Source organism: Capra hircus, chromosome 12 (assembly GCF_001704415.2).
Source record: "Capra hircus breed San Clemente chromosome 12, ASM170441v1, whole genome shotgun sequence".
NCBI classification, from domain to species: domain Eukaryota; kingdom Metazoa; phylum Chordata; class Mammalia; order Artiodactyla; family Bovidae; genus Capra; species Capra hircus.
The window spans coordinates 56,384,334-56,456,422 of NC_030819.1; the positions used below are offsets into that span (position 1 = coordinate 56,384,334).

Genomic DNA, 72,089 nt, shown 5'->3' on the forward strand with positions numbered 1-72,089 from the left:
CAAACATCTAAAGTTAACTTTTATACTGTTTTCATACATATATGCTCTTCTTTACTTCCCTCTATTAATCTAATTTTATGGTTTATTTAAATCTAGGTTATTTTAATTGTTTTATCTTCTCAATGACTGTATTACAAAATATTAATGAGAATGATTACAGTTTAAATGGCATCCATGATATCAAAATTTGACTATTACTTGAAGATTGTACTATCAGTATTTTCCAGGAGCAATGTTGGGTTTGCTCTGGATCAACCACTTTTTTAGATACTTTTACCAGTTATTTCTAATAGCTTACTCCTTCCAGAGTCAGTTGATGGTCATAGAACAACAAGAGAACAATGGGCCCAACACAGGTTTCTATTTCAGCAGGATGCTATGGTAATAACAGGCACTGGATTTAAATATCAATAGACCTGGGTTCAGATCCTTGCTCTGCTACTTACTAGCTCTATAATCTTAGACAAGTTTTTTTTTTTTTTTAACTTCTTTGTGCTTCAAATCTTTCAGCTATAAAATGGAAGTTATCACTAAGTGGTTGTAAAGATCAAACTTATTTTTCGAAGATTTAAGATTATGCTGACCTCTTTAAACTCATGACTTAGAAAAACTCAAGTGCAATTAGCCTTGAGCTTTTCTTCATATTTTAATTTTATATGAAGGCAATGGCTGCAAATTAAGCTTTTTAAAAAAAATTCTATCCTCAAATAGTACTATTCCTCATTCAGTCTAGTGATGGTTGCTTCATTTACTCCCAAGTATATCAGGGGCCATGTCACAAGGAAGGATATTAAGACCTCCACTTACAGGCACATTTCTCATATTTGCTTTCTGTGATACAAAGGGAGGAACATAAAAAGGAGAAAAACTTTCAAGTAAACCCTACAACTTCCAGCTTAGCCCGGCAACTTTAATGGTCACTTATTTATGATATTAGACCCTCTCCTTCTATGCGAATCATCAGTTACAAACTGGCATATGTTTTACTTTAGGGTTATTGAGAGTTTTATCCTAACTTACAGAGTTACCTAATTTAAAAAGCTTGATCACTCTCTCCATGCCCATTTCAGGCAACTGAATTTCATATCTTCATTAACGTAATTTATGCCCTTCCTGGAGCCAGCCTCTAAGATAGGTGAAGTGCCTCTCTTCCGGGATCCTGTAATAGTCTGTACATTAACTACTATGCTCACAATTGTACTTATCCAGTTATGTGTCTGTTTGTCCCACTGCACAGCACCCCTTGTAGGCAGGAATTTTATTTTTGCATCCCAAGCACCTAGCAGGGTACCTGACATATAGCAGGCACTAAATAACGTCTACTGCAGAAATGAATTAATAGCTGAAAGAGTACTTACTGCAAATTATTGTTTTAATCTTCCTCTTCCATCTTTGGAGATAAACATTGGGGTATTTCTAAATCAGAAGGCAGGAAAATAGAATAATCAGTAATAAGCACATGTTAGGATACTAATACTGAGGATAGATATCAATGGCACTTCGTTCTTATAACTTAAAAAGAGGAAGATGGAGTTGGGGGCTGGAGGGAATTGCAAATAAAGACAGACACATATATTTGTACTATTTACCAGCTCCCAACTAGGCCAAGGTTATTCCTAGTTGGATACAATGAACTATGGCAAGCCAAATAAGAATTTATCACAGAAAACTGCAAGAATGTCTACCCAAAGGTTGCTTCCAACGGGCATTTGAAACTTAACTCTAATGTAAAAAAAAAAAAATACAAAAAGCAGACGGGGCCCTGGGTGTTTGGCTGCAGGATGTTGATTCCTCCCCATACAATGAATCCTAAAGTCAAGCTATATGAATTCTCTTGTTGTCTGTCCTTCTCACAAAGGGCCAGTTTCTGGAAAGGAGAAACAGTAAACCAAAATGTCTGAGGAGGTCAACCACACTAAGGATCCTATACACCTCAAACCTTTTTTTCTGGATGCTGACAATACAGGGGAGGAATTCAGGAAGAGAAAACAGTACAGGTTGTGAACTAGGACACTGAGTCCCACCACGTGTGGCCCCTGGTAGCCATTAGGGTGTGTGCTTGTTTCCCCAACTCTTGCTTAGGGGCTGTGATGCCATATCTCACTCGTGAGGATGTTATAGGATTAAACAGATGGGCCAAAAGAAAGACCCAAGGAAGGCAGAGGAGTGGTGTTACTGCATCTGTTGGTGAGCACAGAAGGGAAACTGGCTGCTTAGTACTTCTGCCTCGGCCCAAGTCTTCTGTCCCAATGTGGCTTGCAGGTGGGGAAATTAGTGGTTTCAGCTGTGGGCAGATAGGTGGCTACGCAAAAAAAAGAGAAAAAACCAACAATAACAAAACAAAACGGTATGTAAGCAAATTTTTGTGTGTTAGGGGGGCATGCTGGGCAGTTTGCAGGATCCTAGTTCCCCAACCAGGATTGAACCCAGGCCCTCGGCAATGAAAGCAATGGAGTCCTAACCACTGGACTGCCAGGGAAGTCCTGGACACAAATTTATACCAACAATATCTCTAGAACTGCAATATTTCACTGGTGAATAAGGAAGAAAAATTACACCTTTTTAAAGATAAGGTGCCTCTTTTCTGTATACATGAAGAGGGGAAACTCATTAGTAAGTTTTTATAAAATGGTGATCTAAATTCAGAAAGATCATTCCTTTAGGTTTTGATCTCAAGAACCATGTTAACATGCCAAATTCACATGCCCTATTAGAAGTGCTGTAAACCTTGAGAACAAATGTCTTAGCACACCTGCTAGGTAGGATGGCTTATAATAAAAAAGACAGACATGGCAAGTGTGAGTGAAAATGTGAAGAAATTGGGACCATCATATACTGCTGGCGGGAATGTAAAACAGTACAGCTGCTTTCCAAAGCAGTCTGACAGTTCCTCCCAATAATATACCTAGAGTTACCATATGACCCAGCAATTCCACTCCTAGGTATGTACCCAAGAGAAACAAAAACGTCCACATAAAAACCCGCACGTGATTGTTCATAGCAGCATTATTTGTAATAATCAAAAAACAGTCCAAAGTTTCCTCAACTGATGAGAGGATAAATACAACGTAGTATATCTTTATGATTGAATATTATTCATTGATAGAATACTGACAAACGTCACAACATGGATGAACCTGGAAAACATTATGCTAAGTGAAAGAAACCACATACATAAAACCCCACCTATTGTACAATTCCATTTATATAAAATGTCTAGAATAGGAAATTTATAAAGACAGGAAGTAGATTAGGGGTAACCAGGTGTGGGGGCCTGTGGGGAAGGGGAGTGACAGCTAATAGGTTTTCTTTTGAGAAGATGAAAATGTTTATTATAATAATGGTTGTGCGACTCTGATGATACCAAAAGTCATAAAACTGTATGTATGTGAATTCTGTCTCGATAAAGCGGTTTTTTAAAAACAGAATTAATGTTTTATGAAACAAACACAGAAAGAGACGACAGATCACTACCCACTTGTCAATCCTGTCCAGTACTTTCCTGCTCTTCCTCTTCATTCGGTGGACATTTCTTCTATTAGTGGAATTATATATTCTGCGCTTAAAGTGTATTTTTGCTACAAAATAATTAAAAGAGCATTCTTCTGGGGTACCTTGGGAGGTTTTCCTTGAGCTCTTGGGAAGACTGTACTGTCAGCTAAGCCACAAAGCATCGGGTCAGACTGCAAACTGGCAGGCCTCTCTGGCTTCTGGGACATGCAGATGCTCCATTTGGTCAGCACAGTGTTTTTAAAAAGGTGGATTTCTTTTCATATTAAAAAAAAATCCAGATTTTGAACAATCTGAGATCTGATCAGCTTGGCTCCACATGTAGGCAGGTTGATGATCCTGTGGTCGACCCCCTTGAAGGAGGTGGGTGTTCTGTCATCTGCCGCAGCCCCACGGTTCCAAAGCACCTGACCTGCCTTCTCACCTGGCTGGCCCCTGCGGACACCTGGGTTGGCAAGTCCTGAGCTGGGTCCTTAGGATTTCAGGACTACAACCTGTGATTCTGTGATGTTCTTTGCTCAGAGGTTCTTCTCCTGAGAAACACTATCATCACACAGAACAGAGTGGGAAACAGAGCCAGAGAGGTCCCTCAGGTGAGAGGCAGAACCATGTTTGGCGCTATCACAAATAGCAGGTACTCCTGATGAGAAAGAGAGAATCTGGCTGGCTATTTGTCAGAGGCTGTCCTACAGCCCAGACAAAAGACTAAAAATTGAGCTTTATATACTGTATCTCTCCTGTGTGCGGGGCTATACAGAGATGATTTCATTTCATCCGCACAGGATGAAAATAATTGTACAAATAATTCTAAGGAGGCTTAGAGAGATCCCTTCAGTTGTCCAAGGTCACACAGCTAGTGAGAAAGTAACAATATTGACCCAGTTTTGACTCCAAAGCTGAAGTTTTCCCCACTAAGCCTCATGGCCTTTCAGTTACTAGCCCAGCTAATAAAAATTTAAAGACAATCACATTTTCCCACCTAAATATACCCCTATCCTCATGGGGATTTGATGTGAGTTTATAGTCTTGACTTTCAAGGTTTTTGAATAGGGCCCATACATTCTGCATATATGAATCTTGAAAAAGGTTTCATGAAACAATACCTACTGTTGTGATGGAGTCTGACTTCTTTTCCCTTAAAATCCTAAATTTACTTTGCAACCCACAAATAGGCCCTACAGTTTGCAGAACACTGCAATAAAGGTGGGAGTCAAGAAGTCCGTCTTCCATCGAGGGTAACGACAGCTCTAAGAGGCAAGTGTGGATGTTGCCTACTGATGGGATGGGACTGAAGGGGAGAAACGCCAGGGCAGCTGCTACATCCAGGTATCGCAGCCAGAGACCCCTCCACACAGCCAAGGAGGCTGCTGCCAAATCTATGGGGCTGAGAAAGATAGGAGACAAGAAGGAAGAGTGCCTTGCTCTGCCTGGAAGATCAAGACAAAAGCAGGCGTTCCAGGCCTTCGGGAGAAGCGAAGAAGATGCTTGAACATCCCCAAGGCCTAGGAGAGAAATCCTAGCAGAGCCAATAAATATGGGGTTCATCACCTTGGATCTGTCTTTGTCAGAGGCCAGGCAGAGTCTCTCTTCGAGCGGAAGATAGCTTTACCTCCCCAAAGGATAGCTTTTTTGTTGAAAACAAACAAACAAACAAACAAACTGCACCCAAAATGGCTTGTGGGGCTAAATAGAAGGTGACCACCAATCCATACCTGTTGTTCATGAAGGTGTTAAAAAAAAAATCAACAACAGAAAACCTGTGTGCTTTTCTCCCCCAGAGGTTGCTGTTGATCCTTGTTCTAAGGCTTCCTTTTGATTTCCAAGAACAGAAATAAGCAAGTAGGAAGGAGATAGCATGATTTAATATATTCTAACATACATACTACCAGCAAATTGACAGTCACATTCTGAAACCTCTGCCTGAGAAACATTCATGGCATTTGACCAGTGATCTTGCTTCCAAAAAGTACTCAGAAAGTAATCAGAAACAAGCAAAAAGCATGAAAATTTGAATAAGAATATTAACTGCAGAATTATCCATAATGTGTCAATAACCTAGGTGTTCAATGAGCGGCTTGGCTTGGTAAACTGTGGGCCATCCTCATGACAGATTATTATTAGGCTACAATCTTATGTAACAGGAGGGAAAGGGGCAGGGCACAACTTCTGAAAGAATAACATAGCCCAAGGACACAACACAAACCACATAAACCAATTAGATCAAATGGGACCAAGATGGCAGACAAGACTAGGCCTTGATCCTCAATCAGCAAGTGAAATGACACACCCAGAGGCACCATGACAATTCAAAGTGAAAGTGAAAGTGAAGTCGCTCAGTCGTGTCCGACTCTTTGCGACCATGTGAAACTGTAGCCCATCAGGCTCCTCCATCCATGGGATTCTCTGGGCAAGAATACTGGAGTGGGTTGCCATTTCCTTCTCCAGGGGAATCTTCGCGACCCAGGGATCAAACCCAGGTCTCCCACATCGCAGGCACACACTTTAACCTCTGAGCCACCAGGGAAGCCCATGACAGTTCCAAGGCACTGTCAAAATACCAAGGAGTGGGTGGTAGCCCAAATCTTGAAAATCTCCATCCCTTCCCCAAAATACCTGATTGGAATAATCCTCCCACTCATTAGCATATGAAATTACCGAACCTATACAAAACTAACTGGGCCATATTTTGGGGCCACACTTGCCCTCTTCGATGGCCGACTCTGTCTGCGGAGTGTGCTTCTCTCTGACTCTGAACAAATCTACATCCTACCTATCACTTTGTCTCTCAGTGAATTCTTTCTGGGATGAGACATCAAGAATCTGAGCTTCGTCAGGTTCTGAAACCAGGTACCAGAGGGTTTTGGCTGGGTTCAAGTCCCAAGCAGGGTTGATTCTAATTGGTTGATGCAGTTGTGTCCTTGGGCTATGTTAATCTTTCAAAAGTTGTGCCCTGTTACACTTCCACTGCAAGGGACACAGGTTCAATTCCTGGTCAGGGAAGTTCCACGTGCCACGTAGTGCACCCCCTCACCCCCCCAAACAATTAGAAACAAAAAACCTCTAATTTCTTAAGAGAAGAAATGTGCTAAAGAAGACTCAAAGATTGAGATCATTTAAAAAGAGTTAGGCCTCATTACTCTAGAAATTCTTCCCCCAAGACAAATATACAATCTATAATATATAAAAATCATGTACATTCATCATAGCTCTAAGTTAAGCTGTCTTGGCAGGGGGTGGGTAGGAGGGAGGCTAGAGGGAGGGGATGTATGCATGCATATAGCTGACTCACATTGTTGCACACCAGCACTGTAAAGCAATTACACTGTAACTAAAAAAATAAAAGTTAAGGTGTCTCCACTGTCATCTAAATCTGACCAGCCTGTTAACACAGATCAGAATCAGGTATCTGATAGAAGGAAAACTATTAGCGTTTACATGGAAAAACTTTTGCCTCACCACCGATGTGTCTTCTTTAATGACTGTTTGTTTCCCATAATTCAGTCCCGAGTCATCTTCTCTTTGCTTCTCTGCTCTCTTACAGACCCCAGGGACCAACTCCACGTGGAGTTTTAACCTCCATTTCTATGTAAATGACCCCAAGTTTCCCTTTCAGCCTTTGGTTCTGTCCAGGATCACACTGGGTCCCAATGTCTCAAGCCTATAGGTCTGCTCCCAGAGCCACACTCCATTCTCATTTCTCTATTTGCCAACTTCCTACACCAGCTCCAATTCTAAGAGTCTCATTCCTCCCTTCTGCTTCCCTCACATCAAATTCTGTAACATTCATGTCACTGTACTTTTAAATCATCCTCCATCCCAATTTTTTTTTTTTTCATTTCTATTGCCCCCAACTGTAGTTCTGGCCTTTATTATTTTGTGGATAAGCATGGAGGCTTTGGAACCAGACACTCCAAAGGTTAAAATCCTGGCCTTGGCACTAACCAGCTGTGTTACTTTGGGCACAGTGAATTAACCTCTCTGAGCTTCAGTTGCTTTGGTAAAATGATAATGCCCCTTTCAAAGGGAAGTTGTGAGTTTAAATTAGCTCATATACATAAAGAGCTGAGCCTAGTATGCAAATTTCTTAGAATTCTGTAAATGAGCACCAGATGTTGGCTGTTTATTTTAGATTATTTCAAAAACTGGTATTTTTAATATTTTCCTAACGCATAAAACTCCACTGCTTAAAAACTTTCCATTTAATTACATTTTCTTCCCAATTAACTGCCAAATCCTCACCGGGCCTTCAAGGCCTTCCGGAAGCAGGCAAAACTCGTGCCCTTCTCTCTCTCCCACTGCTCTCCTAATTTCCAATCAAATTGGACCTTGTACTCTCCTAACTTCCAGCTTCTGGTCACGGTGTTTCTTTTGCTCTGGAGTGTCCTTCCCCCAACCTCCACTAAACCCAACCTGTCCTTTAAAACTTCCCCAACTGTTTACAGTTCTCAACTTCAGCTTTTTCATTTGTGAACTCTGTCACTTTTGGTTGTACCTTTCTAATGGCTTTTACAGTGTTATAAATAGAATGACCGTAGATTATTACATAGTTGATAACCTATATAAATACATTATACATTATGTTGCCTTACCTATCTTTGTTTCTCAGCACTCTTTGCCCATCACAGGTATTTAGTAAATGACAGCTGAATGTCAGGTGAGGTTCAGTTTTCAGTCCACACCTATCACAGTGCTGATACTCAATTTTAATAAACCATGCCTACAGTTTCCTTCCCTTTGCAGAATAAATTACACTCTAGTATGCTGGCTCAGATCTTCCCTGGTGGCTTAGACGGTAAAGCGTCTGCCTACAATGCAGAAGACCTGGGTTCAATCCCTGGGTCGGGAAGATCTCCTGGAGAAGGAAATGGCAACCCACTCCAGTATCCTTGCCTGGAAAATCCCATGGATGGAGGAACCTGATTAGGCTACAGTCCATGGGGTCGCAAAGAGTCGGAAACGACTGAGCGACGTCACTCACTCATGCTGGCTCAAGGTATGTGGGGCAAAACCTACTGTTGTGTTCCCATCTTGGTTGGTCAAAATCTGTGGATACTGGCAGCTTTATGCAGTTAAGTTCTATTCAGGTTGGTCCCTATTCTGATGGTTTGGAGCAATGGTTTTTATGAATTAGTGTTTTCACAGATTTTTTGGTTTGGTTTTTACTGTGGGAGGAGGTGTTATAGTTCAGAAGCTTGCAAATATATTTATTTTTTTAAATTCCCAGATCTTATTAAAAGTCCTTAAAGTCAAAACGATACCACCAATAACTAATACTAATTGACTGTATATGTGTGTGTGCGTGCTCAGTTGTGTCCAACTCTTTGTGACACTACAGATGGCAGCCCGCCAGTCTACTCTGTCCATGGGATTTCCCAGGCAAGATTGCTGGAGCCAGTTGCCATTTCCTCCTTCAGAGGATCTTCCTCACCTAGGGATTGAACCTGTGTCTGCTGCACTGTCACTCGGATTTTTCACCACTGAGCCACCAGGGGAGTCCAGTGGATTGTAGGCATGCAGCAAATTTTGAGGTTAACACAGTTTTTTGTTTTCCCTGAATATTGCCAGTTATCACAAAAATTCATAAGCTCCTCCAAAATAAGTCCTTCCTGTGTAGCAAATTCATTTTGGCACCAAAATGTGTGCCACCAAATAGTTCAACAAATTCAATCCAGGTTTCAGATTTGGGTAAAACCAGGTTACATTTGCATGAAACGACTCCAGAGTTCCTGGGAGCAGTGTGGGGGATGAGGGTACCCTGTGTGGACCCAGCAGTGGTAGAACAGAAGTGGAGCAAGGTGGACCAGACCTGCAAGGCCCCAGCAAGACAGACCCTCCCCTCCGTCTTTTGGTCCCTCCCACACTGCTAGGGCTCCTAGCACCGGGCTCTGCTCCCCCTCCTCCCCCCCCTCCTCCCCCCCCTCCTCCCCCCCCCCACTCCTCCCGCCCTGCTCTTTCTCAACAATGGCTCCTGCTTCACAAACACGGTGCTTAAAGCACCTAGTTCCTGGGATTTATACTTGCCAAGTGCTGTGGGGAACAAGTTTTTCTCAAGCCCAGGAATCAAAAGGCACTTATTTCAACACTTGAGCGAAAAATAGTAACTAAGAAAATCAATAATTTCATCCCAAGCAGGAGAATGGATTTTTGTGAGCCCATCTCTATGGTTTCCTGCCCATCTTTTTAAAAAAGTGTAATATTAGTCTCTTGAATCTTTTTTCCTCTCGTGTTTTCTTACCTTACCGAAAGAAATGTAAACTTTTTGCAGGTAGAAACGTATGTGAACGGTTAATTGCTCAGTCATGTCTGACTCTTTGTGACCCCATAGACTGTAGCCCGCCAGGCTCCCCTGTCCATGTGATTTCCTAGGCAAGAATACTGGAGTGGGGAGCTATTTCCTCCTCCAGCGGATCTTCCCAACCCAGGGATCGAACCTGGGTCTCCCTCATTGCAGGCAGATTCTTTACCGTCTGAGCCACCAGGGAAGCTCAGGAACATATATCCTGACCTAAATATTATGTGGTAATAAGGTGTCTTCAAAAGCTATGTTTCTTGAATATAATTAGAAGACTCAAAGAGTATCTTTACGTGGCTATAAATTCCTTGCTGGTTAAAAGTGAGCCTCTTATCTTTTTCAAAGGTTTTTTTTTTTTTTTTTTTTTTTTTTTTTTAATGGCGCAAAAGAACACAAATGAGATTAGAATAACTGCTAGAGCCACAGAAGAATGCCACAGAGGTGGAGGGAGACGCCTACCAGAGTAGAAGCCAGCGCCAGAGTTCCACTCTCAAATGTTTCTGAATCTACCCCAGCATCTAAGAAATGCGGCCCAGGGCGGGTTGTGAGCCCTAAATGTATGCGTTAGATGCTATCTAAATCCACACAGAGCAATAAGAAAGAATGTACATGCGTATCTCCCAAAGCGAAAAGATTGGAAGAGGACCCAAGGCAGAAGACCTGCATTCTTCTAAACTGAGATGCCGACCACATCACTGCTTGGAACTCTGAAGACTCAAGGACAGACCAGACAAGTGGAGCCAACAGAGCCTGTGAAGGAAAGGAAACCACCGTCTTACTCTGTTCCAGCGCAGTTCAAGTATTCTCAGTCTTACATGTGCTACCAAAGGCATACGGTTGTGTCAGTCATAGGTTAACGTTTGTAGCTGAGAAAGAACCCACGTGAAACGCTTGAAAGAGCTCTTTTTAGGTAAAACTTTCACTTAGGAAAGTTTCCATGTTTAATCAGATCCCTTCCCCTTCCTCTGGTCTCTCCTTTACTCTCTGTTGTCTAAGAAATTAAAAAAAAAAATAAAGAAACAAGGACCCATCCATTTGTCAGTGAGAGAATAAAGGGCATGGAGCTTCTTCCATCAGCGTGAGAAGGCATGTTGTTCAGCTGAAAGTGTCTGCGGATGGTAGGTGAGCGGAGGGGGCAGAAACTAATATTTACTGGGTGTGTCCATATGCTAGGCACCATAAATGCTTTGTATGTAGCATGTGAAGGTGGCTCAGTAATGTCTGACTCTTTGCAGCCCCATGGACTATAGCCCTCCAGGCTCCTCTGTCCATGGGTTTACCTCCTTATAATTCTCCGCTCCTTGGAGTGGTTGCTACTTCCTTATTTTACAAAGGAGGAAGGTCAGGTCGCCTAGGCTGACCCAGTTAGCCCCTCTGGCTCCAAAGTCCAAGTCTTGTACATGATGTCCTGCACGGATGTCTCCTTATAGTCTCTGCTTTGGCACCCCAAACCCAACGATCTCAAGAAGGACCCATTTCCTCCTTGGTTCCTCCCTCTCCCTAAATCCCACCAATCAACAAATCATCGAGTCCCGTGGTCTCCACCTCTTCCATCTATGTCTCTGGTCTACCTCCCTCCCTCTTTTGGAAGACCACCATCTTAGTTCAAGCTGTGGTCTCCTGCTTGGGTTTATTCCAACAGTTTCTAACTATCTAACGTCTCTGGGCCTCAGCCTCAGAAAACTCCAAGTGATTTTTCTAAAGTAATTAAGATGATACAATCATGGTATTCCCTGACTTTAAAAAAACCCTTCTGTGACTTCCCACTGCCCTTCAAGAGAGCCTCCAAACAGCTTAGCGGAGCGCCACCGTCAGCATCTGCTACCCCCTCCTGCCTGACGCCCCAAGCTCCCACCGTTCCCTGGGCAGCCACCGTTCCCTCAATCAGGATGACCCTCCACCTGCCCGCCGCCTGCCTGAACCTTCAGCTTAGACATCTCTTGCTCTCAGAAACCCCCCCTTAGCGCCCATGCTCAGTGCCCACTTCTGGCATCCTCACCAGGCCTGAAACTGCCCACACACGTGGCCTTCTAGTCTGCAAACCCCTCAAGTGCTGGGTGGGCTTTATTCACCATGTTTCTTGGCATCAAGCTGAGCGCTTGGCCTAGAGGAGCCACTCAATCCATGAGTAAATGCTTAAACAGAGCGGGGAAAGTAATGAAGAGCCATGGGTCTAACCATCACTTTGCTACCAACTCCTGTATAGTTCAGGCTTCCTTGGTGGCTCACTGGGTAAAGAATCCGCCTGCCAATGCAGGAGATGCAGAAGACTTGTGTGCGATTCCTGAGTTGGGAAGATCCCCTGAAGGATAAAATGGCAACCCACTCCAGTATTCTTGCCTGGGAAATCCCATGGACAAAGAAGCCTGGTGGGCTATAGTCCATGGGTCACAAAGAGTAGAATACAGCTTAGCAACTAAACAACAACAAAACTCACATGAAAACAAAATGCTAATGACACAAACTACTCTGTATAAAATAAGCTACAAGAATCTATTGCACAGCATGGAGAATGCAGCCAATATTTTATAATCACTATAAATGGAGTACAATCTATTAAAACTTTGAATCACACACACACACACATGAAATGCTAAGCTTTCCCATCCTTCAGGTGGGATCTGCATCTCACCCCTCACTCTCCATCCCCAGCCCTGCAACCCTCTCCCAGGGATCAGGATAAATATGAGAGGGTTTCGTTTTTTTTTTTTTTTCAATATTTAAAAAACTGACCTGGAGGTGGAAATATATAGTATGACCTTTGATTCTGTAGAAGACTCTTCTTTCAGGTGATAAAGACTCAAGAGGATTAAACAGCCAAAAGATCTCATGAAGTTCATGACTGTGCAAAAAGTGGGAGATATGTATTCATGTGGAAAAGAGGAAAATACCAGGGGGCAAAGTCTCAAAAGTACTTATAAGGTGATGGGCTCTGAACTCCTATTTGTAATACAGGAAAGGCATCTTGGGGTAGACTCTGGGCAGCCCCCCAAAGACACAAACTCGGTGTGCTGTGGCCGTCACAAAGCCACCAGGCTGTAGGGTAAACAGAAAACACCGTTACCCTGCCTTGACTATACACTACTTCCTTCAGGGCTGAGGTCTGTCTGGAGATGGGTAACAAAAATAATCAAGAGCATTTCGAGTTTATAAAGGTGGACTTATAAAGAGGAAAGACAGTAGATCTGTAATTAGCAGAGCTAAAGAGTAAAGGAGGAGTATGATGTAGGAAATTCAGTCAAAAACGCACAGTAGGGTAACCCTACACACCTAGAAACAGTGGTATCGCCTCAAGGTTGAATCAAAGTGAGAGGTAGGGACAATTGTGGGTGGAAAGTGTCATACGATATTATTTTAAGTGCTATTTTCTACTTACTATACTATTAAGTAGTAGTTTGAAGAAAAGTCATGGAGTTTTAGAACATGGTTGTAATCAGCCCCCGGTGTTTTAAATGAAGTTCCCAAGAAGGCCAAGGTCATAATATTCCGCTATGGCGGAGTAATAGAAAGAACCCACGCCTCCTGACTCTTAGCCTAGCTCATGCTCTTTTCTTGATTTCATACAAAAAGACTGTGACAGATGATTGAGACCCAAAGAATTAGAGAAGTTGGAGACAGGCCTGATAAATAATGTACTGTTAAGGAAAACCAGAGTCGCGTGTGCGGTAACCCCCCACACTGGAGGCTGACATGGTAGAGTGCAACAATGTTTTCTCACAAAACAGCCCTTTGTGCCACTGTTGGAGGCAGGAGACTGGCCTGGGTGACCTGCTGAGCTAAACCCATCTGGCTTTCTCACTCAGAGCACCTATCCTCGGAACTTGAACGACGACACACTGTCCACCAGGGCAGTGCCCAGACTGTTTCCCACTGCTGCATTCCCGTCAAGGTTGGATGTCCAGGCCATCTCCAGCCCCTCCAGGAATGCTGACACTTGCTGGGTGGGGAGGGCAGACAGGTGCCAGTGGAAGTGGTATGGAGGACACGAGGGCCAAACATCCCAGGAAACCCGAGTGCTGCATCCGCCGGGAGCCTGGTGGTCAGAATGCTTGGAACCCAGGAAGGCTGGGAGCGGGAAGTATCTCAGGTATTCCAGTCCTCCCCTCTCGGCACTGCGGAAGCAAGAGAAAATAAAGCGGGGAAACCTGTTGGACTAGACCGTCAGGGCTGTTCTCCTGAAGTTGGCGGCCACCTCCTGCTAGAAGGGATCTGATGGTTTTTCCTTCTGAGCAGAGAAGACGTGAAGACCAGAGGGATTCGAGAGAGCAAGCGAGCTGCCTGTTTGCCAAGATGTGTAGGGAAGACCTGGAAGGTGTGAAGGAGCAAGCTGCAACCTAGTCCTTCCAGGCTGAGGTGACGCCTTTGTTGTTGTTGTTTAGTCGCTAAGTCACGTCTGATTCTTTGCAACCCCACGGACGGTTGCCTGCCAGGCTCCTCTGTCCATGGGATTTCCCAAGCAAGAACACTGGAATGGGTTGCCGTTTCCTCTTCCAGGGGATCTTCCCGACCCAGGGATCGAATTCATGTCTCCTGCATTGGCAGGCAGATTCTTTGCCACTGAGCCACCAGGGAAGCCTGGGGTGATGTGTACAAGTGCACAAACAACATGCTTGTGGGAAGCAAAGGAAGCTGCTCGAACAGATACATACTTCTTCGGCAGAGGTATGCAGCTGAGGGATCAGTTTCCAAAAGTTTGTCTCAGCAGAGAAAAAAAGAACCCCAAATGTTTCACCTTCTTATTCAAGCTTGTCTTCCTTCTCCTAGTCCATCTTATGTTAATGAAAAGACGTTCTAATGGGAGAAGTAAGGAATACCAGGAATGATCAAAGAGAAAGGTGTGAGCATGAAGCTGGAGGACAGATAAATGCAGGTGAGTGAGAGACACGTGGGCGCCTGTGTGTGGGGGGGGGGGGACAGATCACGGCATTCTTCCCTCTAACACCTTGCAGGACAAGGAAGTGGCTGTTTTCAACTACGTGCATGTGTGCGTGCTTAGTCGCTTCAGTCGTGTCCAACTCTGCGACCCTGTGGACTGTAGCCCGCCAGACTCCTCTGTCCATGGATTCTCCAGGCGAGAATACTGGAGTGGGTTGCCATGCCCTCCTCCCGGGGATCTTCCTGACCCAGGGATCGAAACCTCATCTCCTGTGTCTCCTGCACTGCAGGTGGATTTTTTACCACTGAGCCACTGGGTCAGCCCTTTTCAACTATGTACCTGTCCACTAATAACCTCTACCTCCCAGAGGCTAGCACTACTGGCTCGCCAGGCCCACAGTGAGGTTTGAGTTTAGCATTTTACCTCTGTGTCTTAATCTGCAAGGAGTGGGATTAAATATTCAGCAAAGAGCAGACCACAGGAGTTGGCTTTGCTGGACACGCTTCTGGGGGCGATGACCAAATAGGAATGCTCTTTTATTCCATCTTTTTCTCTGGGAGGGGCAGAGACTCATGAGGATTTATGCAGACATTTGCAGAAAAAAAATAAGTATTCCAATTGAATTCTGACTTGGTGATTTTGAACAACCTATATATAAACTTCGTGTAATGCAATATCTGAGACATAAGGTATTTATCTTTTCATTGTAAGAAAGAAGCTAAGTTACCTTTTTCCTCTTTATCATTCCCCCTCCCACTCCGTTTTTCTTTCCAAAAGTTGCCATATCTATTTTATTTAATGGTCTAAAAAGGTGGCATCACATTTGGTATTCCACAAAGAGGAAATGGAAAAATTATTAAAAAGTGAAGAAAGACAGCATTGCTTGCTTAGGAAATAAGATGTATGAACCGTTAAGAATGGGAAAACACCAGCTACTATGGCAGAGAGAAGACATTTTTGCCAAATTTAGAACCCACTTGAAAATCACGGGTTCTAAGTTTAGAACTGAACTAAAAAACTTGAGCTCACATTGCATTTGGCATTCGTTTAAAAAAAAAATTCTAAAATACTAATTAAAGGAAAAAAATTATTCTCTTAGTAGTTCTAGAAGCAGGGAATTATTTTCAAACAAATTCTTTATTGGCTCAATAGACTGGCCTGCACTTAAAAAAGAAACACTTTTTTTTCTAATTAAATTTTCCTTACAAAATAATGATTTAAAATCAAGAGGAAAAGCAGTTTGCCAAAGTCTTTAAAGAGCTACAGAATTGTTGGACCCAGACCTTGGACCCAAACAAATATACCAGGTGGTCATACAAACTTTGTATTTATATATTAGTTGGTGTCCAAGATAGAAGCAATTACATCTACTGCTGATAAACTTTAACTAATAAAAATGCAATAAAACTGGAAAATATCACTCTAAACAAAACAAAGACAATCGCTTAACAGCATTATTTTTATTTTCTAATTTAGTTGTTTAGTCACTAAGTCATATCCAACTCTTTTGCGACCCCACAGATTGTGGTCCGCCCAGGCTCTTCTGTCCGTGGGATTTCCCAGGCAAGAATACTAGAGTGTGTTGCCATGCTAAGCTAATTATTGCAACATCACTAAGAAATGGATCAGAATTGCTGCTCTGGTGAAGACTATAAAAAGTTTCAGACTCTAAAGGTCCAAAGTAATAAAATCAAGAAGTAATAGTGAGTACACAGTGTTTAAAAGGCATTCACTGGCTTAACATGATTTCAGACAGCCAACAACTCACATAGTTATGGAACACTTAAACCTGACTTGTGCCATCTTACACATGCATACAGACACACACACACAAACACACATCTATAGATAAATAGATAATAGCCTGAGAACCTGAATTCCAATAATTACACTAGAGGTTAATATTTGCCACAGCAAGCACTTAAAAACACAAAATTTGAGGGAAAAATTGTTTTTCTTATTTTTCTTTCTGTTTATTGCCATGGAATCTGAATACATTTCGGAGAGACCTTAGGGATCAGGCTTAGCAACTGGTGTATTTGACACTCTTCCTTCAACAAGATCATTAACTCAGCAGTTCAAAACCCTGTAACTTTAATTTCAGGCACTTTCAAAAACTCCTGTTGAAGAAGATAAGATTAGTTCTTGAGGTGACTGACTTTATTTTTCTTACCAAGAAGGTGCAGTTTTGTACTGGTGGAAACAAGGTCAAAATTTTAAGTTGTAAAAGCAAAAAACACTGCATGTATAAGTGGAAAAGGATTTGTCTAGAATATATATTAATTATATCCATTTGTTTTTGCTGTGCTGCGTCTCCGTTGCTGCGCAGGTTTTTCTCTAGTTGTGGTGAGTGCAGGCTGCCCTCTACTTGTGGTGTGGGGGCTTCCCATTGTGATCGCTTCTCTGTTGTGGAGCACGGGCTCTACGGTGCTCGGGCTTCAGCAGTTGGGGCACGTGGGCTCAGCAGTTGTGGCTTCCCGGCTCTAGAGCACAGGCTCAGTAGTTGTGGTGTATGGGTTTAAGTTGCTCCACTGCATGTGCGATCGTTCGAGATCAGGGATTGAACCCATGTCTCCTGCGTTGGCAAGGGGATTCTTTACCACTGAGCCACTAGGGAAGTCCCTAGAATATGTTTTTTAATTTACTTATTATTATATAAACATAGTTAAGCAGATATTAAGTAGTCAGCAAAAACAAAACTGGGAGCTGACTCTGGCTCAGATCATGAACTCCTTATTGCTAAATTCAGACTTAAATTGAAGAAAGTAGGGAAAACCACTAGACCATTCAATTCAGTTCAGTTCAGTTCAGTCGCTCAGTTGTGTCCAACTCTTTGCAACCCCATGGACTGCAGCATGCCAGGCCTCCCTGTCCATCATCAACTCCCAGAGTTTACTCAAACTTATGTCCATTGAGTCAGTGATGCTATCCAACCATCTCATCCTCTGTCATCCCCTTCTTCTCAGACCATTCAGGTATGACCTAAATCAAATCCCTTACGAATATACAGTGGAAGTGACAAATAGATTCACAGAATTAGATCTGATAGAGTGCCTGAAGAACTATGGATGGAGGTTCATGACATTGTACAGGAAGCCATGATCAAAACCATCCCCAAGAAAAAGAAATGCAAAAAGGCAAAATGGTTGTCTGAGGAGGCCTTACAAATAGCTGAGAAAAGGAAAGAAGCAGAAGGCAAAGGAGAAAAGGAAAGATATATCCATCTGAACGCAGCGTTCCAAAGAACAGCAAGGAGAGATAAGAAAGCCTTCCTAGGTGATCAATGCAAAGAAATAGAGGAAAACAACAGAATGGGAAAGACTAGAGATTCTCTTCAAGAAAATTAGAGATACCAAGGGAATATTTCATACAAAGATGGGCACAATAAAGGACAAAAATGGTATGGACATAATAGAAGAAGAAGATATTAAGAAGTGGTGGCAAGAATACACAGAAGAACTATACAAAAAAGATCTTAATGACCCAGATAATCACGATGGTGTGATCACTCACCTAGAGCCAGACATCCTGGAGTGCAAAGTCAAATAGGCCTTGGCAAGCATCACTACAAAGCTAGTGGAGGTGATGGAATTCCAGTGGAGCTATTTCAAATCCTAAAAGATGATGCTGTGAAAGTGCTGCACTCAATATGCTAGCAAATTTGGAAAACTCAGCAGTGGCCACAGGACTGGAAAAGGTCAGTTTTCATTCCAATCCCAAAGAAAGGCAATTACCAAAGAATGCTCAGACTACCACACAGTTGCACTCATGTCACACTCTAGTAAAGTAATGCTCAAAATTCTCCAAGCCAGGCTTCAAAAGTATGTGAACCGAGAGCTTCCAGATGTTCAAGCTGGATTTAGAAAAGGCAGAGGAACCAGAGATCAAATTGCCAACATCCGTTGGATCATCAAAAAGCAAGAGAGTTCCAGGAGAACATCTGCTTCTGCTTTATTGACTATGCCAAAGCCTTTGACTGTGTGGATCACAACTAACTGTGGAAAATTCTGAGAGAGATGGGAATATCAGACCACCTGACCTGCCTCCTGAGAAATCTGTATGCAGGTCAAGAAGCAACAGTTAGAACTGGACATGGAACAACAGACTGGTTCCAAATCAGGAAAGGAGTATGTCAAGGCTGTATACTGTCACCCTGATTATTTAACTTTTATGCAGAGTACATCATGTGAAATGCCGGACTAGATGAAGCATAAGCTAGAATCAAGACTGCAGAGAGAAATATCAATAACCTCAGATATGCAGATGACAGCACCCTTATGGCAGAAAGCGAAGAGGAACTAAAGAGCCTCTTGATGAATGTGAAAGAGAAGAGTGAAAAAGCTGGCTTAAAACTCAATATTCAAAAAACGAAGATCATGGCATCTGGTCCCATCACTTCATGGCATATCGGTGGGGAAACAATGGAAACAGTGAGAGGCTTTATTTTCTTGGGCTCCAAATATCATTGCAGGTGGTGACTGCAGCCATGAAATTAAAAGACGCTTGCTCCTTGGAAGAAAAGATATGACCAACCTAGACAGCATATTAAAAAGCAGAGACATTACTTTGCTGACAAAGGTCCATATAGTAAATGCTATAGTTTTTCTAGTAGTCATGAGTAGATGTGAGAGTTGGACCATAAAGAAAGCTGAGTGATGAAGAATTGATGCTTTTGAACTGTGGTCTTGGAGAAGACTCTTGAGAGTCCCTTGGACTGAAAGGAGATCAAACAAATCAGTAAATCCTAAAGGAAATCAGTCCTGAATATTCACTGGAAGGACTGATGCCGAAGCTGAAGCTCCAATATTTGGCAATATTCTGGATGCAAAGAACTGACTCACTAGAAAAGATCCTGATGCTGAGAAAGATTGAAGGCAGGAGGAGAAAGTGACAACAGAGGATGAGATGGTTCTATAGGATCACCGACTTGATGGACATGAGTTTGAGCAAGCTCTGGGAGTTGGTGATGGACAGGAAAGCCTGGCGTGCTGCAGTCCATGGGGTAACAAAGAGTCAGACACAACTGAGCGACTGTACTGAACCGATACTATGTCATTCTCATAACAGCACCTGTAGCTCTCATTAAGGGACAGAGGTGAACATTTCTAAGGTGTGTATCAAAATCAGAATATGAACTTACATCCCCAGCATCCACTGGCTCACACACATCTGAATCCATGTTCTTCAACAAATCCTTCTCTCCTTGTAAATGAGCCACTAACACTGAATTTCATAGTCTCTTCTGTCTTCACTATTGCCCTCATATTTATTTAAAATTCGTTTATAATGAAGTTAATATTTTGGACCATTGCCTTCTTTGCTCAGTCTTGATACCTAGATAAACAGAAGGAAATAAGAGAAAACCTCTGGACAACAAAAAGTATTTCTTGAACCTCTAGGAGGTGGGATGAGCACCATTCTCAGATGGTGGTTGACTCCATCTCTGTGAAGAATTTGCTTTTCTCGGACTCTAGAGACAGAAAGGACCACACACTTGCGCCAATGCCAGGAACACATGGCCAGTGACACTGGTGTCCTGGAAGGTGACTCTATAAGGCATGAATAGGAGCAAGAAAAAGCTGAGCGGTCTGCTGACGTCCAGATTTCCTGATTGTCTTTGCAGAGACAGCTCCTTTTCAGTTCTTTCTCCTGTGATTTTTTTTTTCCACAGAAATAATACATGAATAAGTTTAGCATACAATTAGGGAACCAAAATACTTGGTTCCACTGTGTGTTTGTCCAAGTCTAAACCCAAGTTTTCATATTTTCCTTTGCTTTATAATTGTAGGACTTCTCTATGATTCTAGCCCTATATCTATGAGAAATATGTATTTCAATCCAGAATTTAAGAATGGATGAGCAAACTAGACAGTGGTAGGTAGGCTTTCTTGAAGAGAAATGCTTTTCTCCATGTACAGGGCAAAGATATATTGCCGATATTCAGCAAAACAAACAAACAAACAATGAAATAGCTTCGATTCTCTATTTCAAACATCTCATTAGATACCTCCACCTTGAACAGAACAGACTCCAGAAACAGACCACATGTTAGTATACAGTTAACAACTGATTTCCAACAAGGGTGGTGAGACAATTCAAAGGGAGAAAGGAAAATCTTTTCAACAGATTCTGCTGGAACAACTCCAAACCCATTGGGGGAAAAATGGACACTAACCCTTATGTCACATAATACATAAGAATTAACTCAAAATGAATGATAAACTCAAATGCAAAACTCATGGGGTCACAGAAGAGTCTGATATGACTGAGCGACTAAATAACAACAAAACTAGAAAAAGCTTAATCAGAGGGGGAAAAAATCTATTCCTTATTGAAGGAGGCAACAGTGTCTTAGAGAGGATACAAAAACAAACATTCATACAATAAACTGAACTTCATCAAAACTTTAAAATTTGCTCTTAGAAAGATACTGTTAAGAAAAATGAAAAGATAAGGCACAGATTGGGAAAATATTTATAATACATACATTTGATAAAGGACTGGTGTCCAAAATACACAAAAAACTATTACAGCTCAGTAAGAAGACAACCAGGGCAATTTTTAAAATGGGCAAAGATTTGAACAGACACGTCAGAAAAGAAATTATCTGAATGTCTGATAAGCATGTGAAAAGGTGGTCCACATCATGAGTCATCAGGTAAGTACAAGTTAAAACCACAGTGAGATACTACTACATGCAATTAGAATGGCTAATGTTGGAAAACTGACAATACCAAGTGTTGATGAAGATATGGAACAACTGCTGGTACATCACTTTGGAAGACTAAGAGTTTCTTAAAACACTAAATGCACACCTACCATTCAACCTTGTTATTCCATTCCAAGCTATGTTCCCAAAAGAAACAAAAATCAGTGTCTACACTAAGACTTCACTGGAATATTCACAGTAGCTTTATTTGTAATAGCCAAAAAGTAGAAACAAACCAAATGTTTGTTTAAATGGATAAACTATAACTGGATAAACAAGTTGTGAAATATCTATACAGTGAAGCATCAGTTAGTAATAAAAAGGAGTAACTACTGATACAGACAAGAGAGGGTCTATATCTGTATGATATAACACGTGAAGTGAAAGTCGCTCAGTCATGTCCAACTGTTTATGACCCCATGGACTATACAGTCCATGGGATTCTCCAGTCGTTCCCATCTCCAGGGGATCTTCCCAACCCAGGGATCGAACCCAGGTCTCCTGCATTGCAGGTGGATTCTTTACCAGGGAAGCCCATGATATAATGTGAGTGGGTCTCAAAATCATTATGCTGGGATTTCCCTGGAGGTCCAGTGTCTAAGACTCCGTGATCCCAATGTAGGGGCCTTGGGTTTGATCCCTGGTCAGGGAACTAGAGCCCACATCCCGCAACTGAAGATACCACACGCTGCAATGAAGATCGAAGATCCCCACATGTTCCAATTAAGACCTGGCGCAGCCAAATAAATAAATAAAATAGTTTTAAAAATATGGTGGTCCTAGCTACTCTTTTCTGCTTGTGATCCAAAAGTGGTCAGTGTCCCTCATGAAATGGGATGCCTAGGACAGTATATGGTCTTCCAAAAAGATGGAAGATTGGGGACTGGCCCCTTTCTTCTGTGTCTCTACTACCGCAATGTAGCCTGATGTGCCACTGACCTTTTTAGCTCCAAAGCTGATGTATATTAACTTGCAGTATATTCAAATATTCAGAGGTTTTTTCCCCCATGTAAATTCTAAAGACTCACTGGAAAAGACCCTGATGCTGGGAAAGATAGAAGGCAGGAGGCGAAGGGAACGACAGAGTATGAGCTGGTTGGATGGCATTACTGACTCAATGGAAATGAGTCTGAGCAAACTCCAGGACTTGGTAATGGACAGGGAAGCCTGGTGTGCTACAGTCCATGCAAAGAGTGGGACATGACTGAGTGGCTGAATGACAACGAATTCTAATGACAAAATCAGGCATCTGAAGAAGGGGTGGCTAAAAGAAGGAGGAGGGTGAGAGTGGAAGACAGGAGAGAATTAAGTCCTTGTAGATTCTGCCAAGTTATTAAGTGTTTACTGCCCCTTATAGCAAATGGAGGCCATCTCCACACCCACTCCTCCCTTCAAGGCCTCCTATCAGTTACCTACCAACTCCATTCCCTAATAAGTAACCGCCTGTTCAACAATCTGCCTCGGCACACAATCTGACACCCGGCCTCCTCCTCCTACCAGCAGTGCTACCCCTGATAGCTACTGGGCACTTGTGGTGAGTGATTAGAAGCAGGCCATGTTGGCAATTGCTGTAGAACACACATATCCAGGAAATGCATTTATGTTAAAGTTCCTAGCAGTTCAGATGCTGAGCATCAGGTCAAAGCCTTACCAAAAAATATGCAGGGAAATGGATTAAGAAACCAGTCTCTTGGGGACTTCCCTGGCAGTTCAGTGGTTAAAACTCTGGGCTTCCACTGAAGGGGGCACGGGTTCCATCCCTGGTCAAGGAACTAAGATCCTGTACACTGTGCAGTGAGGCCAAAAAAAGAAAAAGAAAAAAAGAAACCAGTTTCTTATCTTGCCTTTTTCCATGTAGGTTCTTCATAAAAGAAACGTTGCGTGTTTATTGTTAGATTTTCTAAAGTAAAGTACAATATATTCAGTGGGTGAGGACAAGGATTGTTTTTCCAGGCAATTTCCTTAAAACTTCAAGTCATTTAAAAGAAAAGACAGCTGAACAAGTTTTGGTACTTTTTTCTTCTATAGTCAACTTCAGGCTGATGGTCATTGAACACTCCTCTATACAGACATTCCTTCCACCAGATCAGAGACCCGCACCCTCTTGACATACACACCACCAGCACACTTGTCATTCTCGGAGCCTCCTCTTAACAATTCAGAGCTAGTGTTCCTCCACATGGGAAAATCACCCCTCTGTGTCATTCAGCCTTCTCTCCCTGAGGTCCTCGGTCACCTCTTCTTCTTCCAAAATTATTCTCAGGCTGTTTCCACTGCCATTTCCCTCTCCTCCTTTACATACAACCAGGACCCTCCAATATGGAAAACATATTTGTTCAATACCACTATAACAATCCATTTCTTTTTTTTTTCACTCCCATCCGAACACCTCGAATGATTATTCAACACTTTTTCCTTCCTTGGATTCACCACTTAATGCTGTTTTTATTAATCTGAAAAATTATATCCTCCTAAGGTCAATAAGGACTTTTGAGTTGAACAAATTTAATGGTCTTCATTGGGAATTTATATTCTCTTATACTGTTCCTTGGGGCTTCCCAGGTGGCTCAGTGGTAAAGAATCTGCCTGCCAATGCAGAGGACATGGGTGCAATCTTTGGGTCAGGAAGATCTTCTGGAGGGGGAAATGGCAACTGGCTGCCCACTCCAGTATGCTTCCTGGAGAATCCCATGGACAGAGAAGCCTGGTGGGCTACAGTCGGTGGGGTGATAAAGAGTTGGACACGGCTGAGCATGCATCGTCATACAGTTCCTTATAGTACTGGGGTCCAGCATGGGTGGGAGAGACTGGAGAGGAGTTATACCTGTTGGGGGAACTGTGGAGGTTGCTGGTGTGGTTTCCTCTGTGAGACTGTCATTGCTCACTCTATCCTCTTAGGGACAATTTCTTAGTGTAGGAAACCAGCAAATTCTTTGCCCTGAAGTTGGGGTCAAAAATTACCCCAACCTCTTCCTCTTCCCACTAATTATAACTGAACAGCAGGTGCTTAGGTCTGAGAGGGGCCCACTGAGTCTCTGATCTCCACTCTGGGTGGCTCTTCACCAGGAAGTCGCTCGTGCTCAAGAATTGCAGCTCTCACCCATCCTCAATCCTTAATTCTGTATCTTCTCCCTTTCTCTTTTCTTGTTTCACACTGAGTTTCTCTAGTATCACTGTCTTTCACTCAGCTTCATGGTCTGTCCTGGGACTGACCTTTTCATTACAAGGAGCAGCCCCCAAACCACACTCAGAAACCACAATTCCTTCTCTTGTCCTCACAGAGGCATTAAGTAGAGAAATGAGCCTTAATTAATTGGAGACTCCCTCTTCTTTAAAAGCCATCATTGCTAATCTTGAACTTCTCAGTGGAATGGAATCTTGAGAAGTCAGTCCTTTAGTTGTTGTTGTTCAGTCGCTAAGTCCATGTGACCCCATGGACTACAGCCTGCCAGGCTCCTCTGTTCACAGGACTTCCCAGGCAAGAACACTGGAGTGGGAAGCCATTTCCTTCTCCAGGGGATCTTTCCGCCCCAGGAACTGAGCTGAGTCTCTCGCATTGGCAGGGGGATTCTTTACCACTGTGCCACTAGGGATGCCCAATCCTTTAGTTACGTCACCTTTAAATAATTACATAGTGAGTTTATCCGAAGAACTCAGAATTCTGCCCCAAGCCACTGGGGTTTGTAGTCCATGTGCTAATCATCCTAGCGTCACCTGAGTACCTTATACCTTGAGAAGCAAGAATGATATTCTAATAAAGGAATTTGATGACTTAAAGAGCCACCGGTTAAATGTGAAAGTCTCCATCAGTACCAAAGCTAGGAGCCTTTGTCAAATTACATGCTTTTAAGTTAAACACATGGATGTGAAAATATCTATGAAAATCGCCATGTATTTTAATGACTTAGAGTTATTAACCTGAGGTTTGAAATCCTCTTCAAATGTGTACATTTTTCTAGTACAAAGGTTCATCACTTTCATCAGCTCCTTAAAGGGTTTGTGGCCTCCAAAAGGTTTAGGAACCTCTAAGTTAGGGGAAAGATAAGATTAAAATCACAATATTATTATTTCATGTATTTCTAAATGTAATACATAAAAATAGCAAATAACTTCCATTTCAGCAAACAGCAAAAAAAAAAAAAATGTTGAATACTGTAAATAATCACAATATGATTAGTAACTATGTTTAAACACTAATATAGACAATATTATTCTAGCATTTTATCTGTCAACGAGTATTTACCTGAATATACATAAAACAAGTTTATCAGGAAGAGAGAAGTTCATATACAGATTTTAACCTACACTGAAAATTACCAATAGATTTATTTCCACTATTGTTTAAAACAAAACTTCAATCAGGTAATTTAAAGGCAATATGAATACAAATAAAATCAGAATTTAAATAGTTCCTCAATTACAGTACCTATTGTCTTACCCTGGATAAGAAAGATAAATTATTGTACCTGCTTTATAAAAGATTGATTAAAAGATACACTGTGGAAACCCCTTTCATAGTCAATTTCTGCAGCCAAAATCCAAATTCAGAGCCCCAATTTTTTAAGCCAGGCCCCATTCAGAGTATTCCAAGAATAATTCTTCAACTACTGAAAAGCATCACTTCCATAAATGTGTCTTGGAAACGGATTTTTAAAATTAGCAAGTTTGCAAGAGCAAACCTATCAAGTTATTGTACACACTGTTCTTTTTTACATTTGAAATGTAACTTATTTATCCAGTCATTCAACAAATATTTATTGAACCTCTGCTATATACAGGCCCTGCTCAAGGTGACAGAGTTATAGCTGTGAACAACACAGACCAAAAATATATAACAATACATAAACATATCTTCATTAGAAAACATTCAGATACAGAAGCTCATAGGATTAAAAAAGTCAAAGTTGTCCTCCTGGAGGTCTGCTCCATCTCAGTTCTTCTTCTGCAATAACTACTACTAACAGTACTTTTCCAGACTTTTTATTTATATAGAATATCTTAGGTGGTAGAACAGCTTTACAGACTGTATATATGTATATACACAGTGGGAATTCCCTGGTGCTCCAGGGGTTAGGACATGATGCTTTCAAGGTTTGATCCCTGCTTGGGGAACTAAGATCCCTAAGAGCCAGCAAGCTATGCAGTGCAGCAAAGACAAGCAAACAGAAAAAAAACCCACTTGTGAAAAGCATACAATTAAATGATTTTGAGTATATTTGTAGTTTTCTGCAACCATCATCATAATCTAGGTAAGTGGATTTTAAAATTATAAATACATGAATTGTATTATAATTTATTTTAAAATCCACTTACCTAGATTACAGTGTTATACAGGTATAACTGTATATGAGCAAGGGGATCAAGCCAGTCAATCCTAAAAGAAGTCAACCTTGAATATTCATCGGAAGGACTGATGCTGAAGCTGAAGCTCCAATACCTTGGCCACCTGATGGAAAGAGACGACTCACTGGAAAAGACCCTGATGCCGGGAAATACTGAGGGCAGGAGGAGAAGAGAGCAACAAAGGAGGAGATAGTTGGATGGCATCACCGACTCAATGGACATGAGTTTGAGCAAGCTCCAGGAGATGGTGAAGGACAGAGAAGCCTGGCGTGCTGCAGTCATTGGGGTTGCAAAGAGTCACACACGACTGAGAAACGCAAAAACAACAATTTTTCACTTAGGACTAAACCTTGAAGGTGTTCTCTCAATATTGGCATAGACAAATTTTGCGATTACTTTCTGCAAAGAGAGGAATGTGTCCTCTCTCCATCTCCCTTGTCAGATTTCTTAGAAAAAGGCTGCTGACAATGGCAATTAGATATAACTGACAATGGTAATCCTATGATTTCAATAGATGGAGAGAAGTTAGCCAATACACAGAATGTCTTGAGAGTCCAAAAATGAACTGGGGAAAAAAAAGGGTACAGAAAATAATGTAAAACACACAAAAAGCTGGCTATTTTGAGCATCTTCAAGTAATAACATTAATAGCTAACACACACAGTAACTCTTTAAGTCCTCACAATTCCATGAAGTAGGTACTGTTATGATACCCACTTTACAGATGTGGAGACTAAGGCACAAAAGATCATCTCTCCACTAACTAAGCTGAAAAGAGGCTGCATAGGGCTTCACCATTTCTGTCCTTTATCGAGCCCATCTTTGCATGAAATGTTCCCTTGGTATCTCTAATTTTCTTGAAGAGGTCTTATAATCTTTCCAATTCTGTTCTTTTCCTCTATTTCTTTGCACTGATCGCTAAAGAAGGCTTTCTTATCTCTTCTTGCTATTCTTTGGAACTCTGCATTCAGATGCTTGTATCTTTCCTTTTCTCCTTTGCTTTTCGCTTCTCTTCTTTTCACAGCTATTTGTAAGGCCTCCCCAGACAGCCATTTTGCTTTTTTGCATTTCTTTTCCATGGGGATGGTCTTGATCCCTGTCTCCTGTACAATGTCACGAACCTCATTCCATAGTTCATCAGGCACTCTATCTATCAGATCTAGGCCCTTAAATCTATTTCTCACTTCCACTGTATAATCATAAGAGATTTGATTTAGGTCATACCTGAATGGTCTAGCAGTTTTCCCTACTTTCTTCAATTTGAGTCTGAATTTGGTAATAAGGAGTTCATGATCTGAGCCACAGTCAGCTCCTGGTCTTGTTTTTGTTGACTGTATAGAGCTTCTCCATCTTTGGCTGCAAAGAATATAATCAATCTGGTTTCGGTGTTGACCATCTGGTGATGTCCATGTGTAGAGTCTTCTCTTGTGTTGTTGGAAGAGGGTGTTTGCTATGACCAGTGCATTTTCTTGGCAAAACTCTATTTAGTCTTTGCCCTGCTTCATTCCGCAGTCCAAGGCCAAATTTGCCTGTTGCTCCAGGTGTTTCTTGACTTCCTACTTTTGCATTCCAGTCCCCTATAATGAAAAGGACATCTTTTTTGGGGTGTTAGTTCTAAAAGGTCTTGTAGGTCTTCACAGAACCATTCAACTTTAGCTTCTTCAGTGTTACTGGTTGGGGCATAGACTTGGTTACTGTGATATTGAATGGTTTGCCTTGGAGATGAACAGATCAGTCTGTCGTTTTTGAGATTGCATCCAAGTACTGCATTTCAGACTCTTTTGTTGACCACGATGGCTACTCCATTTCTTCTGAGGGATTCCTGCCCACAGTAGTAGATATAATGGTCATCTGAGTTAAATTCACCCATTCCAGTCCATTTTAGTTCGCTGATTCCTAGAATGTCGATGTTCACCCTTGCCATCTCATTTGACCACTTCCAATTTGCCTTGATTCATGGACGACATTCCAGGTTCCTATGCAATACTGCTTTTTACAGCATCGGACCTTGCTTCTATCACCAGTCACATCCACAACTGGGTATTGTTTTTGCTTTGGTTCCATCCCTTCATTCTTTCTGGGGTTATTTCTCCACTGATCTCTAGTAGCATATTGGGCACCTACTGACCTGGGGAGTTCCTCTTTTGTTATCTTATCATTTTGCCTTTTCATACTGTTCATGGGGTTCTCAAGGCAAGAGTACTGAAGTAGTTTGCCATTCCCTTCTCCAGTGGACCACATTCTGTCAGACCTGAATACACAGAAGAACTGTACAAAAAAGATCTTCATGACCTGGATAATCACGATGGTGTGATCACTAATCTAGAGCCAGACATCCTGGCATGTGAAGTCAAGTGGGCCTTAGAAGCATCACTACGAACAAAGCTAGTGGAGGTGATGGAATTCCAGGTGAGCTATTTCAAATCCTGAAAGATGATGCTATGAAAGTGCTGCACTCAATATGCCAGCAAATTTGGAAAACTCAGCAGTGGCCACAGGACTGGAAAAGGTCAGTTTTCATTCCAATCCCAAAGAAAGGCAATGCCAAAGAATGCTCAAACTACCGCATAATTGCACTCATCTCACATGCTAGTAAAGTAATGCTCAAAATTCTCAAAGCCAGGCTTCAGCAATATGTGAACCATGAACTTCCTGATGTTCAAACTGGTTTTAGAAAAGGCAGCGGAACCAGAGACCAAATTGCCAACATCTGCTGGATCATCAGAAAACAAGAGAGTTCCAGAAAAACATCTATTTCTGCTTTATTGACTATGCCAAAGCCTTTGACTGTGTGGATCACAATAAACTGTGGCAAATTCTTCAAGAGATGGGAATACCAGACCACCTGACCTGCCTCTTGAGAAACCTGTATGCAGGTCAGGAAGCAACAGTTAGAACTGGACATGGAACAACAGACTGGTTCCAAATAGGAAAAGGAATACGTCAAGGCTGTATATTGCCACCCTGCTTATTTGACTTACATGCAGAGTACATCATGAGAAACGCTGGACTGGAAGAAGCACAAGCTGGAATCAAGATTGCTGGGAGAAATATCAATCACCTGACATATGCAGATGACACCACCCTTATGGCAGAAAGTGAAGAGGAACTAAAAAGCCTCTTGACGAAAGTGAAAGAGGAAAGTGAAAAAGTTGGCTTAAAGCTCAACATTCAGAAAATGAAGATGATGGCATCTAGTCCCATCACTTCATGGGAAATAGATGGGGAAACAGTGGAAACAGTCTCAGACTTCATTTTTGGGGGCTCCAAAACCACTGCAGATGGTGACTGCAGTCATGAAATTAAAAGACACTTGTTCCTGGAAGAAAAGTTATGACCAACCTAGATAGCATATTCAAAAGCAGAGACATTACTTTGCCGACTAACGTCTGTCTAGTCAAGGCTATGGTTTTTCCAGTGGTCATGTATGGATGTGAGAGTTGGACTGTGAAGAAGGCTGAGCGCCGAAGAATTGATGCTTGTGAACTGTGGTGTTGGAGAAGACTCTTAAGAGTCCCTTGGACTGCAAGGAGATCCAACCAGTCCATTCTGAAGGAGATCAACCCTGGGATTTCTTTGGAAGGAATGATGCTAAAGCTGAAACTCCAGTACTTTGGCCACTTCATGCGAAGAGTTGACTCATTGGAAAAGACTCTGATGCTGGGAGGGATTGGGGGCAGGAGGAGAAGGGGACGACAGAGGATGAGATGGCTGGATGGCATCACTTACTCGAAGGACATGAATCTGAGTGAACTCCGGGAGTTGGTAATGGACAGGGAGGCGTGGCGTCCTGTGATTCATGGAGTCGCAAAGAGTCGGACACAACTGAGCGACTGAACTGACTGACTGAGGGCTTCATATCCAGACAAACTGCATTCAGAGTCCACACTCTTAACTGATTTGATGGAATGTAGGGGAGGGGGATGGTTAGTGAAGGACAGGGAGTGGTTTAGGATAAAAGTGAGATAAAGCAGGAAAAGGGTTTAGCAGAGGGGCTGGTTCCCAGTGTTCAGTTTGTAAGTCCTGTCAGACTGTTTTGTGACCCCATGGATTGTAGCCTGCCAGGTTCCTCTGTCCATGGGGTTTTCCAGGCAGGAATACTGGAGTGGGTTGCCATTTCCTCTTTAAAGAGCTCCTAGTGCACACACAATAAGAACAAACAACAACAACCAAAAAAAAACTATTATATTCGTTATATATAAGCAGTTAACACTTTGGCCACCTGATGGGAAGAACTGACTCATTTGAAAAGACCCTGATGCTGGGAAAGATTGAAAGCAGGAGGAAAAGGGGACGACAGAGGATGAGATGGTTAGATGGCATCACCGACTCGGTAGGCATGAGTTTGAGTAAACTCCGGGAGTCGGTGATAGACAGGGAGGCCTGGTGCGCTGCAGTCCATGGGGTTGCAAAGAACTGAACACAACTGAGAGACTGGGAGAAGGCAATGACACCCCACTCCAGTACTCTTGCCTGGAAAATCCCATGGGACGGGGGAGGCTGGTGGGCTGCCATCTATGGGGTCGCACAGAGTCAGACACGACTGAAGTGACTTAGCAGAGCAACTGAACTGAATTGAAGAAATTGGGTTTTATCCTGATGAAAATAAAGAGTTGCTGAAGGTGGAAGGGAGCAGGGAGGCCTGGAGGGGTTGCTTTGGAGGCTGGATGTGAATGACTCCGCCTTCAGCCGGGACACAGGCTCCACCCAAAACATCTGCTGCCATTCCCAGTGGGCTCCTTATCTTCTGCCTCATAAAGTTACTTGTCTTTTGAGTTTCTGAATCATATTGTGGTCACTGATGAAAATAATCTTCTATCTTGGGTTTGTGCTTACTATTGAAGCATCTTGTCATGCTGGAGAACTTCCCTTTTAAAATAAACATCAGAGACCTATGAGAAAGCTGGACAAAAAATGGATTTTAGAGACGCCCAAGGGAGTAATTTAAAAACAACCAGCAACGCCCTGTCACATCAAAGTCAGACCTGGGTGGAAAGAAGAGCTTAGTCCAGGGGAAGGTCTGGGTTAGGTTTACAGGCAACTTCCTATCAGGGTAAACCTTTCAAAATATAACAGAGATAAAGAAAGATGCCCTTTTGCAAGTATGCACAGACAGAAGGAATGAATTCTGATTAAAACCAAGGGAGGAAAACACCAGCTTAACACATAGTCAAGGCTGGAGCTTGCAGTGAGTGAGGGAAGGAGAGATACAAATCAGCAATGTTCTCTTAAGAGAGCTCCTGCAATGTTTTTTTTTTTTACATTGGTAAATAATATACGCTTATTCACATGAACTGGCAAAAATGAAGTATTGCTGTAAATTCACAATATTTCCAAGTGCCAAGTATTTTATTGTATTTAGTATATCTCAACTTTTTATTATGGAAAATTGCAACCATGCAAAAGGAGCAAGGAGAGTGTAATAAAACAGTGTACTCACTGTCCAGCTCTAACCAACACACAGCTGATCCTGTTTTCATCTGCACTCCGTTTTACGGGATCATTTTCAAGCCATCATTTCATCTGTAATTCCCTCAGTGAGCACAATCATTTCACAGTCTGTTTTGGTTTTGGTTGTTTGCTTTTTTAAAAAAAGTCTGCACATCACGTGGCATGCAGGATCTTAGATCCCCGACCAGGGATCGAACCTGTGCAGTGACAGCGTCGAGTCCTAACCACTGGACCACCAGGGAGGTCCCTGTCATTTTACAGTCAAGCCTGCTTTTCAATCCCACCTCTCTCTTCACTCACTCCCGTCTACTCTGCGCAGTGATCTGAGGACAAGGGGACTGATCTGAGGACAGAAGAAAAGTCCCCACAGAAATACCCAACTGTCCCAAAGGGAGAGAGGGAGAAAAAGCTCTGAATCAGGAAAAGATCAGAAGGAGATGGAGCCAGGCCCTTCCCCAGCGCCTTCCCAGATGGGGGTGTCTGGGGCCTCCAGGTGCTGGAGCCAGGCCTTTGAAAGGCAAAGCCTCAAAGATCTGCTGACTTTCCTTTTTAAAATTATTTATTTATTTATTTATTTTTGGCTGTGCTGGGTCTTCGTTGCTGCGAGGGTTTTCTCTAGTTGTGGTGCACGGGCTTCTCACTGCAGTGAGTTCTCCTGTTGCAGAGCACCAGGCTCCAGGGCGCATGGGCTTCAGCAGTTGCAGCTCCCAGGCTCTGGCGCGCAGAACTTGATAGTTGTGGCTCTCAGACTCAGTTGCTCTGAGGCATGTGGGGTCTTCCTGGACCAGGGACTGAACACGTGTTTCCTGCCTTGGCAGGAGAATTCTTTACCAGCTGAGCTACCAGGGAAGCCCAAGGTCTGCTGACTTCCACTCTGGCCTCTGGACTGAAAAGCACACACTACTCATCGTGGAGGGCTTTAGAAGGAGAGGAAGCCGGCACTGCCCGAGGACAGGTCAGCTGCGTTCCCAGAACCATCCAAGTGTGCTGCAGGACACACGGTGCTAGGAGCCGACTGACCGAACCAACCTGTCATGAAACCCTTTCTGTCCCCATCCCTCTTTCCACCAACCTGTTGGCCCATCCACCGTGACTCCTTTCCTCCCATCTTGCAGGAGGATGAGTCCTTTTTGCTCCTGGTCAATGTGTCTCCTTTTACCCTTCACCCTCCTGCCATGTCCTCCAGGCTCGCCTAGGGGCCATTCTGCTCACAACAGGCACATCTTCTGCGGGCCCGCCAAGGGCCGCCCATCCATTCATTCACTCTCATTCCAGCCATCCCCCTCCCACCCTCCACACTCAACTGCTTCCCCAGCTCGCACTTTTCCAAAGCCTCGCCATCTTCAGGAAACCTTCTAGAATTGCCCCCTTCACACCTCCCTGTGTGGACTGACCGGGCAGCATTCGTGTGCACCCTCTCTGGGTGCCAAGTGTACCCCCCACTGGGTGCAGTGTGGGGGTGCACTTCTCTCTCCCAGGGGGCTGAGGCCTGAGGCCAGAGGCCAGGTCTTAATCCTGCAGCCCTGGCTCTAAGGGTGCTCACTCAGAAGATGCTCAGAAGTGTCTGCAGGAAGACAGTGGGGACTCACAGATGAACAAACCCATCCCTGCTCTTGGGGTGGTTGTTTAGCCACTCAGTCGTGTCCAACTCTTTGTGACCCCATGGACTGGACTGAAGCATGCCAGGCTCCCCTGTCCTTCACTGTCTCCTGGAGTTTACTCAAACTCATGTCCATCAAATTGGTGATGCCATCCAACCGTCTCATCCTCTGTCATCTCTTTCTCCTCCTGCCTTCAATCTTTCCCAGCATCAGGATCTTTTCAAATGAGTTGGCTCTTCATATCAGGTGGCCCAAGTACTGGAGCTTCAGTATCAGTTTTTCCAATGAATATCCAGCAATGATTTCCTTTAGGATTGACTGGTTTGATTTCTTGGGGTAGTTCCATCTATACAGAGGCCATTCTCCAAAGGTTAGAGGGGTTAGAGTGCCTGCCTACTTCCTGTTCTTCAGGAGACTTCCAGTCACATTCACCGAAGAACTCCAGATTCTTCAGCAGGATATACGAGGCTGACCTGAGCCTTAGCGGCTCTCAAGCAGAGCTCAGAAGGGCGCCACCTCCCACTATAACATGAACTTCTTTTAGTGCCTGCTGAGTTCTCTCTTGCAGTTCTCTCCATTGCCTGAGATCTCAACTCTTAACCCCACTGGCTGCTTGCTGCTGACCCTGGAAGACTCAGGTGCAATGTCGCCACCTGTGGGAAGCGTGCTCTGGCCCTGACCCTGCTGTCACCACTGGACTGGAAGATTCCTGGGATCAAAGACTTTTTCTTCATCTATGCCCTGTCCCTAGTCATGAGCACAAAGTCTGGCACATCCAGAGGCCTCAATAAACGTTTGATGAATGACTGAAAGAGGGGGAAAAAGAGCTGATTCTTTCAGTTTCTGTCACTGAAAGTGAAAGTGAAGTCGCTCGGTCGTGTCCGACTCTTTGCGACCTCATGGACTGTAGCCTACCAGGCTCCTCGGTCCATGGGATTTTCCAGGCAAGAGCACTGGAGTGGGTTGCCATTTCCTTCTCCAGTTTCTGTTATTGCAGAAACACAAATTGACTCTTCACACCAATGGCTGTGGACCGAGGAAGACTACTATTGCAGTTTGAATTTTTGAGGCTTTTAGAATTAAAATTTCAGGAAACAACCCCACCTTGCTTTGCGAAGAGTAGATTAGGCAAATTTCTAGCAGAAGGTGACCCATCTTTCTCCCCTTGTTTAACCTCTGAGACATGGGGTTATTGGCGCAGTGGATGTACCTACACAACAACTAACACAAGCCAGAAAACTCAAGAACTCATTGGATGTGGCACTGAGCCACTGCTCCCATATCCTACAGTACAAAAAATTTTAAATTGAATCTAAATGTGTCCCCTTCCTATTCCCAGTCAGCTCCTAACCCATGGAGTTAGTTATACTAACATCATCCACAAAAATAAAGATTAATCTGTGAAAGCTGTTTCTAATCCACAGTCTCACGGAGCTGCAAATGACCAAAGGTATTTTTCTTAAAAAAACACACACACACACACACACACACACACACACAAAGAACCTCTTTGACACCTATTACATCCTTGTACTCAATCGAAACAGTGCTCCAAAATTTTAGGAGTGCTAATAGTGCTCCTCCACTTTTGCTATTAATATTTTTAAAGGGATCCTGACTTTCCCTTGATCTTTCATTTTAACAATCAGGGGTCGGAACTTGAATTTTCCTCTCAAGTTTCTCTAAATTTCCCCTCCCCCTCACTTTTCAATGGTCAGAATATCTGAAAGTATTTTTTGCCCATGAATGATTCATTAGTTGTGTTTTTTAGAAATCAGGCTGAGCAGCAGCACAACCATTCTGCTTTGCATTATCTTTCTGCTTCTCAGTTCCTGATCAGATGCACCTTTCATACCTAAGATACACTTATGAATTAGTCTAATATTCTTAGCTTCTATTCAAAGTCCGGATATCAAGACCTATTCTTATTTAGCTCTTGACCTCTGCCTGGGGTGGGGGTGGGGGGTGTGTGTGTGATGATAATGAGATAACAGAGGAATGTTAGTGCAAAAGTCTGGCCTTCTCTGAAGAATTTGTTAGAGAAGATGCTGATGCTAGAGTGATGAGACATCAGTAATAATACTTTCTGTTTTTGGCCACACACCTCTTGGCTTGCGGGATCTTAGCTCCCCAGCCAGGGACTGACCTCTTAGAGTGAGAGTGCTGAGTCCTAACCACTGGACCACCAGGCAAGTCCCAATAATATTTTCAGTTTATGTAATGCTTTGCTGTTTCCACGTTCATTTGATCTATGATAAGACAGCACGGTAGACACGATCTTCCTCATTTCCCATAGAAACTGAAGCTCATCGTTCTTAAATGTCCTAACCAAGGTCTCTCCGGTCATCTAATCTGCTCTCAGTTTTAACTCTCATCTATAATAATAATTATTAACCTACAGCTAATTACTAACCTATAACCTATAGCTAATAATTCCAAATTGGGTTTATGTCCCAGGCCTTTTCCCTGAAAGAGCCAAACTTCTCTGCAAAATTGCCTACTTGTCAGTTGCAACTTGTCAGTTGCACCTACTTGTCAGGTTGTCCACAGGCAACCTGAATTCACAACTGGCATTGGGCGGTCTTCCTATGTAGGCTGAGGCATCAGAATCTATGTGGCAGCCCCAGCAGGAAGCTGGAAACCCAGCACCAGTGCCTGGACGGGGTGCAGCGGCAATTCCTGAGGAGGATTTGTTGTCTGAATGCTTCTGTGAGTGAATGAATGAGCAGGGAGGGTGGGTCATCGTGGCTCTTCCCTCACCCTCAACGAGAAGATTAATTGGTCATCAAATCCTGCCATTTCTACATCACAAATCTCTCTCAAATTCTTTCCCCCTTTAGAATCCCCACCTTGCCTCCCCTGCTGGATTGTGTCAGGGCTAAAATGAGATTAATACACATGAAAGTGTTTTGCAAAGAATAAACCTCTGGGGGTGGGGGAGTGGGGAAGGATAAATCCTTCTGGAAGCTGTTACTAAACTTAGTGGCTCCAGTTTGCCTGTTCCTTTCAAGCTAAGCTTTTTCTGCCCTCCTGACCCTGTTGTTTTCTTTCTGCGGCTTCCACAGGCCCACTGCTCAATTTGTAACCTAAATACTGCTGCTCTCTACACATGGGCTTAGCAGCTCAGCCATACACCCTTCTATGTTACTTGCTTCTGGTTATTTCTTACAGCAAAATCTGGCTCCTCATTACATAGCTTTCGTAGCCTCTACTGCTTCTCACACAACCTCAGGCATACGTGCCAAGTGCGACGTCACTTCACTTGTGTCCAACTCTGGGCAATCCTGTGGACTATAGCCCACCAAGCTCCCTCTGTCCATGGGATTCTCCAGGCAAGAATACTGGAGTGGGTTGTTGCCATTTCCTCCTCCAGGGGGTCTTCCCAACCCAGGGTTCTTTACCGCTAGCGCCACCTGGGAAGCCCTAAGTGGCGTACAGGCATACAGTAAGTGCTTAATAAATGCTTATTGATGCAGAGAGCTGCTCTCCTCCACACCCTTCTCTCCTTCCCACTATCCTGAGTTTCCCTCAGAATTCTATTTTTTAATCTTCAAAACTCCCTGCCTCTATGAGGAACATTTCTTCCTAAGAGATCTGAGAAAGGAAGAGTCTAGATGAGCCTACAGGTTGGAATTTTAAGGAGGTTGCTCACTCTTCACTTTGTTAAATGTACACAGTGCAAAGTGGCAGAGCCAGACTCTGACAGGCTGTTCACTATGCTGGAATCATTGTGTTTTTTTTAAGATAATTTATTTTTTAATCTAAAGATAATTGCTTTACAGAATTTTGTTGTTTTTTGTCAAACCTCAAACTTGTTGGGTTCTGGATGTGGACACAGGAGAGCATTCTGGTGGGCTGAGTGGGTGGATGTTGTCTGCTTCTTGCTCCTCAGGCCCCCTTTGCTCACACCTCTGATCACGCTCTGTCTCTAAACCAGGTTCACTGTTTGCTCCTGCTTGTTGAGCAGCAGCCACTTTTTAAAAATAATAATAATACTTATTTGAGCTTCCATGGTGGCTCAGAAAGGTGGTAAAGAATCCGCCTGCCAATGCAGGAGATGCAAGATATGCAGGTTCAGTCCCTGGGTGGGGAAGAACCCCTGGAGAAGAGAATGGCAACCCACTCCAGTATTCTTGCCTGGACAATCCCATGGACAGAGAAGCCTGGCGGGCTACAGTCCATGGGGTCACAAAGAGTCAGACACGACTGAGTGACTAAACAACAACAACAGTAAGCAAAATAAATCAGATTTCTGAGGCTGAGGAAGCGTGTCAGGACCACAGGGAAGTGACCAACGTAAAAGTGCTCTGGGAAGGCCTCGCGGTGGTCACTCTGCTCCCCTCATGGCCACGGTCCCCGCATTGCTCCCTGCTAAGTGCACCACTGGAGAACCACATGGCCAAATACAACACTATCTTCATTTGGACTCCATTTTCTCTCTAGCTATCCCAACTGTTGGCTCTCTAGGCATTTGTCAATTGCTCTACAGATGATCTCTTTCACCATTCCCTCCTGGTTTTACTCCCATCTCCCCAGAGTCATCTGCTGAGGGAGCCACCCCAGGGGTACATCACGCATTTGTCCATCACAACCTCGATAGGTCTGCGCATGTGTTTGGATGTCTCTCCATATGTGGACGTAATACAGACGATTCAACCTTGATTTGGACAATACTGAATTTTCCCTCCCTCCCAATGGCAATCAGTGGTAACATCATCCCAACAAACTGAATCAGACCCAGAAGCCACTCAAAACCTCCTCTTGCTCATGCTCTGGGTCTCATCGGGCAGCAGGCCTCCACTGCGTCTTTACACTGTCTGCTCTGCCTCTCGTCCAGGCCCTTGACATCACTCATCTAGGCTGTGACATGCTCTTCTATGAATAACTGGTGCCCCTGCTCTCTTCTTGGTCTTCTCATCCTCCATTTGAATGTTAAAGTTATCTTTTTGGAGGGAGTACAATTCTGTCCATGTTATTCTCCAGCTTAAAATAGTCAGTGGGGACTTCCTTGGTGGTCCCATGGCTAAGACTCAGCTCTCCCAATGCAGGGACCTGGTTTTGATCCCTGGTCAGGGAACCAGATTCCACATGATGCAACTAAGACCTGGCGTGGCCAAATAAATAAATATGTTAAAAATAATAATAAATAAGGACATTTTAAAACGAAGAAGAGTCAGTGGATTCCCTACATATGGGATAAATCTGAAGTGAAAGTGAAAGTCGCTCAGTCGTGTCCGACTCTTTGCCACCCCAAGGACTATTTAGTCCATGAAATTCTCCAGGCCAGAATACTGGAGTGGGAGCCATTCCCTTCTCCAGGGGATCTTTGCAACCCAGGAATCTAACCGAGGTCTCCTGTATTGCAGGCGGATTCTTTACCAACTGAGCCGCCTGTAAGCCCTTCCCTACCCTACGGCAATGATTTATTTCCTCTATGCTTCCTCTTATTGTGAAGTCCTGAGGGCAGGGATTGTATCTTACTTTTGGTTTCCCTGAAGCTCAGTTGGTAAAGAATTTGCCTGCAATGCAGGGGACCCTGGTTCGCTTCCTGGGTTGGAAAGATCCGCTGGAGAAGGGCTAGGTTACCCACTCCAGTATTCCTGAGCTTCTCTTGTGGCTCAGCTGGTAAAGAATCCGCCTGCAATGCAGGAGACCTGGGTTCGATCCTGGCTTGGGAAGATCTCATGGAGAAGGGAAAGGCTACCCTTTCCAGTATTCTGGCCTGGAGAATTCGTCCATGGAGTCCACGGGGTCACAAAAAGTCAGACATGAATGAGCGACTTTCACTTTCACTTTGTTTCAGAAGGACCTAGCAAAGCACCTGGCACAGCTAACAGAGATCTGTTACACTGAATACTGAGGGGTCCACTGGTTTGACACTGGTCCTGGTGTCTCTGGCCAGTGAGTTCACCTCTCTAAATTCTGTTTCCTGAACTGTAAAATGGGAATAATTACAGGATTCTTGTAAAGACTGAATAATATAGTACAGGTAAACAGCACAGCAACCCACTCCAGTATTCATGCCTGGAAAATCTCATGGACCGAGGAGCCTGGTAGGCTACAGTCCACGGGGTTGCAGTTGGACAAGACTGAGCGACCTCATGCAAACAGCAGAGAACCTGGGCTCATAATTCAATAAGTATTAGCCATTGCTCTTAACACCCCTCAGAGCCTAGTACAATTTAAAAAACCAACCAAGCAACCCCTAAGCAACTTTTTATTCATTTATTCATTATTTTTAAAATTATTATTTAGTTTCATTTTTGGTTGTGCTGGGTCTTCATTGCTGCCTACAGGCTTTCTCGAGTTGTGGCAAATGGCAGCTACTCTCCAGTGGTGCACAGGTTTCTCATCTTGGTGGCTTCCTTTACTGTGGAGCACGGGTTCTAGGGTGCTGGGGCTTCAGTAGTAGTGGCACGTGGGCTCAGCAGTTGAGGCTCCAAGGCTCTCGAGCACAGGCTCAGTAGTTAGGGTACGTGGGCTTAGCTGCTCCAAGGCATGTGGGATCTTCCCAGATCAGGGATGAACTCATGTCTCTTTTACTGGAAGGAGGATTCTGCACCATGGAGCCATGGGGAAAGCCCTCAAAGTGACTTTTCTAACCAGTTGATTCCACTGATGTCATTTAAAAAAAAAAATCTCACCACACTGCATGTAGGATCTACCCAGACCAGGGATCAAAACTCAGCTTGTTGTATTGGGAGAGTGACATCTTAACCACTGGACTGCGAGGGCAGTCCTGATGTCACCCTTCTATAAACTGCTGTGACATTAATTGGAGCAGTCATTTTAATGTTTATATTCTGCTCATACTTGTATATCTAGCTCCTGGCTAATTGTTAAGCTTTGGGGAAAACTGGAATGTGTCTTTATACTTTGTGTAGGTAGAATTCTAAGATGATTCCATGTGACTCTCATCCCTGTGGGATCCTCTCCCCTACAAATGTGGGTGGAATCCATGAGTGTGGGGTTACCACCACGATGAGTTATGTCAGATGACAGCTGCTGTCTTTAACAAAGGAAGCTTACCTGGTGGGGCCTGATTTAATCCTATCGAATAATAAAAAGCAGAGAGTTTTCTCTGACTAGAGGCAGAAGACGCAGAGATTTAAAGCACAAGGAAGGACTGGACACGTCCTTACTGGCTTGAAGGCAGACGGGGCTACGTAGACCTGGAACCAGCCTTGGGGTCCACAGAGCAACACCCTACTGACAGTCGGCAAGAAAAACGGACCTTGGTCATCCAGCCGCAAGAAACTGGATTCTGCCAATGACCTGAATGAGTCTGAAAGTGAAATCTCAGAGCCTCCAGACAAGAGTTCATGTTGGCCGATACCTGGATTTCAGCTTTGTGAAACCCTGAGCAGAGAACTCAGCTGTGCCTAGCTAGACTTTGGATCTATAGAACTATGAGCTACGTGTTGTTTGAAGCCTCTGAGAAAATGTTTATTATGCAGCAACAGAAAGCGAATACTTCTTTTAAATGCCTTAATTATTGAGCAAAACATTATTTAACATTATATTCAATAAATACTCATTGAGAAAACATTAATAATTGAAATAACTATCACAAGGTCAAAATGTCAACAGGATTTCTCTTTAATCAAAATAAAAAAATTTTTAACAAAGATCTTAATTTGAATATTTGTCATGCTCATTTTATATTTATTAAATTGCTTAAAACACATTATATTCCAGAAGCAGTCTTTTTATAAAACCTGAAAAGAATTACTTAAAGCAGAGATGTACCCAGAGACACAGTGCATATACCCATAGATACACTGTAGCTTGAGGACCTCAAAAATCAGTTGGTAGGATTATTTTGCAAACTAAGGTAATCATCAAAAGAGGGCACAGGCAAAATTTCTCTGCATAAATTACCATTATAAAGAAGAATTCTATAAAACTAATATTTCTGTGTCAATGCGGAAGGTCCTTGGAAACAATGCCTTATGGATTTGTTCCTCCCCAATTTTTATTAAAAAATCTGGCAAATACATACCCCCTGGAGATTTGCAGTATGTATTACCATACTAACAACTTAAAGAAGTCATGAAGGGAATCTACCTATTTAATTTTTTTGGCCTTGTGACTTGCGGGATCTTACTTCTCCAACTGGGGATCAGTCAAACCTGTACCCACTGCATTGCAAACATGGAGTCTTAACCACTGGACTGCCAGGGAAGCCCTCCTAATTAAAAAAATAATAATAATAAATAAATATATATAATAATGATAAATATATATATATACATCATCCTCCAGATGTATTTACCACAGAACCTTTGCTTTGAGAAACAAGCTGACATCTTTCAGGAACCCCATTTGGGAAATGCTGACCTAAACAAAATTTTCACTTCCCCAGACAAAACATCTCATCAAAATATTAATAGGGGAAGAAATGTTTCAGAGATTGAATTTATAAAAGATATTCAGGTGCCAGAAAGGTGTCTTCCCTCTTTCCCTATTGGCTATAGCAACTTGTCACTTTTTTTCCTAGAGTTAATACACTGGGAAAGTGACTCTTAACAACTCTATTAACAAAATACCTATTCAGCAAAGGAAATGTGCCAATGAATTTTCTAGAATAGTTTAAGTGATACCCTTTATCTATTTGTGCATTACTGAAGTGGATATATTCCAGAAGTAATTGAAACAAGGTGGTTTCTGTCTTCAAATACCCTACAATTTAATGCAGACAATGCTGCTGGCAAATATCTTAACAAATGGTGTTTTTAGTCAATGTTTAGTCAATGCTCATTGCTAAGGAGGAGAGTAGAATCGGTTCAGTTTTTTTTTTTAAGACTTTTTAATTTTATATTGGAGCACAGCCAATTAACAATGCTATGACAGTTTCAGGTGGACAGTCAAGGGACTCAGCCATACATATATGTGCATCCATTCTTCCTCAAACTCCCCTCCATCCAGGCCGCCATATAACATTGAGCAGAGTTCCCTGTGCTCTACAGTAGGACCTTGTTAGTTATCCATTTTAAACACAGCTGTGTATATGGAGTCCATCCCAAACTCCCTAACTATCCCTTCCCCTCATCCTTCCCCACAGGCATACATTCAGATTTTGAGGTAGGATTCTTGTGCTTTGAAATACTATAAATGCTAAGAGATTTCAAGTAAAAAATAGGAAATTTTTAAAAATTGAATTTGAAATAGAGTTGTGATGGACTACCCAAAAAAGAGGAATAAGCTTAGGATTCTATGCACATTTTTGCTCTAATCCAGGGGTTCTCAGACTTTATCAGGCTTCAGGAACTACAGAAGGCTCTGTCTAGCACAGACCACTGGGCCCATCCTCAGAGTCCCTGGTCCAGAGGTGTCGGGGTGGAGCCCAGGAATTTCACATCTAACAAGTGATGCAGGTGATGCTGACGCTGCTGGTCCAGGAGGCCTGTTTTGACAACCACTGAGAATCTAGTTCTTGTACCAACTCCCTTGAGATTCTCACTCAAAAGATCTGGAAAAAGCTTCCTGCGTGGTTTTGGTATATGCTCATCTGAGAGATCCTTTTTAGCTCTGAAGTCCTGATGTCTGGGGATTTCGGTTTAGGATATCTGTGTTCTGGTTCTGCACCTCAAATTCCTTGTAGTCTCTCTATGGGTATTTCAGCATTCGGAAGTAAAGGCAGAATGCTTGGAGAGGTGGAAGACAGAGACATCATTAGTTTTACAGCTGATGGGCAGAATTTACGGGAGGAGAAAGTCGGAACACATAACTGTGGATTCTTACTTCTCTTTGCTCCGACCTCCTACCCATAATCTGGAAAATGCAGGGCTGACCAAGCTGACCATTAGTGTAATCAGAGAATGCCTAGAAGTCTGCAACTACCATGTAACCTCTATATCTGTCTTCCTTTCCCTCTTTCACTTTGCATTTGTTTAATTGTCTGTGATTTTAAGACAATTTAGATAAAGGTATTCCAGTAGAACGATCAAGAGTCAGCTGGATTCCAGTCCTGGCTCTGTCGGTTAGTTGCTGAAGGACTCTGGGAGAGCTATTTAATATTTCCTAATCTCAGTTTCTTTTTCTATAAAACAGGAAATCTTTCACATCATTGTTATTAGAAGCCAATGGGAAAATGTATGATAAGCACTTAGCCAGGGCCTGGCACAGAGTAAGCAGGCAGTAGCACAGAACTCATATCACTAGCAAAGGTTCTATGAGAGTCCTAGAACATGTATCAGCCTCAATCTTGAGAAACAAGAATTATATTAAGTAGTTTCCTTCCTTCCTCCTTCCCCTCCTTTCCTTCTTCAGACGGATGACAAGGTGGGCAGGGCTGGCCCGGCCCGCACAGCTGGAATCACTGCAATATTTCTCACTGCAACAAATGTGTCACTTTCTATGGAGAACTTCCTGCCACTCTCAGGAATTACCTTTTTTTTTTTTTGGCTGAGCCATACAGCTCGTGGGATCTTGGTTTCTCAACCAGGGGTTGAACCTGGGCCCTCAGCAGTGAGAGTGCAGAGTAAAAACCAACTGACTGTTGGCCTGCCAGGGAATTCCCAAGAACTGCCTTTAGTAAGTACCAAATAGTACCAAGGATAAGACCTCTGATTCTAAGATGCAACATTGTATTATACAGCACTCAGAAAGAAAAAAGGCTACCAACTAAACGATGATATGATGCTTTCTTATCATTTACAATTTTTATTTTCTACTTTATGAAGCTGTCCTTAGACTTAGATTTTTAAAATATCTATCGTTCTCTTGCAGACACAGAAAGGAAGAATACAGGCCAAACAAACTGACTTCTAACATTCCTAACTCATCGCCACATTCAGCGTCCCAGGCTTCTGAATGCTTGCTTGAATCAGAATCCTGTCACTGCCTGTTCACTCAATGTCATCCTTTGTACCATCAAGGACACTGGCAATGTGGCATTTCCTAACAGAATCTGAAAGTACTGAAAGCTCTTGGGGCTGGACTCTGGCTTGCCTATTTTTGATTTCTACTTCAAGAATACTGCCAAGCACGTGGTGATTTCTCATTTCCCCCACTCCCTTTCCCATAAACATTTGGTTCTGAGGGATTAAAAGAGTGTTTCACTCTTCCTTCGCGGATTTTATTGCCAGCAACTGACACCCATTTTTCAAGTCTGGACACTGGTGTTTTTGATGTTCGTGGATAAGTATGCAATGACAACTGCAGCCTGGCCAACAGACTGTGAGAATCTTCATTTTATAAGAAGCATCTTGATTTCATAGATGTTGGTAATAAGTCAACTAAGGTCTGAACTGACCCTTCTAGAGTTCAGCTCTGTTTGGTTTCATTTGTAGGAAACACAGTATACTAATAGCCTTTGCATTGCACCGATTTTTCCCCCCATAATAACTTCAGATAAAATTACATACTGTATTTACTCATTTAGTACAGAATTCTAGAATCTCCCTGGTGGTCCAGTGGTTGAGAATCCACTGTCAATGCAGAGGACAGGTGAACTAATATGCTTCTATTTTAGCTTCTGGGACCATGGTACTTCTACACACCAGGCTAGTCTAACTTCAACATAGCTATCTGCTACAGAGTAAGGTCAAGAATGATGGTGGATTATTGGTAAAATACAGAGGGTGGGAGGAGTCTGGTATAGGACATAGTACTGCCATATCCTTTTTGGTGATGTAACGTTACTGGTTTTCATAAAACAGTAACAGCAAGTGAAACTTATTGACCTGAGACAGCTCAGTAAAATGAGTCTGATTTTGGTAAAAGGCCCAGTTGCTGCTTGGGAAGTACAGAGGCAAAAAAAAGTCTGTAATTTGCAATGAAGTCTATAGATTTGCCTTCATTGCTTATAGTAAAAGGCTGCACAGTCCTGGTTAGTTGCTTTTCAGCACATCTGTTTTTGGAATTGTAACACTAAGGAAGAATAATATTCTAGGTCTGTCTGCCTCCCAATAGGTATAGTAGATGGCAGCTTTGGTTGGTAAGGTGGATTCATAATTTTTAGCGTTCATAAAACTAAGAGACTGGGAGAATTTTTGCTTATGCTTACATTTTCTATTCATGAACTATCTCCTTTATGTGTAAAAAAAATCAATATTTTATGAAATAATCTCCTTGGAGGTTAAGTGCTACAGCAGCACTCTTTTCCAGTTAGAGAAAATCTTCACGTTACTGAAGAGAAAAGGCCTTTAAACAAAGCTTTCCTTCCTCACTAGGAAAGTCTACTTCCAGTCACTGGACCATGAAACATTACTGGCGTTACAGAGTGCAGCAGGTTGACTAGCATGCGGTATGTCTACTGAAGCCAAGGTTTTTTACACAATTCTTCCCAAAGATGTGTTACATTTTTAGTATAACAACAACAAAATGATACTGCTGGCAGGGCCCACTCTGCAGATGCTGAGTGTTGAAAAGGACTGGTGTAGAACTTCCCTGGTGGTCCATGGTTAAGAGTCTGCCTGCCAACGCAGGAGACACAGGTTCGATCCCTGGTCTTGGAAGATTCCACATGCTTTGGAACAGCTAAGCCCATGGGCCATAACTACTGAGCCCATGCACCGCAACTACTGAAGTCTGCATATCGCAATGAGGGAAGCCCACACACTGCAGTGAAGAGTGGGCCCCACTCGCTGCAACCAGAGAAAGCCTGAGAGGCAATGAAGCCAACAATCAATTAGTTTTTAAAAAGAGGACTGGTGTCCTTTGCACACCACTGAGGTTACTCGGATCACGCTGACAGCGGCTGGCACTGGTAGCTCCTGGCACTGCTTTGTTTCTGCTGTTTTTTCAACAGGAAGGCAGTACCTAAGCTCCAAGCCTCTGGCCACCTGATGGGAAGAGCTGACTCACTGGAGACCTTGATGCTGGGAAAGATAGAAGGTAGGATGAGAAGGGGATGACAGAGGACGAGATGGTTGGATGGCATCATCAATTCAATGGATTTGAGTTTGAGCAAGCTCCGAGAAATAGATGGGGAAACAGTGGAAACAGTATCAGACTTTATTTTTTGGGGCTTCAAAATCACTGCAGATGGTGACTGCAGCCATGAAATTAAAAGAGGCTTACTCCTTGGAAGAAAAGTTATGATCAACCTAGATAGCATATTCAAAAGCAGAGACATTACTTTGCCGACTAAGCTCCATCTAGTCAAGGCTATGGTTTTTCCAGTGGTCGTGTATGGATGTGAGAGTTGGACTGTGAACAAGGCTGAGCGCCGAAGAATTGATGCTTTTGAACTGTGGTGTTGGAGAAGACTCTTGAGAGTCCCTTGGACTGCAAGGAGACCCAACCAGTCCATTCTGAAGGAGAGCAGTCCTGGGACTTCTTTGGAAGGAATGATGCTAAAGCTGAAACTCCAGTACTTTGGCCACCTCATGCGAAGAGTTGACTCATTGGAAACGACTTTGATGCTGGGAGGGATTGGGGGCAGGAGGAGAAGGGGACGACAGAGGATGAGATGGCTGGATGGCATCACTGACTCAATGGACGTAAGTCTGAGTGAACTCTGGGAGTTGGTGATGGACAGGGAGGCCTGGCGTGCTGCGATTCATGGGGTTGCAAAGAGTCGGACACGACTGAGCGACTGAACTAAACTGAACTGAAGCTCCGAGAAATAGCGAAGGACAGGGAAGCCTGGTGTTCTGCAGTTCATGGGGTCGCAAAGAATCAGACTTGAGTTAGCGACTGAACAACAACGTAACAACTCCAAATAACGTATGTCTAACAACTTTTAATTATTATATTTTTCTTCCAAACCCTTTACTTTACTTTATGTGGTCTGTTTTATATTGTTCTAATCAACATGCATATACTATTTTGTATCTCTTCATTGGTCTAACATTATAAAACTTTCTACTTTATATTGTTTTCATAAATATTTTAGCTGCTGCATAATATTCAGTCATAAAGTGCTAAACCTTTTCCTATTGTTGGACATGAAGTTGGCTTCCAGGTTACATCCTTGTACCTAATGCCTTTCGTTCCCTTTTTTAAAGAAAATTATTTCATTACGAGTCATTCTCACGGAGGAAAATTTACAGTTACTGAACACCCACTGTATACCACAGATTTGATGTGAATTATTCATTATTTCTCCAGCTTTATTAAATTCCCATTTAGCAGATCCTGCTAAAGTCTGTGATGGCTTGGGGGGACTTTCGGCAAGAAGTGAAGGTTGAGAGAGGGCGGATAAGAGAACAGTGATACTAGTTCCACCTATGGGCATCTAATTTGCATGTATCAGATTCCTCATCTATAAAATAGAGATAACTGATCTTTCCTGGTGGTCCAGTGGTTAAGACTCTGTGCTTCCAATGCAGGCAACATGGGTTCAATCCCTGATTGGGGAACTAAGATCCCACATGCCACATGGCATGGCCAAAAAACAAACAACAGTGACAAAAAGCCCAAAACCAACCAACCAAAACAGAGATAACAATAGTAATGACCTCACAGGGATGTTGGAAGACAGTGGCTACGAAGCACCTAAAGAGCTTGACACACGGTGAGATCTCAACACACCTGAGCAGCAACAACTACTGTCCCAGCCTTCCTGCGGCTGTCACGACTCAAGTCACAAGACAAATACCCAGAAAGGGGGCTGGTCAGTCTGACACCAGAGCTCATGCTTCCCCCACCCCACCCCCCTCCAGCCGCGCTGTACAGCACACGCCTCCCCGCGGGAGGGCTGGGTCACAGAAGGCCTTTATTCTCCGGCCGTTTCCACAAGTGTTCCAACAGTTCAGAAACACCTGGCCCCGTTCTGCCCCAGCTTCTCTGATTACGCTCAGTCTTAAAGTCTTCGCTTCCATGAGCCACTCGTTTCTGATCTCAGCATTTCCCACACCTCTTGCTGCTGGTGCTCTGCTTCGCCTCCCGCAGCCACGAAGGCTTCTCAGCCGGAGAGATCGCCAAGGGCCCCAGGGCCCGTGTTTCCAGCATGCAGCCTGAGCGCTCAGAGGATCGTGCAGAGCAGGACCCACTGCGGTTGTGGACCAGATGGGCTGCCTCCCCCTCTCTAAGGAGGGGGGAGAGGGCAGGAAAGAGCAGCTACCCCAGTCAGGAGACAGCAGGACCCTGACTTGGGGGGGCGGTGATCCTTGTGCTGGGGCCTTAGCCCCACGGGCTCCTGTCTGCTAGAACCGAAGCTTCCGTTCCGAGAGACTTTGAGGACAAGGAGCGCTGGCAGAGATGGGAAGATGGACAAAGCCTTCGGCCTCCTCTCGCCTTGTGTGCTCAGTTGCCGCAGTCGTGTCTGACTCTTTGGGACCCTATGGACTGTAGCCCATCAGGCTCTTCTGTCCATGGGATTCTCCAGACAAGAATACTGGAGTGGGTTGCCGTGCCCTCCTCCAGGGGATTTTTCCACCCCAGGGATCAAACCTACATCTCTTGCATTGGCAGGAAGGTTCTTTACCCCTGAGCCACCGGGGGAACCCTCCTCCCACCTTGCCCTTCAGCTAATGCAGGATGGAGCTGCTCCCCTTCCATCTAGGAGGTGATGGGGCTCCAGAGGAGTGCAGTTAGGGGAGTGAAGCCTGAATACTGGGTGAGAGCTCTCACCGCTGGGCCTCTACTCACCCTCCCCAGGGGTCCATGAGACTGAGATGGCTCAGAGGTGACTTGGCTCTATGGATGAAACACAACTGTCTTCTAGCTCCTTCTCCCCATGGACAGTCCCTTCCTGAGGGCCACCATCACCATTTGCATCCAGAGCTCCCTTAAATACTGCTGGAAAAGAGGCTTCCATTCATTGTGATATAATAAGACACAGGACAGGAGATAAGCAGGTACCCTTTACTGAGTCAGGACCTGTGCCGGGTGCCATGCTGTTAGGATTTAATGCTCAGACGAGCCCGCAACGTAGCAGTATTCCGTTCACCTGTGTGTGAATCAAGACTTAAAAGTAACTTTTAAAAAAATTACACAACAACCAAATATTTGGTGAAGTCAGCGTTCAAAGTCAGACACATCTACTGATGAAAACCTCATGTTCTTCCCCTCACACTGGAACACCTTCTGAAGCCCCCAGACCTACACTCTCCCCCTGCCCTATCTCACACAGCAAAAATTTTTAAAAAGCAAACCAGGTGTCAATGAAAAAAAAAAACAACAACTTTATTTAAGGTTGGGAAGAACAGTTTACAGAAACTGTCAGAGGATTTATGGACTCTAGTAAAACTAAATGGAGAAGGCAGACACTTTTACAGCATCATATGCCCCTGTGATCTTAACAACCTGATCCCAAGCAGGGAACTCCATGTGCTAAAACACCAGCATCCAGGCAACTCACTTCCGAGGCTGTATTCTGCATAAAACTCTGGACTCAGGGCTCCCATCACTCGCCAAATGTGAACGTGAAATGTCCTTTTTCAGGTGGAGGAACGAGATGGGTGGTCTTGAACCCCTTATGCTCTTTCAAGACCAGTCATTGACTAACCAGGAAAGCCAGAGGGCTGGGGTAAAGAAATCTACACCATTTAGAAGGGATAAATTATGGGGTTCCCAGACCAGAGCCCTCTCCTTTTTAGAAATATAAAGAAATTAACTACTGTGGTGGGGGGGGAGAGAGTCAGATCATGTTTACCCACAAAAGTACTGATACATTACGTTCCCTTGCTGGTGAGTTTACAAAAACTGATGAGGTAACACTAGTTGCTGAAGGTTGACCAGAAGCCCCACGTGTAGTCATATACATACTTCAATGTGACTTAAAAAAGAAAAGAAACAGGGGACTTCCCTGCAGTCCAGTGCTTAAGACTTTGCCTCCCCTGGTGGCTCAATGATAAAGAATCTGCCTGCAATGCAGGAGACCCCAGTTGGATCCCTGGGTTGGGAGGATCCCCTGGAGAAGAGAATGGCAACCCACTCCAGTATTCTTGACTGGAGAATTCCATGGACAGAGAAGCCTGGCGAGCTACAGTCCATGGAGTCACACAGAGTCAGACATGACTGAGGGACAAACACTTTCACTTTTTTCTGTTGCAGGGAGTGTGGGTTTGATCCCTGGTTGGAGAACTAAGATCCTACTCACCACATGACATGGCCAAAAAAAAAAAAAAAAATCCATAACATAACAATGGGTTTCTTCTATACCAGTGTCTTTGATCACCTAATTCTCAGTAAGAAAAACATTTCACCTTGTGACCCGGCTGCAAGCACACATACGCCACTGAAACAGTAGAACAGAGACACAATGCTTAAACGCTTGCTGCATGCAAAACATTGTGAAATTTTCTTTCATAAAAAAAATAATGCCACCAAAACCCCAGCATGAAAACTCTGCTCTATATCCTGGATAAGATCATCTTCATACCCTCAGGTGGGTGGCCAGAAAAAAAGAAGACAGTCCATCCAAATTCCTTACTCTGTATTCAAGTTCCTTCATGAGCTGCTCCCCTTTCACCCACTCGGTCTCAGCCACTTCACAAGTCTTCAGTCAAATCCTATGCTACGGCCTAGGCCAGGTTCAGTCCCGCCTCTCATTGTACCTTCACAGGGCTCACGTCTTTTCGTGAAAGCTCTGTTCATTGTAACCTCTAGGTTATCAGTGCACAGAATGGCATTCCTTACAGGCCCAGCTGAAGTGCAACCTGCCTTGGACATTCTGCCCTACACAGACTTCTTCCTTTTCTGTCCCTTAGCCTTTAACGTTGTGTCGTGACATAAATCCTGTCCTGTGCTGTCCCATGTGAGAGGCCAGGCCTCTTCAAGGACTTTGTTTGCATTCTGGTGGCCGTGTCTGACTGACAGATTGATTAACGTGGCTGATATGATGCTTTATTCTATCTGGAAAGGATATGAACGTCATGGTAAGAACTTCTCACAGGGGACTTTCCTGGGGGTCCAGTGGCTAAGACTCGGCACTCCCAATGCAGAGGGCCTAGGTTTGATCCCTGGTCAGGGAACTAGATCCTATATGTCATAACTAAGAAGTCTACATGCCACAACAAAGATCCTGACCAAGAGCCTCAACTAAGACCCAGTGCAGCCAAAATAAATATTTAAAACAGGAACTTATCACAGCGTATTAATAAACCGAAAAATAAAGGAAGATTCTGGACCAGAGAAAACTTAAACAACAGAAGTTCAAGGTGGAGGCAAGAAACAAAGAACATAAACTTTCAAGTCATGAAGGTCCACAGAAATGTTGCAGCTAAACCCTAAATTTAGCCTGAAAGCTTCCTGACCACCAAAGGCAAAAGGGGATTAAGGACAGACATATGGACCAAAGGAAAAGGATAGAAAGCCCAGTTATAAACCTTTGCATGAATGGCTAAACGATCTTGAACAAGGGACTCAAGACTACTTAATGGGGAAAAAACAGTACCTTCAACAAATGGTGTCAGGAAAACAATATTCACATGCAAAATAATAAAACTGGACCCTGTATACAAAAATTAATTCAAAAGGGATTAAAGACCTAAATATAAGACTTGAGACTATAAAACTCCTAGAGAAAAACACAGGGAAAAGCTTCATAACACTGGATTTCTTGGATATGCCACCAAAAATTTTTTTAAAAAGCACAGGCAAAAAAAGCAAAAATATATCATCAAACTTATAAAGTTCTGTACATCAAAGGTCACAATCAACAGAATTTGCAAATTATATATTTTGTAAGAGGTCAATATTCAGAATATATAATGAGCCCCTACGACACAACCACACTAAAAATCAAATAACCTGATTTAAAAACAGGCAAAAGATTTAAATAGACATTTCCCCAAAGATAATCTACAAATGGCCAACAAGCATATGAAAAGACACTCAGATTCTCACCATTATTAATCATCAGAGAAATGCTAATCCAAACCACAATGAGATATCACCTCCCACCAAGTGAATGACTACTATGCAAACAAACAAAACCCCCACCGAAAAACCCCAAACAGAAAATATCAAGTGTTGATGTGGAGAAACTGGAATGTTTGTGCACTGCTGGTGAAACTGTAAAATGGTGCCCTCTCCATGGAAAACACAGGACTCAGCAATCCCACTTCTGTGTATACATCCAAAAGAACTGAAAGCACTACGTCAAAGAAACACTTTCATTCCCATGTTCATGACAGAATTATTCACAACCACCAAAAGGTGGAAGCAAGCCAAATGTCCACAAACAAAGTGTTTATACAATGGAACATTATTCAACCTTAAAGGGAGGCTTACTGACACCTGCTACAATGGACAAACCTTGAGGACATTACCCTAAATGAAATGCAGAAATGGCTGTCTGAGGGGGCCTTACAAATAGCTGTGAAAAGAAGGGAAGCCAAAAGCAAAGAAGAGAAGGAAAGATATACCCATTTGAATGCAGAGTTCCAAAGAACAGCAAGGAGAGATAAGAAAGCCTTCCTCAGAGATCAATGCGAAGAAATAGAGGAAAACAGAATGGGAAAGACTAGAAATCTCTTCAAGAAAATTAGAGATAGCAAGGCAATATTTCATGCAAAGATGGGCTCAATAAAGGACAGAAATGGTATGGACCTAACAGAAGCAGAAGATATTAAGAAGAGGTGGCAAGAATACACAGAAGAACTGTACAAAAAAGATCTTCATGACCAAGATAATCATGATGGTGTGATCACTCACCTAGAGCCAGACATCCTGGAATGTGAAGTCAAGGGGGCCTTAGGAAGCATCACTACAAACCTAGTGGAGGTGATGGAATTCCAGTTGAGCTATTTCAAATCCTGAAAGATGATGCTGTGAAAGTGCTGCACTCAATATGCCAGCAAATATGGAAAACTCAGTGGCCAATGCCAAAGAATGCTCAAAATTACCACACAATTGCATTCATCTCACACGCTAGTAAAGTAACGCTCAAAATTCTCAAGGCCAGGCTTCAGCAATACATGAACCATGAACTTCCTGATGTTCAAGCTGGTTTTAGAAAATGTAGAGGAACCAGAGATCAAATTGCCAACATCTGCTGGATCACTGAAAAAGCAAGAGAGTTTCAGAAAAACATCTATTTCTGCTTTATTGACTATGCCAAAGCCTTTGACTGTGTGGATCACAATAAACTGTGGGAAATTCTTCAAGAGATGGGAATATCAGACCACCTGACTTGTCTCTTGAGAAACCTGTATGCAGGTCAGGAAGCAACAGTTAGAACTGGACATGAAACAACAGACTGGTTCCAAATAGGAAAAGGAGTACGTCAAGGTTGTATATTGTCACCCTGCTTATTTAACTTATATGCAGAGTACATTATGAGAAACACTGGACTGGAGGAAGCACAAGCTGGAATCAAGATTGCTGGGAGAAATATCAATAATCTCAGGACTGGAAAATATCAATAACCTCAGGACACCACCCTTATGGCAGAAAGTGAAGAGGAACTAAAAAGCCTCTTGATGAAAGTGAAAGAGGAGAGTGAAAAAGTTGGCTTAAAGTTCAACATTCAGAAAACTAAGATCATAGCATCCGGTCCCATCACTTCACAGCAAATAGATGGGGAAACAGTGGAAACAGTGGCTGACTTTATTTTGGGGGGGCTCCAAAATCACTGCAGATGGTGATTGCAGCCATGAAATTAAAAGATGCTTACTCCTTGGAAGGAAAGATATGACCAACCTAGGCAGCATATTAAAAAGCAGAGATATTACTTTGCCAATGAAGGTCCATCTAGTCAAGGCTACGGTTTTTCCAGTGGTCATGTATGGATATGAGAGTTGGACTATAAAGAAAGCTGAGTGCTGAATAATTGATGCTTTTGAACTGTGGTGTTGGAGAGGACTCTCAGGACATCCACCCAGTCCATCCTAAAGGAGATCAGTCATGGGTATTCATTGGAAGGACTGATGTTGAAACTGAAACTCCAATACTTTGGCCACCTGATGCGAAGAGCTGACTCATTGGAAAAGACCCTGATGCTGGAAAGACTGAGGGCAGGAGAAGGGGATGACAGAGGATGAGATGGTTGGATGGCATCACCGACTCAATGGACATGGGTTTGGGTGGACTCCAGGAGTTGGTGATGGACAGGGAGGTCTTGTGTGCTGCGGTTCTTGGGGTTGCAAAGAGTCGGATGTGACTGAGCAACAGAACTGAACTGAACCACTCATCTAAAATATAACAAGGTATCTAATATAGTCAGTCACTGAAACAGAAAGCAGAATGGTGGCGGCCAGGGGCTGGGGTGGGGGAAATGGGCAATTGTTGTTGACACAGAGATCACAAAGTTTCAGTTCTGCAAGATGTGAATATACTCAACACTACTTAAATTGTACGCTTGAAAATGATTACGATGGTAAATTCTGTTATCTGTATTTCACAATTGAAAAAAGAAAGTTAAGAGGTGAAACTTGATCAGATACATAATTTTCTTATCAGATAGAATCAGACACTTTCCTCAAGGGTATAAGGTCTTTCCTAATGCTATGTGATTGGTTGGCATCATTGACCAATGGATATGGGTTTGGGTGGACTCCAGGAGTTGGTGATGGACAGGGAGGCCTAGCGTGCTGCGGTTCGTGAGGTCGCAAAGAGTCGGAAATGACTGAGCGACTGAACTGAAGTGAACTGAGTGCTAAGTTGTAAAGAATCATAAGCAGTGAGCTATTGTCCCTTCCCATCTGGTCTACAGCTACAATCACCCGTAGGAGAAACAGCCACAGTTACCTCCTTAGCTGAGAAACTTGCTCTCATTGGTCTACAACCCTTTGTGAAAACTTTTTAACACTTCTCTGGGTTTCCTTATTGGTCCCTCCTTGGCTTGATAGTGTATTCATCCTTTCCTTAGCCTTAGGACCACTGACATTCACTCCTGCATTCAGCCTGGCTTCCCTGTCCACATACCTCTGGGCAAGGTGCCCAAGTCTGGGATCCTACTTGCATGAGGGAGATTTCATAAAAGTGACAGAGAAGACAATGTTCTAGACCATGTTCCTACAGCAATTTTATATATCTATATAATAATATATATAAATATACGATAGTTATATATATAATTGCTGAAGGAACATGGTCTCTCTCTCTATATATATAGTTGTTTTATACATATATATTCCATATATGTGTGAGTGTGTGAAGTCACTCAGTCATGTCCGACTGTTTGCAACCCTGTGGACAGTAGCGCACCAGGCTCCTCCGTCCATGGGACTCTCCAGGCAAGAATACTGGAGTGGGTTGCCATTTCCTTCTCCAGCGGATTTTCCCGACCCAGGGATTGAACCCAGGTCTCCTGTGTTTCAGGCAGACGCTTTAACCTCTAGGCCACCAGAGAAGACCCCTCGTCCAAGGTAAGGAGCAGCGGCTGTGTTTTGCTGGAGCAGGCGGAAAGAGATACCCCACGCTCAAGGTAAGAGAAACCCAAGTAAGATGGTAGGTGTTGCAAGAGGGCATCAGAGGGCAGACACACTGAAACCATACTCACAGAAAACTAGTCAATCTAATCACACTAGGACCATAGCCTTGTCTAACTCAATGAAACCAAGCCATGCTTGGGGCAACCCAAGACGGGCGGGTCATGGTGGAGAGGTCTGACAGAATGTGGTCCACTGGAGAAAGGAATGGCAAGCCACTTCAATATTCTTGCCTTGAGGAACCCCATGAACAGTATGAAAAGGCAAAATGATAAGATACCAAAAGAGGAATTCCCCAGGTCAGTAGGTGCCCAATATGCTACTGGAGGTCAGTGGAGAAATAACCCCAGAAAGAATGAAGGGATGGAACCAAAGCAAAAACAATACCCAGCTGTGGATGTGACTGGTGATAGAAGCAAGATCCGATGCTATAAAGAGCAATATTGCATAGGAACCTGGAATGTCAGGTCCATGAATCAAGGCAAATTGGAAGTGGTCAAACAAGAGATGGCAAGAGTGAACGTCGACATTCTAAGAATCAGCGAACTAAGATGGACTGGAATGGTGAATTTAACTCAGATGACCATTATATCTACTACTGTGGGCAGGAATCCCTCAGAAGAAATGGAGTAGCCATCATGGTCAACAAGAGAGTCCAAAATGCAGTACTTGTATGCAATCTCAAAAACGACAGAATGATCTCTGTTCATCTCCAAGGTAAACCATTCAATATCACGGTAAGCCAAGTCTATGCCCCAACCAGTAACACTGAAGAAGCTGAAGTTGAATGGTTCTGTGAAGACCTACAAGACCTTTTAGAACTAACACCCCAAAAAAGATGTCCTTTTCATTATAGGGGACTGGAATGCAAAAGTAGGAAGTCAAGAAACACCTGGAGCAACAGGCAAATTTGGCCTTGGACTGCGGAATGAAGCAGGGCAAAGACTAATAGAGTTTTGCCAAGAAAATGCACTGGTCATAGCAAACACCCTCTTCCAACAACACAAGAGAAGACTCTACACATGGACATCACCAGATGGTCAACACCGAAATCAGACTGATTATATTCTTTGCAGCCAAAGATGGAGAAGCTCTATACAGTCAACAAAAACAAGACCAGGAGCTGACTGTGGCTCAGATCATGAACTCCTTATTACCAAATTCAGACTCAAATTGAAGAAAGTAGGGAAAACTGCCTAGACCATTCAGGTATGACCTAAATCAAATCTCTTATGATTATACAGTGGAAGTGAGAAATAGATTTAAGGGCCTAGATCTGATAGATAGAGTGCCTGATGAACTATGGAATGAGGTTCGTGACATTGTAGAGGAGACAGGGATCAAGACCATCCCCACAGAAAAGAAATGCAAAAAAGCAAAATGGCTGTCTGGGGAGGCCTTACAAACAGCTGTAAAAAGAAGAGAAGTGAAAAGCAAAGGAGAAAAGGAAAGATACAAGCATCTGAATGCAGAGTTCCAGAGAATAGCAAGAAGAGATAAGAAAGCCTTCTTCAGCGATCAATGCAAAGAAATAGAGGAAAAGAACAGAATGGGAAAGACTAAAGATGTCTTCAAGAAAATTAGAGATACCAAGGGAACATTTCATGCAAAGATGGGCTCGATAAAGGACAGAAATGGTCTGGACCTAACAGAAGCAGAAGATATTAAAAAAAGGTGGCAAGAATACACAGAGGAATTGTACAAAAAAGATCTTCACGACCCAGATAATCATGACGATGTGATCACTAATCTAGAGCTAGATATCTTGGAATGTGAAGTCAAGTGGGCCTTAGAAAGCATTACTATGAAGAAAGCTAGTGGAGGTGATGAAATTCCAGTTGAGCTGTTTCAAATCCTGAAAGATTATGCTGTTGACAGTGCTGCATTCAATATGCCAGCAAATTTGGAAAACAGCAGTGGCCACAGGACTGGAAAAGGTCAGTTTTCATTCCAATTCCAAAGAAGGGCAATGTCAAAGAATGCTCAAACTACCACACAATTGCACTCATCTCACATGCTAGGAAAGTAATGCTCAAAACTCTCCAAGCCAGGCTTCAGCAATACGTGAACCGTGAACTCCCTGATGTTCAAGCTGGTTTTAGAAAAGGCAGAAGAACCAGAGATCAAATTGCCAACATCCACTGGATCATGGAAAGAGCAAGAGAGTTCCAGAAAAACATCTATTTCTGCTTTATTGACTATGCCAAAGCCTTTGACTGTGTGGATCACAATAAACTGTGGCAAATTCTTCAAGAGATGGGAATACCAGACCACCTGACCTGCCTCTTGAGAAACCTGTATGCAGGTCAGGAAGCAACAGTTAGAACTGGACATGGAACAACAGACTGCTTCAATAGGAGTACGTCAGGGCTGTATATTGTCACCCTGCTTATTTAACTTATATGCAGAGTACATCATGAGAAACGCTGGACTGGAAGAAACAAGCTGGAATCAAGATTGCCGGGAGAAATATCAATAACCTCAGATATGCAGATGATACCACCCTTATGGCAAAGAGTGAAGAGGAACTAAAAAGCCTCTTGATGAAAGTGAAAGAGGAAAGTGAAAAAGTTGGCTTAAGACTCAACATTCAGAAAACGATGATCATGGCATCCAGTCCCATCACTTCATGGGAAATAGATGGGGAAACCGTGGAAACAGTATCAGACTTTATTTTTTGGGGCTCCAAAATCACTGCAGATTGTGACTGCAGTCATGAAATTAAAAGACGCTTACTCCTTGGAAGAAAAGTTATACCAACCTAGATAGTATATTCAAAAGCAGAGACATTACTTTGCCGACTAAGCTCCATCTAGTCAAGGCTATAGCTTTTCCAGTAGTCATGTATGGATGTGAGAGTTGGACTGTAAACAAGGCTGAGTGCCGAAGAATTGATGCTTTTGAACTGTGGTATTGGAGAAGACTCTTGAGAGTCCCTTGGACTGAAAGGAGCTCCAATCAGTCCATTCTGAAGGAGAGCAGTCCTGGGATTTCTTTGGAAGGAATGATACTAAAGCTGAAACTCCAGTACTTTGGCCACCTCATGTGAAGAGCTGACTCATTGGAAAAGACTCTGATGCTGGGAAGGATTGGGGGCAAGAGGAGAAGGGGACGACAGAGGATGAGATGGCTGGATGGTATCACAGACTCGATGAACGTGAGTCTGAGTGAACTCTGGGAGATGGTGATGGACAGGGAGGCCTGGCGTGCTGCGATTCATGGGGTTGCAAAGAGTCGGACATGACTGAGCGATTGAACTGAACTGAACTGATTCCATATATACATATGTATATGTGTATATATATATATTCAGCCATATATACATATATATGTGTATATATATATATATACAGAAAGTGTCTGATTCTATCTGATATATATATATATATAAAATTGCTGTAGGAACATGGTCTATATATATATATGTATATATATATATAGTTGTTGTTCAGTTGCTCAGTCATGTCCAAGTCTTTGTGACCCCATGGACTACAGCATGCCAGCCTTCCATGTCCTTCACCGTCTCCCGGAGCTTGCTTAAACTCATGTCCATTGAGTTGATGATGCCATTCAACCATCTCATCCTCTGTCATTATATATAAAATAAATATATATAATTTACAGATTAGTAGACATTTACATTTATATAAAATTATGTAATAAATTTAATAAAAATTTCACAACTATAGTGTTTATTAATATACATCTATTAATTAATGAATATATGTAATTTATTCTATATAAGTATACATAAAATAAACATACATAATTTATTTCTCATAGGGTTAGTGTTGGTTGCTAGGTCATGTCTGACTCTTTTGCGATCCCATGGACTGTAGCCCACTGGCCTCCTCTGTCCATGGGATGGATTCTCCAGGCAAGAATACTGGAGTGGGTAGCCTTTCCCTTCTCCAGGGTATCTTCCTGACCCAGGGATCGAACCCAGGTTTCCCGCGTTGCAGGCAGATTCTTTACTGTCTGAGCCACTAGGCAATGCCCTTTAATTAAAGCCAAGGGCAGAATATCAAAATGCAAATCAGCAGTGAGGATAATTCTTTGGGTCAAAATAATATGCAAAGGTCTGTTTTAAAGTCCGTCTTCTCTAAGGAAAACACTTCCTTTAAGCCCTGAGATAACCTCTCCTTCTGTTACATATCTGTACATTTTACTGAGTTCTTGCATTGCTGCTGTTTGTATCATTTTGTTTTTCCTGCTAGACTGTGAGCTCTATGAAGGCAGGAAATATATCTTATTCACCTCTACATCTCTAATATTAAGTAAATAAAAGCATATGTTTAGTGTTGGCTGCTCTCTTTATATAAAAAGTGTTAATTTTATTATAGGCTGCATTATTGAGTCATGTATGGATGTGAGAGTTGGACTATAAAGAAAGCTGAGTGCCGAAGAATTGATGTTTTTGAACTGTGGTGTTACAGAAGACTTTCGAGAGTCCCTTGGACTGCTAGGAGATCCAACCAGTCCATACTAAAGGAGATCAGTCATGGGTGTTCATTGGAAGGACTGATGCTGAAGCTGAAACTCCAATCCTTTGGCCACCTGATGCGAAAAGCTGACTCATTGGAAAAGACCCTGATGGTGGAAAGATTGAGGGCAGGAGGAGAAGGGGACGACAGAGGATGAGATGGTTGGATGGCATCACTGACTCGATGGACATCGGTTTGGGTAGACTCCAGCAGTTGGTAATGGACAGGGAGGCCTGGTGTGCTGTGGTTCATAGGGTCACAAAAAGTTGGACACGACTGAGCGACTGAACTGAACTGATTGAGTCATGCTGCACACTTATTAAGCATAAACATTAACCAATGTGAAAAATAACAGAAACACTTATAAAATACATTTTTAAAGTACTAGAGGAGATGCTTATACCTAAGGAAAAAACTGATACCAGAAAATGCCACTTAAAATGAATTCACTTGAATCAGGGCTAAATTTTGTAATAAATCTTTCAGGGAAAAAAAGTTTAATAACCTAAATATAATGAAAATGTTTATTTCATTTCAAGTTGATCAAATTTTATATTTAATTTCAAAAAACATGCCGGTTCTCCAAATAAACAAGGTGAATAAATTATTAACTTTCAAGAGTATATTCCTCTAATGAAATATTTGCTAGCACAATATAGCACTCTCTACTTCATATTTTTTCGAATTGCACAGCTTGATCATTGAAATGATCAGTTTTTCACAAAGGGAAACTGATCAATTTTCCCAGAGCCTCCCAAATTTAAAAATATTTCCATCGTTCATTTTTGAAGCATATTATCATCTTTATCAATTCTTTTATAACTGTTGGTCTACTCTTACCAGTGATTCAAGCTGTTTCCTAACATCACTTTCATAAACTCCATGATACTTCTCTATCTTTTCAAAGATTTGCATTTTTCCTCTGCTGTTGACTTGATGTACACCGTGTAAGGCTTACAGCACTGTAGAGGCTGTTCAGAGGCTTCCGTGTGTTAAGAGCAGAGAGGTGTCTAAATGGGGACTGACTTCCCAAATCAGCATTCCACTGTTTGCTGGTTTTTCCTGCAGGGACTCTGGTAATGACAGCTTGGATAAAGAGACTGCTCTGTACAACCCTTCCCATTTGGGCTTTCTCTTTCTGTCCTCTCACAGAATGATCACAAACTTTGGACCCTTGGCCTTGATAGAGTGGTGGGACAAACCGGTGTTTTGTCAGCATGCAGGCAAGATCAGGGGCATCCTCCATGTTTACGTAGTTCATTCTGAAGGTTCAGAATTGTCAAGATTTGGAAAATAAAGTGTATATCCTGAAAAGGATAGGGAATTTCTTCTGAAATTCAATACTCTGAGGAATCAAAGACTTCATTGAAAGAAGGTGTGTATCTGTGCGTTCCTACTTGTTCTAAGCCGGAAAGAAGAGAAACGCTAGTCACAAAAGAGGAACGTGAACACTGTTTCCCTTCATGATTATTTCAATCATTTGGGACTTTGGAAAAACAGGATTAACTGCTTCAGCAGGAAAACCACAAAGATGTTCTCATCTGGGTACCAAGCTTACTCAACCTTATCCTCTCACTTGTTAGAATACACACTTTTTCTATTCCCCACCCCCACAGTTATGACCAGGAATATACTATGGGCAGAAGCTATGCAACACACTCAGTCTAAATCCACTCTCGCAATTATTACAAATAACAATTTAGAAAACAGAAGCATGTTTTAAATTTTATTTTCTCACATTGTGCTTTCCAGAACTGAATCAAAAAAAGTGCACTCAGAAGTTTCCTTTCTGAAGGAAAACTATTTTCTCCAGCTAAATAGGAGTTATGGCAATAAACAATTTCCCTGTGCTGCAGATGGACCAATTATTTTTCTTTTCATAATCAATATTTTAAAAAATTAATTATCTAAGTAATGCATGTGTGTAGTGCATATATAGTATTGACTTCCTATTACAGGATATTAGGACTCAAACTTCTTTCCCCAACTTCTTCCTCTTAGTACAAGGCACATCTTTCTAATCTCCCAGTAAGAAGGATTTTAAAAAATTAAGTAAATATTCGTTATTTAGATTCTTTTCTTAAATGCAGAACTTTTATTTTCATTCAGCATGCCCGAGTTACTATTTTATTTTTAATTAGTTACTATACATGTTTTATTTTATATATTTATATTCTTGTCTATGTAAATAAATGTTTATTACATATTATTATTACTGCTACATAGATGAATATTGCAAACTTAATGGTGAATAAAAAAGACCACTAGCAAAAGAGTACATGTTGTCTGATTTCACTTATACAAAAATTCAAATAGGCAAACTGATGTATGATGTTAGAAATCAGGAGAGTGGTGGGACTTCCCTGGTGGTCCATTGGCTAAGACTCTGTACTCCCAAGCAACACAGGGGGCTGTGGTGTTAATATGTTCACTGTGGTGTACCACAGTGATGTACAAGTGTACTTCCTTGTACATCTTCTGCTTTCGCTTGCTTCGATTTCTATGTGTCTGTCACAATTTTTCACTCGGTTCTCCAAGAGAGTAAACCTGCTCCCACGTCTCAGGATACTCTTGTTCGTTTTGGACTGTTGTCCATGGTCCAGACTCACTGCCAAGCCTGCTTCATGATTATTTCAATGGTTTTGGGCTTCTTCTTTTTTTTTCTTTAAACCATCATCTCCCTCTTTTCTGCCTTCTGGATCCTCTGTCTTCCCTGTTCTCTGTTTGTGAAGCGTATTTTCTAGAAACCTCCTGTGGAAGGGTGCATGGGTGGTAAATTTTTTGACACTGTGCTTTGGTGGAACTTGATTGACATGCTGGAAATAATCTTCCCTCAGAACGTTATGTCCATTATGTATCTGTCTGTCGTCTTGTGGTTTCCAACGTTACTTTAAAGAAGTGGGATTATTTTCTGTCTTGATCCTTTTTACCTCTTCACTTCTACCCAGTTATACTCAAAGCTTTTAGCATCTCCTCTCTTTCTGGTCTAAATTTCATTATGATGTGCTTGGTCATGGAACTTTCAGAAATGTAAGCTTTTTACTGAAAAGAAGAGAGCATAGATCATAAAGATCAACTTGATGAATTTTTACAAAATGAACAAATATACTGTGTAACTGGGGCTTCCCAGGTGGCTCAGTGGTAAAGAATCCACCTGGCAATGCAAGAGACACAGAAGACACAGATTTGATCCCTGTGATTCTCCTGGAGGAGGAAATAGTAACCCACTCCAGTATTCTTGCCTGGAAAATTCCAGAAGAGCCTGCTGGGCTGTAGTCCATGGGTGGCAAAGAGTCAGACACAACTGAATAGGCATGCACACTGTATAACTAGTACCTGAGATTAAGAAACAGGCTACTGCCGAGAGCATGCTTCTAAGCCATTACTTCTTGCCCTTGGGGTAACCACTCTCATTTCTTGTTTTCCTATTTTTAAAGGTTGGTAGGATGTTAAGGATTTTTTCTTTTCCTTTTTCACATTTATTTTTAATTTACTTTATTTGACTGTGCTAGGTCTTAGTTGCAGCAGGCAGGATTTTTAGTTGTGGCATGTGGGATCTAGTTCCCTGACCAGGGATTGAACTGGGGCCCCCTGTGTTGCTTGGGAGTACAGAGTCTTAGCCAGTGGACCACCAGGGAAGTCCCACCACTCTCCTAATTTCTAACATCATACATCAGTTTGCCTATTTGAATTTTTGTATAAATGAAATCAGACAACATGTACTCTTTTGCTAGTGGTCTTTTAAATTCACCATTAAGTTTATGATATTCATCTATGTAGCAGTAATTAATTCATTCTTGTTCCACTATAGAACATACTAAACTTGGTTTATCCAACTTTAATGCTGATGGACTCTTGCTTGTTTTCATTTTTTGGCCATTACACATGATGTTATTACAAAGCTAAACCTGGCCTCTGATGAACAGATATAGGTACTCCTGTTGGCTGGCATGATCTTTTTCACTTTTTGCCTGGTGACTCTGTGAACCTTTTCAATCTGAATTTTTGTGTTTTCAGTTTGGAGAAATTTTTTTCTTGTGTTCTCTGCACTATTTGGTTTCAGTTCACATCTTCCTGTTTGTATTCATCCTTTTTGGCCGGACAGCTTTTCCATGGCTGCCTCATCATATTTAAGAGTGAGGCACTTAAAACCAGAGAGATCTGTGTGTGAGGGAGCACTTGCTGTAGGGTCATAAGATTGCCAGATATGCTGTAGGTGGACAACAAAATGTCAATTTACAGACTTTTCCTCTTTGGCAGGTATTTCCTCAGAAAGAAAGCCTTCACTCTGGGCTCCAACCAATAGACAGGGTTGAGAGAGCTCACTGTTCAGGATGAAGTTTTCTTATTTTCCATGTGTCTCAGCAAGATACATCATCCTTGTTCTCAGCAGTGTTCGGTATCCATGATACCGAACTGTCCAATATGGTAGCACCACAGAGCACTGTCTAATATGGTAGCCACTAGCCACATGCAGCTAGTTAAATTCAAATGAACTGAAATTAAATGAGAAATACAGTTCCTCACATTGACTGTTAAGCCATTTGATGATGGATGACTCTGATATAAAACATTTCCATCACCACAGAAAATCAATTAGGCAGTGCTGGAGAGTGAGCCCAATGTTTCATGTTTGGGGAGAAGTAGTTTCTTAACTATACTGCTGGATAAAGGGTCTAAAAATTTGATTACTTTTTATATAATTTTAAAATTTACAGTAATTCTTTAATTTTCAATCTCACCCAAAACCCAGTGTCAGAGGTACTCCAAGATCCCCATTTCTTGAAATTTGACTTAACCAATACTAAGAATCTGCCTGCGATGCAGGAGACCCCAGTTTGATTCCTGGGTGAGGAGAATCCCCGGGAGAAGGGATAGGCTACCCACTCCAGTATTCTGGCCTGGAGAATTCCATGGACTGTATAGACTGGACACGACTGAGCGACTGTCGCTTTCACTTGGCCAATACTTTGGCCACCTGATGTGAAGCGCCAACTCATTGGAAAAGACCCTGATGCTGGGGGAAGGAGGTGACAGAAGATGAGATGGTTGGATGGCATCATCAACTCAATGGACATGAGTTTAGCAGACTCCGGGAGATGGTGAAGGACAGGGAAGCCTGGCACGCTGCAGTTCATGGGGTCATAAAGAGTTGGACCAGACTTAGTGACTGAACAGCAACAACAGCCCCCACTGCAGCAAACACACTTGTAGGCAGTAGGTTTCAGCTTTCTACTGTTAATTACCACTTATCCATCTGTCTTCCATCTTCCAAAATGTATTTATACCTATTCTACTCCTTTACTATCTGTTTACTATACTGGTCTATTCCTTTACAATGGGTTTTAGGCAGGGAGCAGAAATAAACATGTTCTAACTGCTATGTTAAACTGCAAGTCCTCCTGAGAACGTTCTTAATGTAACTTAACAGCACAGTGAGTCGGTAAAAAGCAGTCTGTTGTTAAGCTTTGTCAAGCAGAATTTCCCCAAGATTTGTTCCTAAATGTTACAGTTTTCATAAAATTTTATCATCTCTGATTTTTAAAAGTCTATTGCTTTATTCTTTTTTCTGAATATTATTTGAGACCTTTCTGCAGGTAAGACACTCATTCTAGTTATTTTCTTACTTTATCTTTTCATTTCATGAAAAATATTGCTGCTGAACTTTCTTAGTGCAAGTTTAATAATTATGCATAGGGCAGGGTTAGGGCTTCCCAGGTGGCTCAGTGGTAAAGAATCCACCTCCCCAGCAGGACATCCAGGTGTGATTCCTGGGTCGGGAAGATTCCCCTGGAGAAGGAAATGGCAACCACTCTAGCATTCTCGCCTGGGAAATCCCATGGAGAGAGAAGCTAGGTGGGCTACAGTTCATGGGGTCACAAAGAGTCGGACACAACTAAATAACAGCACCATAAGGCAAGGTTATTTTCCGTTGACTAAATGTTAACATACTTTACCCACAGCCTGAAGCAGAGCAAACCAGTTGAGCCCACCTATACAAGTTAGACCCTGGTCAACCTTGAGTTGTATGAGAATAAACAGATATTGATGTAAATCACTGTGTTTGGGGTGATTTATTACAAGGCATTATTATTGCAATAGCTGCCTAATATCATGAGAAAAGAGTCTTTACAAACAGGATTTAAGCATCTAGGAAAAAAAAATAAAGTATTTGTGTTTAGGAAAAAGTAAAAATTCTCACTCAACCATGGAAAGCCCTTTTCTCATCATTTGTTGTATTTTATGCCAAGGCGTTTTCCTAACAGAATTTGCCAGAGGAGCGCCACTAGGTTTCAGGTTTCTAAATCGTGACATAAGCACCGGTCATGGAAAACCAGGACATCACAAATATTCTTTTCTTTCCACCAGGAAGGACATTTTATTAATAAGCAGTGACTAGTATGCAAATTACATGGAGATCTGTGTACCTCTTTCCCCAAAGATAAATTATACACATTGTAACAAAAAGAGACTATGTATTGTTTGCAAAATTCTTATGAGAGTAGTTGTTCTTTGCCCAGAATTACGCTTGGTTGCTTCTCAGTGTGTCCACCAACTTGTGAGAAGGTGTCACTCAGGACCTGGAGTTGTTGCCCCAAGGGACATATAAGAGTCAGAACACTTCTTCCAGGGAAGCAGCTGCCCGCAGAGCCGTGCTGTGATCATGGACTAAATCCTCAGGGTCCCTGAGACTGAATGAACCACTGTTTTTGGAAGTGCTGACCTTGGACAGCCATGGCCATTGTGCAGAGAGCTGGAAGCGGTCACTATTAAGAGTCTCTAATAGTAAATAAAGGGCACAGTGTAAGCCCCTTTCAATGCTTTCTCTTTCGGTATCCCAGAATTTTAGTTTTACTGAAATCAAAAGAACTGGAGAAAGATCTGGCCAGACTGGGGCTGTATCCTTGTATCTGGCTGATCCTGAAACAACACTTGAATGCACACATGCTCAGTCATTTCAGTCGTGTCCGACTCTTTGTGACCCCATGGATTGTAGCCCGCCAGGTTCCTCTGTCCATGGGGTTCTCCAGGCCAGAATACTGGACTGAGTTGCCATGCCCTTCTCCAGGGTGTCTTCCTGACTCAGGAATGGAACTCAAGTGTCCTGTGGCTCCTGCACTGCAGGCGGATTCTCTACCAACAAGCCACTGGGAAGCTCAAAACACCTGAGTAATAAACACTAACTTGTAGAGCATGTGAGCTTAGATGGTTTGACAAGTTAATATTCATATTTACTGGAAAGATTCCAAATGGAATATGTGTGAATACTATTTTAAAATTTCATGTTTTCTTTAAAACACTAAAGGGAAACTGGTTACAAAGAAAAGGGTTAACCCCAGTCCTATTACCACTGCAAGGACCTGTGACCCTTGTGGGAAGTCATACATGTTCACTGGTCCATACTTCATTCATGTATGTAAAAGCTATGGCGTTCTGGCCTCGCACTGCTGCTGCTAAGTTGCTTCAGTCGTGTCCGACTCTGTGCGACCCCATAGACGGCAGCTCACCAGGCTCCCTTGTCCCTGGGATTCTCCAGGCAAGAGTACTGGAGTGGGGTGCTGGCCTCACACTAGATTGTGCTGAATGCTAGGAACACAAGGGGGTGGCTCTCACAGGGCTTATGTAAAGTCAGAGGAGAAGAGCAGACAGACAGGTGTAATAGGTCTGTGGCTGAGTGGGAGGAGAGCACATGCTTTCCTAACAGGATAGGGGAGGGATGTCAGGGCCAGAAAATCTAGATTGAGTCCTGGCTTCTTCCGTGTTTCCCTGGCTTAGGGAGTCTCTTTCAGTAACTGCCTCTCATTTACCCGCTTCCTCTGTTCAGCTTGGGGCTTCCCAGGTGGCACTAGTGGTAAAGGACCCACCTGCCAATGCAAGAGACATAAGAGACACAGGCTCTGTCCCTGGGTCGGGAAGATCCCCTGGAGGAGGGCATGGCAACCCACTCCAGTATTCTTGCCTGGAGAATCCCATGGATAGAGGAGTCTGGCAGGCTGCAGCCCAGGGGGTCGCACAGAGTCAGACATGACTGAAGTGACTTAGCATGCATTTGTTCAGCTCAGTACCCACCAAAGGACTGCTCCCTCCTCTAGGGACCTTCTGGTGTTACACTCAGGCCGCCTCTTCCTGTGCCAGAGTATGAGCAACGTCTAGGTGAGCTCGGCTTCAGTACTATATTTATTCTGTCACCGCTTCTCAAGCATAAGCATCGCTTCTGAGAGGAAATTTTACATGGAGAGTTCATGTTATGTGAAATATAAAGGTTTTCTACTTTGCAAGTTGTATGTAAATACACATTTCATGTATTAAGCTTACTAAGAAGTAGAAATACCTGTACTTTTTAAACTGAGACAATAAACTAGCTGGTGGAAGACAAGTCACAAGTCTAGACACAGCTGTTAGATTTTAAAAAGTGCAGGTACTTTAAGCGGCACTACCCTGGCACGTGCTCAGTGCAGACTGCATGTCAACCAGCCCAACAGGTGTTAGGAGACAGATGTTCACCAAATGCTTAGCCCTCAGGGAGAAAACATGAGCAAAACACAGAGCACATGCCCCTGAGTCTCAGCAACTGAAGAAAGCATTTTACTATCCACTGTCCTGATTTCTAAAAACAACTTCAAAAGTTTGTTGAGTCCTTACTATATGCCAAGCACTATTAGATATGCTGTTGAAAGATAAATAAACCCTGATGTAAAGATCAGTCTCTTAAATTTACCCATCGTGGCTAAAGAAGTTCTAGAACTAATTTGATCCTTCACAAATCTTGCTTTTTCCTTTGGGTTTAAAAGATTCATAGAAGTGAACCAAGTTGGCTTTCTCACGAACTTACTGAAATTGATTACCAAGCCCAGTGATTCTTCTGCCCTGTGGAGTCTCAAAGTGGTCTTCTCCCCTTTATCTTTGGCACCGTTTTCCTTTAGGCCCACAGAATTTTGTCATCTGAACTAGTTCATGATTTCTTATGAACTCATTTTTCTGCCAAAATTTTGCCCCATTCTAATTCATTCTTGTTAACCAGCCGCTAATGTGATCACATAAAACACTGATGGTGGGTGGCCACTTTCAGTGCCAGCCTGATGCCTTCAGGACACAGCCCAGACAGGCCCACGTGGCTCCCAGCATCTCTGGCCTCACTTGCCATTCCTTTCCCGTGAACATTCTGTGTTCCAGTCACAACTAACTGCTCGCAGTTAAAAAAAAAAAGTTTAGTATGTGTGTGTGTTTATTTTTGCCATGCCAAGTGGCATATAAAATCTTAGTTCCCAAAGCTGGGATAGAACCTTCACCCCCTGCTTTGGAAGGTGGACTCTCAACCACGGGAATGCCAGGAAAATACATTATTTACCTCCTTTTACGTCCTTTCTCTCTCTCTCTCTCTAGATATACACACACACACACACACACATATATCTATCTATCTATCTATATATATTTTTGGCCACACTATGGCATCACAATTTTTGAAAAGCCCCAAGTTTCCTCCTGCCTTGCTGTCTCTGTCATAATCTCAGACTGCTCCTCCTCACATTCTCCCAACCTCTTCCAATGGCCCCCAGTTGATTAACTTTTCCCTCTAATTTTTTTATTGGAAAATTTCAAAACGTTTAGTACAATAAACACCTATACAACCTTCATTTACATTTATGAATTGTTAACATTCTGCCACATCTTTGTTCCTTTTCCCCAGTGCCCCTACCCACAAGGGTTTACTTTTGCCAAATCATTTGAGAGGAAGTTGCAGACATTAGGACACTTTATACTCTTAAATAGTGGCAGACTTTATTTTCCTGGGCTCCCAAATCACTGCAGATGGTGACTGCAGCCATGAAATTAAAAGATGCTTGCTCCTTGGAAGAAAAGCTATGACCAACCTAGACAGTGTATTAAAAAGCAGAGACATTATTTTGCCAACAAAGGTCTGTCTAGTCAAAGTTATGGTTTTTCCAGTAGTCATGAATGGATGTGAAAGATGGACCATAAAGAAAGCTGAGTGCTGAAGAACTGATGCTTTTGAACTGTGGTGTTAGAGAAGACTCTTGAGAGTCCCTTGGACTGCAAGGAGATCAAACCAGTCAATCCTAAAGAAAATCGACTCTGAATATTCATTGGAAGGACTGATGCTGAAGTTCCAATACTTTGGCCACCTGATGCAAAGAAATGACTCACTGGAAAAGACCCTGATGCTGGGAAATACTGAAGGCAGGAGGAGAAGGGGATGACAGAGGATGAGATGGTTGGATGGCATCACTGACTCGATGGACATGAGTTTGAGCAAGCTCTGGGAGTTGGTGATGGGAGAATGGTGTGCCATAGTTTATAAGGTCGCAAAGAGTCAGACAGGACTAAGCGACTGAACTGAAATGATATTCTTAAACTGCTCAGCATGATAAGTCCTAAAAAGAAAGCATTCTCTTACATAACCAGAACACAATGAGCACACTCAGGAAAATTAACCTCAAAATACTAAAGTTTAATTGGAATATGCAGTCAATATTCAGATTTCTCCCAATTTCCCAACTGGCTATCATTCATCATTCAAGACTGAGCTCAAGTCAACTACATGCCAATAAGGGGACTTCCTTGGTTCAGTGGCTGAGACTCCATGCTCCCAATGCAGATGTCCAGGGTTTGACCCCTGGTTGGGGAACTAGCTCCTACAGACCACAAGAGTCCATAGGCTGCAACTAAAGATCCTGTGTGCCATGACAGGATCCTATGGCACAGCCAGATAATTATTTTTTTAAAAATATACTCCCAATAAAAATGTTTTCAAAAATGACTAAGCTCTAGAAGAAGGACATGCCCTTCTCACACACACACAATGCATCATGTGTCTCTATGCCTCGTTTTTACTGCCCTTTGCATATTTTTATAGAAGCAATTCCATAAAAACTATCACACTGTCTCTTTCCTTTCTGCAGTATTTGACGCTCACCTAGACTCATTTCAACTTCTCTTGCATGCCGTGAGCACCTGGCATTAGCATGAATGAATAAATGAATGAACATTCGAGATGCGCATTCCACTCTCTCATTTTAACTGGTCAATGTGTCTCACAGCCTCTGGGCGCCACTCATGTCTCCTCAATTTCACCACTTATTTCAGAAGCTGCCACCGGTGCCCGTCCTGCATAGGCTTTTACTAGCCTTGTACAGATATAACCTGACAGCACCTCGCTTTGAGCCTGTGCTGTGAACTCCCGGTTCTGGCCCCAGGGTTATGCTGGAGTGGGAGCAAAGGATTCCAGTGAGAACCATTTGGCCTTCAATCTGGCACGTACAATCTGGAAACCAGGCTGTGGAGCTCTCTAGGGCCACCCTTGTCCATTGAGAGACAGGAGCTCATGAAAAATGCTTCCCCCACTTCTGACCCCAGCGTGGCTCATTCTGAGGTGTATTCTGTAAGGTGATTCAAAAACTCCCACAGGATCCAGTAGCAGATACTCAAGAGTGCGTGCATGCTCAGTAACTTCAGTCGTGTCCAACTCTTTGCGACCCCATGGACTGTAGCCCACCAGGCTCCTTTGTCCATGGGATTCTCCCAGCAAGAAT

At 42.8% G+C, this 72,089-nt stretch overlaps 1 long non-coding RNA gene across 2 annotated transcripts; it reads left to right on the forward strand.

Moving 5' to 3' along the window:
* LOC102185374 lies at nucleotides 14,299-45,530 on the forward strand. 2 transcript variants are annotated; one of them, XR_310443.3, is made up of 3 exons: nucleotides 14,299-14,464; nucleotides 14,567-14,672; nucleotides 44,514-45,530. It is a non-coding gene; the product is annotated as an uncharacterized LOC102185374 (long non-coding RNA). The 2 variants fall into 2 exon arrangements; XR_001296332.2 differs by lacking the exon at nucleotides 44,514-45,530 and adding an exon at nucleotides 14,752-14,826.